Consider the following 72,089-nt stretch of genomic DNA (forward strand, 5'->3'; position numbering starts at 1 on the left):
ACCAGGACAAATTTTTTAAAAATTTACATAATTAGTTGATGAAATTGAAATGTTATATCTATATATATCCATATCACCTGTATCTATATATGTTCATATAATAAATAATTCATAAATATTTATATTTATATATAAATGTTATATATTCATGTATATTATACTCATATGTATAATACATATGCAAAACAAAATACTTTTCTTCCACTTGGAACTATTTTTTCAGCTATTATAGTATTGACAGCAAATATCAAATTGAACTAAACAGACTTTAAAATCACGTATCCCCAATTATTGACAATACTTTTATAAATAATGAAAAATTTAAAAATCACATTAATGATATTATAATCTTAGAAATTGATTATACTAATAAACATTTTCTGAAAACTATGTGGTCTTTAATTTCTCCTTATTATGTTTTATAACATATGCTATGAATGCAGTCATATATGTTAATAAGTCAAAAATATGAGCTGGGCACACAGTGGTGCATGCCTCTAATCCTAGTTACTTGGGAAGCTGAGGCAAGAGGGTTGTAAGTCTGAAATCAGAAACTTAGCAAGACCCTGTCTCAAAATAAAAAATAAAAAGGGCTGGAGATATAGCCTAGTGGTTAAGTATCCCTGGGTTCAATCCTCAGCACGGTCAAACAAAATAAATATTTTTATTTATCACACACACACACACACACACACACACGGTCAAACAAAATAAATATTTTTATTTATAACACACACACACACACACACACGAATCAGGGGACATGCCCCTTTTTTAAAATTGACTTTTAAGTTAGAATGATTAAAAGGACAGATGACTCCTCTGAATGGTAACTATATTGTCTGAAATTAAAATACTTTATTTAAAAGCACTAGGACCATTCGTATTGTGAGAAAAATAGTACACCTGGCTCTTTTCTTTATTAATTTCAGAAAATTTACCTCTGAGATTTGTGAAAGGGTACTTAATGCATTTTTCATTTACAAAAAAAAAAAAAAAAACTTTGTAAGAGATTGCAAAATTCATAAATTAGTAACAAAATTGACTTTTTTCACAAAGTTTATAATCCTTCATTTTGCTTCAGTTTATTAAACTTTTAAAATAATCTAGATTTAGATTAGATATACATGAGTCTACAAGGCAAGTTTCAAAGTAAGGGAGGTGCTAAGATCTTGCACCTGGCTGGCTCAAACTAGTCTTAATAAACTCCCTCAGCATATGGCCCCAGGTTTCTTTGGTCTTCCCCCACAACCAACAGTATCAAGATCATGGATCACCCAGACACAATGGTGCAAACCTGTAATTTCATGAACTCGGGAGGCTGAAGTAGAATTGCCGAGTTGAATGCCAGCCTCTACAACATAGTGGGACCCTCATCAACTTAGCAAGACAGACACTGTCTCGAAATAAAAAAAAAAAAAGATCTGGGGATTATACATTGGTGTAAGTCTAATAAAATGTGTATGGGGGGCTGGGGATGTGGCTCAAGCAGTAGCACGCTCACCTGGCATGGGTGCGGCCCAGGTTCCATCCTCAGCACCACATTAAACAAAGATGTTGTGTCTGCCGAAAACTAAAATGTAAATTAAATATTAAAAAAAATGTGTATAGGACTGACTTACTGAAAAATGATACTGAAAGAAATAAAAGACCTGAATAAGTGACTAGCCAGTACTGTTGTGGTATTTTTTTCATGGATTGGACAATTGTCAACTCTCTCCAAATTGATCATAAATTTATTAACACATTTCTTTCAAAGTGATGGGAAGTTTTGTAGTAACAGAACATAATACTAACCTCAGCAAGGCTTACACAAGTATGGACAGTTCTAGTTGAGCAAAGGCAAAGAAGCAATAAAAACAACTAAGTAGTTTCAAAAAATGGTGCTGGAACAATTGGACATCCATAGGTTAAAAAAAAAATAATGGAAGCACAACCTAAATTTCACTGTTATCTCAGGAATACAAAAGAAAATCTCTAAGACCTAGACTACATAAACAGTTGCTAGCCATGATACCAAAAACGATCCACAAAAGAAAAAAGAATCACTAAATTAGACTTCAATAAAACCAAAAACTTGCTGTGGTCAAAAGGATGGAGACAAGCTTCCAATGTAGAGAAAAATATTTACACATATTTAACAAAGGACTCCCATCCAGATTACATGAAGAACTCTCTAATAATAAAAACAATAAAAAGCTTAACTGAAAAATTGATAAAAGATATGAACAGACATCTCACTAGATGTCAAACAAGTGCATGAAAATATGTTCAACACCACTAGCCATTGGGGAAATGAAAATTAAGTAAGTATCATCACAGAATTGAGTTAAAATGTACAAAATTTAAAGTGACAATGTCAAATGCTAATAGGAATGTGAAGCAACTGTGACTCTCATACATCGCTGTTGTGAATGTAAAAAAAATACACCTGCTATGTTTTCTAGCACTGTCATAACAAAATGCCACATACTGGGTGGCTTAAACAATAGAAATTTATTTCTCAGTTCTAGAGGCTGGAAGTCCAAGATCAAGGATTTGGCAGCTTTGGTTTCTTGAGGCTCCTCCCCCTGGCCTGCCAATGGCTGCCCACTTGCTCTCTATGCAGGATGTTTCTTCTTAAAAGGACACCAATCATATTGGATTAGGCCCTACCCTCATGGCCTAATTTTTACTTGATCACCTCCTAGAAATCCCTATTTCCAAAAGTAGTTATATTCTGAGGTACTGAGGACTGTGGGTCAGGACTCCCAACACATGAATTTTGTGGGGGACACAATTTAGCTCCTAAAAGACACTCTAGAAAATAATTTAGGAACTTCTCAGAGTGATATACATATACATGAATTATTCCTAATGTTTCTGTTGCTCAAGAAATCCTGTTCTTGGAGGGTGGGGAGAAATGCTGAGAGTGACAATGGCCAAAATATATTTTCACATTATGTGCATGTATGAATATATAACAACAAATCCCGTCCTTAGGTACAATTAGAATGCATCAATAAAAAATGTAGAAAGCAGGGGGAAAACATTAAAAATGCTATTCTTAACTGATGAGAAGTGCCTAGTCCAGGAATTCGCACAAAAGTTGCCTAGAACCCTATGTGAGACTTCATGACTTAGATCAATGCATGAAAGGATGACACTAAGGTAATAAAAGTGGTGATTTCTAGACTTTTATATCACATGCTTCCACTCAACATCCTTTTTGATACAATATTGTCCTATGAAGGTACAAGGAGCAATCTGCTAACTAAGCTCCCTGTGTCATGGGACCAGCATGAATCTCAGTCCCATTATAGCATCTATTATTCTGAAAATCTGGGTAGTTCTGGAACTAGCTTATCAGATAAAATAAAATGCTTTCACAAAGCTTTTTGGGGAAATCACAAAGCTGATCACTGTTATTGACAAGATCATCTAATTTTCAGATTTATATAACAGCACATATTTCTAATGAGTTTATTAAACATGTAAGCTATAGTACACACATTTCTCTGAGGGCAAGAGATTTTTATTTTCCCTTTCAAGTGAAAACAACTGCTAGTTCTCAGAAGCTTGAACATGTCAGCTACTTGTTCAAAAATCCCAAGCAAAAATTAACCTTTATTTATCCTAAATACCACTGAGAGCAAAAGAATTTTCAATAATGGTTTCTTTACAATAAACCTAACAACTCCTACATTACCATTACAATTGAGATCCCTGGGGCATGAAAGCACCCAGCAACATTCTTAGCACATGGTTGGTTTTTCAGTTATGTGGTGTTACTAATAGGTATTGTGACACCAAAAATAAGCATAACTTGCTGGCTTTAAAACACCAACCATAGTGAAATATGACAGGTTTCTAGTTGATGTCTGGCTATGCTTCCACACAGGTGGTATTTATTTACTGTAGACCCATGATTACTTACATCACATTCAATTTGTGTTTAAGAATTAGACTGGTATTTACTGTCAAAGCTTAGATTCTTTTGCCCAAACTCATCACATTGTTTCATTTTCTATAGAAACAGAATAGCTCTAACACTGAAATGGATGGAATTGTGAGGGTGTTAGAATAATATAAAGTTTTCAGTTGCAATTTTAAAACCTTCAATATTCAATAATAGATTAGCACAATTATTAAGAGCAGTATAACAGAATATTATATAGCAAGTACAAATGAGAACTATACACATGCTAACAACAGAAAATATGTTTGGTGAGAAAACACACACAGTGTGCCAGGAAGTTGTACAGTACATTTATATTTTAAATACTCTATACTAAAATTGCTTTAAAATGAGCAGAAACAGAAGAGAAATTTAGAAAAATGATTGTATCACACACAACTATTGTATGGACTTTGAAAATAGATATCTAATGATTGTTTTTAAGTCAAGGTAAGCACAATTTAAACTCATCTTTTCCAAAATTTGCAGTAGTTTGCAAACTGACACACATAAAGACTCACATACATGGGGTAGCTAAACTAAGTTTAAGAAACAGATTAACTGGTTGCCTCGAGGGAACTGAACTCAGAGGATATATTTTTCTCACAGAATACATTTCTATACCTTTGTGTTTTTTGCCTCGTGTGTACTACCAGTTTCCTTTTTGGAATATTTCTTTTTAAACTTGGAAGGTAACACATGGTTCTTGAACAATACAATTCACCTGCTGCCATTTCTCAAACTATGCTCACTCTGCCTGGAATGTTCTTTGCTCCAGATAACACAAAAAAGGCAAATTTACCAATTTACTCCTCAGCTCAGAAACCCATTTATATTATAGAGAATACCCCTAACCTAAATAAACAAATCCCAATATTATACCATTCTATCCCCATCACCAGGTTTCATTTTTCTTACTAGTACATACTGGCATCTGACATTAAATTCCGTCTTTCCTTATTTTCTCAAAGCACTGGTCAACTATGGCTCAACATGTGGCTAAGGAGCAAAGAATCTGAAGGTATAGCAAGTCTGAGAAGTAACCACATAGTCTGACACACACTGTAATGATTCTCAACCTGAAGCACTGCCCCCGGGGGTCAGAAATTTGTGCAATTGAAAAGAGCCCCCACTATTCTCTGAAAGATACATACACATTGGCCCTCTATCAACAGGTTCTGGGACCTAAAGATTCAATCAATTGCGGGTCAGAGTAATTTTCTTTTGATCACCTAAACAACAGTGTAACATCTATTTACATATTATCTACAATGTCTTAGTTATTATAAGCAATCTAGTTATGACTTAAAAGTACACTTCCAAGCATATAGCTAGAATTGCCTACATACAGATACAATACAGCAGTTTGGTGCTATAAACCTCAGATTGAAAATTCAAGAAGTTAGATCCAACTATAAACAATTACTAAGTAGGGGCTGGGGATGTGGCTCAAGCGGTAATATGCTCGCCTGGCATGCGCGGGGCGCTGGGTTCGATCCTCAGCACCACATAAAATAATAAAGATGTTGTGTCCGCCGAAAACTGATATTAAAAAATTCTCTTTAAAAAAAATTAAGTGTATCAAAGGCCATCAAACTGCCTCAATGAAGATTACTCATGAGATACAGAGCCAGGTAAGATAGTGCATACCTATAATAACAGGAACTGAGGAGGCTGAGGCAGGAGGCTCAAGTTTGAGGCCAGCTCAGCAACTTATTGAGACCCTGTCTCAAATAAATAATACTAGAGATTGAACCCAGGATGTGCCCCTGGGTTCAATCTCTAGTATCCCCCCCCCCCAAAAAAAAAAAAAAGATTCATGCCTACTACCCAACTTGAACATGAACTTGCCAATTCTCAGCTGTACATTTCAAAAGAAATCTAATTTTTCTATGATCTCAAACTCATAACTAAAATTTATTAAACAGCACTAATTCACCTATAATTGGCTTTGAATTTGCTATTATTAACCAAGTTAGGTGAATGAAGAGGGGGAGAAGGAGAGGAAAACATACTGACATAGGAAAATACACTCCAGTTACACATCTTTTCCTTTGAAGGGTAAAAATTTTATTTTTGAGGAATTCATACTGCACATTTTCAAAGAGAGTCACATAAGAAAGCAAAAATGTTATCCTCCCCTCATCCTAGAAATAAATAAGGGCATAAAATTTCTTTTTAAATCATGACACTTGTAAGTTTAGCACCAGCATCCAAAATGAACAAAAAAGGAAAAAAAAGCATTTACTATATATTTCAGATTTCTTTGGTTGGGGTTCTCCCCATGTGGTATTAATATTTCTTCTTTCAATTCATATTACCAAAACAGTAAAAACCAGGAAAAAAATATAAACCTAGTGGTTGCTGAAACTGGGGAGGTTGCTCTCTTGTACTCTGTGCAGGCATTCCCGGAATGGCAGCTTGCTGGAAAAATATGCTGACATTTTCATTTGCAGTTGTTAGTTTCTCAAAGAATAACAGTAAACATTCTAATGTCCAAATCTTCGTTAGTCTTCCACTTTATTGCTTAGATGTTTCTTTGGTGTTGGTAAGGTCGTGGGTGTGCTTTTTGCTTTACTTTTGAATGGTCATTAATTCTTTAGGTCACCTGGAAAACATTAAAATCAAACTTATAAAAGTGTCAAAAATGATCAAATTAAACAATCAAAAGGCAAAAATGATTTTTCATAATTCTAAAAACATGTCAAAGGTTCCAAACAAGATGTATACATCTTAAACAGATTTGTAAACTGTTACTTGTTAATAAAATACTTTTCTAATAAATCAGGAAAGCAGAATAGCAAAAAATTATAGAATTACCACCATGAGGCCTTAACAAATAGTTTAACATCCATAACTCTTCATATTAGAATATTTTAGTGACTGCAATATACCTCCTAATACATATCTACCATCATTAATTAGCCTTGTCCCCAATGTCAAATTGTACATAGTAGAAAGTTGTTTCCTGCCACATTTTGGATTATTTCTTTAGGAACAATGTCTACAAATAATACTATTTAGTAAAAGGCTAAAGCCATTTCAAAACAGTTAATAAATAAAATAAAGGTCTATCAACAACTAAAAAAGAATTAAAAAAAAAGCAAGAAGGAATTTATAAAAACCCCATAATTTTTTTTTTAAAGAGAGAGTGAGAGAGGAGAGAGAGAGAGAGAGAGAGAGAATTTTTAATATTTATTTATTTTTTTTTTTTTTAGTTCTTGGCGGACACAACATCTTTGTTGGTATGTGGTGCTGAGGATCGAACCTGGGCCGCATGCATGCCAGGCAAGCGCGCTACCGCTTGAGCCACATCCCCAGCCCACCCCATAATTTTATTTATAAAATTTTAACAATGTCTTAATAAATAACTTCAGGTTTCATTATATCCCTTTTAACTAAAAACTAATGAAAAGGGCAACAAGCAAGAAATATATAAAACTGAGGTGACAAACATCACAGACATCAAAAGCACCTAAAGCAGAGGATCCATAAGCCACTCAAAATTCAAGATCTCCTAGCAAACTCGGGCTGCAAAACAGTATGTGCTGGATATGTAAACCCTTTGGATGTTACAAAATACACTGTACTGCCTCAAAATAAATAATGGTTACCAAAGGAAAAAAAAAGAAAAGAAAACCAAGCCCATGTCAGGGGCTTGAAAATTATCAAATTGGCCCCTAAGTGCCACGGAATCAGTTTTCTTAAAGAGGTATTAACAGTAAAAGCTGTCTAGAAAAAAGTTGAATATCAACTGTCTCCAAGTATACACCCCCAAAACTTATCCAAATAAGGTCAATCCCAGAGATAGTGAACCACCAAAACAATTTTCCCCAGAATCCCAATGGAGACAGGGGTTGGCACAGATGAATCACAGAACTAGTTTAAATTTCTGCTACTACTGAGAAATCAGTGCTATTTAAAAGAAAATACCAACTCAAGACTGGGCCGCCCATGCTCTTACCCTGCTGGTGGTGAAGGTGCCTGGGGAGCTGGGTGTCACTCAGCACTGCTCTGCTCGGTGGCTGGAGCAGGGTTCTCAGTTGGTGCTTCACCTGCCTTGGTCTACAACACAAAACAAACTGTAAGCTAAAATGAATCCACCCTGATGCTATGGGAAGTTTAAAGGGTCCTGGCACATTTAAGAAAATAACCATGCAAAATTTAACTATTCATATGTGTATGAGCCAAAAGATTAGTACTAGAGAAGGGTGGCTTTCAACTGGCCATTAAGCACCACTAGTGCTCCATAATATCTACTGTGTACATACAACTGCTTTCAACTCATGCTTAAAGGCAGCTTCCCTTAACATGAGAGCCCCATTCTTATATGCTAAAGTTTGACATAATTAATTAACAATGATGCAGCAATATCCCTGATGGGCTGGCTATTACCTCTTTGCCATCTTGTGAAGGAGCATTTGGAGGACGGGGGCGACGCCGATAGTTATAGGGACGGCGGTATCCACGGCGAGCAGATGGCTGGTTTGGACCATTGGCTGCTTGTTGATTCTCTTTATCTTCAGCCTCTCCAACAGCTGGGGCAGGTCGTGGGCGAGGAGGTCCCCTAGAGCAGGAATACAAAGCAAAAGGAACAAGTGCCACAAGACAGGGATTCTCAAGAACATAGGGCTTATTGTTAAAGGTAGAAAGTGAAGTGATTAGTACTTACTGCTAGAATCATTCACAGGCCAATACAGCAAATGGAACAAAATTGTAGTTAAGAAAAAATAAACAACTTATTTCTCCATTATTTTCCTCTTTCATTTGAATACACGTTTGAGTGAACAAACACACACTGAATTTCTACTATGATTCTATCGGGTACATTTGATAGGCACTAAGGATAGGAAAATGGAAAAAGAAGAGGGATCTGATCAGTCCTTCATGCATAGTCTAGTGGGAACTAAGGAGATTAAACACAGGCAGAAAACATTACTGTCTGCCAAAGCCTGTGCTAGTATATTTTCACATTGAATATTTAATTTCAATGTTAATTATGTGAGCTAAATTTATAGTTAGAAAACCAACAGGTGAAGAGATAAGTATCTGCTTGAACCATTTGGAAGTGCTGCTGCTTTTATTATAAACCAAAAAAGGCCAAACATGACTTTCCCAAGATCAGGCAGTTAGGGATTACTCTAGCTGGGACACTATGAAGAGACTTTTTGAAACTTTTTAGTATTATGATTATGCCTAAAACTGTAATCTTTTGAGGAAGGAGACATAGCCTAGTATAAATTCATTCTTTCCCAATATAATATACTTGCTCTTTTTTTTTTTTTTGGGGGGGGGGTAAGGGGGTGGTGCCAGGGATTGAACCAAAGGGCACTTAACCACTAAGCCACATCCCAGCTCTTGTTGCTTACAGCCTCACTAAATCACTGAGGCTGGCTTTGAACCTGCAATTCTTTTGCCTCAGCCTCCTAAGCCACTGTGATTATAAATATAAACCACCATGTCCGGCACTTTTCTTTCACTAAATAAATCCTTACCAACAAACTTCAAGGTACAAATTGAGTACCCCTAATCCCAAAATCCCAAACTCAAACTTATCGAGTGCTGAAACAACACTCAGACTTTGGAACATTTCAGATTTTCAGATTAGCGATGCTCGAACTTGTAAAGTTTCCAAATAGTCCAAAATCTGAAAAACTATGAAATTGGAAACACTTCTAGTACAAATAACAGTCCTTCACTAATATTAATACTAGTAATAATATCCTTTATTTGTTGAGAGTACCATACTAATTATCATAGATGAAACAGTACATTTAATCTTACTGGTCACTGTACACTTCTTAATATGCAAATTTCAATCTGGTAGCAACAAATTAACAGAGTCCAGGAACTTGCCCAATGACATACAACTACTAAATAAAACAATGCAACTTAAGTTTAGGCAATGATCCACAGCCCAATTTAATCCCACCAGAAATACTCTAACACTCAATTCTTTTTCACTTGTAACACTACCATTGACTTGCTCACCAATTAATTTCTGTTTCTCATTTAACTTAATGAAATTAAGTATTAATTTATATCCCATGAAAGTTGCAGAATACAAATAGTGGTTTGGTACAGGGATAACTAAACATTCTAGGTATTCAGAAGAGGAAAATTTCACATCACCATAGGAAAACACATGACTGAGTCAAACAACTCAGGCATGTGTTCAAAACAGCCACATCTTCCAAATATGTAATTAATCCACAGAACAAACCCATTGTGCCTGCATCCATTCTACTGTCACTCACAAGTCTCTGAACTGGTCATCATTATTGTGGAAAATGTTACGTACCTACGGTACCTTGGGCGATAAGTTGGATTTCTATGAACTGGTCCCGGAAGCTGTGCTCCCTCGGGGACTCCATCCTTCATCTCTCCAATCTCACCAGCCTACAGAGGGCAATGACAGCGGAAAGTAAGTGTCATGCACAGAGAATAAGAATAGAGCCACAGTGTAGTTCATAAACATTTTTTAAAGTAAAAAAGAAAAATGCTTAACTGCAAAACTGGGCAGTTTTACTGAACTTTTTTTTATTATTATTATTAGAGGTTTGTGATAGGAAAGGATTCAGTCCTGAGAGCTTTATTAATCTTTATTAGCTTTATTAATAACTGAATCCTTTCCTATCTCTGGGCAGCTTAATTTACAATATTTACATTTTGAAACCTGATACACTCAAGTCTTTAATAAAATCTTATTTTATAAAGGGAAATGGAATGCCACACTTGAGCAGTGAGACTTTTTTTCAATTGTTTCAAACTCATATCTACAAACTCCACAAGCTGGTTTTCCCAGTACCATTAAAGGTTTCTATAAACGTTCATCCAAATCTTATCCATGGTCTGGAGGTATATTTGAGTGGTAGAGAGGCTACCTAGCATGTGCAAGACCCTCAGTTCCATGCCAGCACTACAAAACCAAACCTTAAAACCATGCTTTCCCCGATGATTTCTTCAGTTTTACCATCAGTGTTAAGTATAACAACTAAAGAGAAAAATACCTTCTTGTAATTTATTTTAATCTGGGGAAATAAAATTAACATTCTGTATACCCCCTAGGAGGAGAAAAGAAAAACAAAACAACAAACAATAACCCACTGATGCTCTGAGTCTTTTTTTTTTTTTTTTTTTTGGTGGGTGAAGAGTCCTGGTGATTGAACCCAGGACTGCTTTACCACTGAGCCACATCCCAAACCCTTTTTATTTTCAGAGGCAGGGTCTTCCTAAATTGCCCATCTAGCCTCAAACTTGTGATCCTCCTGCCACAGTCACCCGAGTTACATGCATGCACCACCATGCCTGGCAGCTCTGAGATTCTTTACAATATAAGCATACAAATCAATCTTATCTGACAAATTACATCCCTTCTACACTTCAAAGGCAAATACCAACCTCCGTATTTCACTAGGAAAAAAGAAACAATTAAGAAGAAAATTTCTACATTGTTCCATGTGTATTTATTTTCTCCTCTCCTATTACATAGGATAAGTGGTTCAGGCTTGTATCTAAACCAAATCCTCTATATTCTCAGCTAGAGTATGCTAATTCCATTCATCCTCTCCTTCTCTCCCTTCACTATGTAAATTTTTTCCTTCTTTACCCTATAAATGTCCCTTTTCAAGGTATACAATGCACTGAAGTACCATCTACCTTTTTTCCACTTTTTAAATTTTGAAATAATCACATACTTACGGAAAAAAGTTGAAGTACAGAATCTAATCCTCGGGACCCATTAAAGTTTTACCCATTTGTCTCAAGTAATATCCTTAATAGGAAACAAAAACCCCTACCTGTTTAGAATCATGTGTTGAATTTGTCTTTTTTTGTCTGGAACATTTTGTCAATCTTTACTTGTTTTTCATGATCTTGACAAGTTTAAATATTTTGTAAAAGATCCCACAATTTGGGTTGTGTGGTGTTTCATAATGACTAGACTTAGTTCATGCATCTGAGACCAGAAAGTCAGAGGTGACACAGCATTCTTCTCATTGTATCCCATTAGGTGGCAGATGGCTTCAATTTGTACCATTACTGACAATGTTCCTTTTGCTAAGGTAGCATCTGCCAGGATCTTCTGCTAAGTTGACCTGTTTTTTTTTTTTTGGTACCAGGGATTGATCCCAAGGTGCTTAACCACTGAGTAACATCCCTAGCCCTTTTCATATTTTATTTTGAAACAGGGTCTTGGTAAGTTGCTTAGGGTCTCACTGAGTTGCTGAGGCTGGCTTTGAACCTATGATCCTTCTGCTTGAGTCTTCCAAGTTGCTGGGATTATAAGTGTGCACCACTGCATGGAGCCTGTTCCCATTATTAATTATTTTAAAAGGATATATTTTCAGTCTATAAAATCTTGGTCTTCAAAATTTTCAACATGTTCATTTATTATTTATATCTGTATGGACTCATAGTTTTCCATTTTATTCAATGAGTTATATTCTGTTACTATCATTACTGGCCAATAGGAATCCCTTCAGGTTGGCTCATGTCCTCTTGACATGCCTCCAACATTCTTTGAAAAACTTCCTTGCTTTCTGGCACAAGATGTTCCAGGCTTGTGTTTTATTTTCTCTCTCCTAGTTCTGAAATCAGTTGTATCACCAAAGAAACTTCTATTTAAGAGTGGTGGTAATTAGGAGGAAAAAATAAATAAATAAAACTTGGGCCCAGGTATGCTCAATGCTGTTAAGAGCATTCCTACTTTCAGAACCTTTTAGTGGAAAGAACTAAAGAAATGTAGTTACCTGTGTACATTCGAATATACGTAATAAGTGCATAGGTGGGTGGGTGTGTAAAATAGGTAATCTCTTTATTAGCCCCACCTAATGGCTTTAGAACCAAGTTGCTGGTGAGGTATATGGGGTAACACACCAGGGGGAACTCACCATTGTAAAATATGAAATTGTGAAACACAAAATTCTTGTCCTGATCTCATCCTCCTGGAGTCACTACCCATTTCTTTGAGCTCCTTTATAGACAAATATATTAAAGACAAAACATCCCCCATTAGCACCACTGCCACCCACAGTAACCACTCCAGAAGCACAAACTTCTTTCCATTTACTATCTCAGTCCAATCAAACTTTGCCCTCCCCATACCATGGACCTCCAAACCTAATAATTCCCTCTACTGATCAACAGCATCTAAAAACATATCCTTCCTAAAATACTTGCTCTGAGGTTCCTTCCCAATGTCCTTTGCCAGATAATATCCCTCATCTTCCTAATCTTTATTACTATGTCCCAGACTCAGTCCCAAGATCATTTTCTCACCTGCACTCATAGTTAATCTCATCTTGCTCTATAGCTTCAAGCATTTTATGACTCCAAATTATACCTGCAGTCCCATGTCTGCCCTTCAGAGGCTACCTCTAGCTTGGAGCATGATCTTTGGTAACTGAAAGACCAAGGTTTCCTTAGGTCTTTTCAAACACCACTCAGAGAGCTCCAGAGACTTTGTCAACCTTAATACTAAAACTACACAGGGTCTGGGTTGCTTAACACCTCGATTTTGCTGAGGCTGGCTTTGAACTTGTGATCCTCCTGCCTCGGCCTCCTGAGCCACTGGGATTATAAGTGTGCACCACCATGCCCAGATTGAATGTAAATTGTAAACACAGGGGAAAGATCTCCAAAATTTTTTCATCTTTCCCCCCAAATCCACTACATTTGTTCAGGTTAAAAAAAAAAAAAAAAAAAAAAAAAAAAAACAAAGGTATTGTTTGTTCCTTATAACACACATTTACGCCATCATTAAATGCTGTCACATTTATTTTTAAAACATGTCCCAATCCTGACCACTCACTCCCACCTTCTACTGCCAGCCTCTAACCCAACCCACTACTATCTGTGCTTTGGGAAATCACAGTGGCTGACTTCTGCTGTAGTCTCCCATAGTCTGGTCTCCATGAAACAGTCCAATAACTACCCAAGCATTTTTCTTTCTTTTCTGATCAGATCCCTCTTCTGGCTTCTCATCATATTTCAAGTAAGACAAAAGTCCTTTACTTTGCTCTATCAAGGTGCCCAATTTCCCCTAAGATCTCATACCTACGACTCACACCAACCACAAGCCTGCCTTTAGTTTCCTGAATAAGACAAACTGATCCTTCTTCAAAAACTTTGACAAAAACATCAATTAATATTTAAAGCATAAGAGTCTAGTGGAATGAGAGAAAAGGAAAGCATGAACAATTTAAATCAATTTCTACCACCTCTTAACAACATCACCTTGGATAAAAATGTCAGTTTTTTCAAAAATATTCAAATCTTTTCATTTGCAAAAAAAAAAAAAAAAAAAAAAAAAATTATATATACTATGTATATATGGAAACCACTGCCAATTTCATAAAGCTAGATGCCAATTTTAATAAGGTAGAGAGGACAGAGTAAGAACTGATTCCACACATCTGCCACTTGGTAGATGCCAAATAATGTCACTCCCTTTCCTTCAAATATTTTCTTAGGTAATAATAGTTGGTATTAGCTCAATGAGTCTACTTAATTTCCAAACATGTAGTTATTGTCTTTAAAAATGAAATCATTTTAGTTACTTATAGATCATGCTATTTTGTGTTCTGAAGACTAACACAATTGTTACTGACCTGGATAGCATCATTTCCCCTCGTTGCACCCAATAAATTTCATAGTATTGTATACAGAAAGGAATGTTGTCTAAACTTTGTATTTATCAATAGCTTTTAACATCCTACATATCAACCTATACTTTTAGCATATTACAGTGACAACCTTGAAATGGCATAATTATAAGGAACTTGGGAATTTTCATTTGTTGCTCTTGATTTGGCTTTAGGAAACTTATTAATGTCACTTAATACCCAAACTTGATTGCAATGTATAGCAAAGAGGTAAAAAAGGAAAATTGTTGAGGACTCTAAGATGGCTTCTACTTCCAAAATGGAATGGGTGAAAAGGTCAGTCTGCATTAAAAACAAGCACATGCAGCTAGATTATTGAGAACAAGCACACATGTTGAACTAGCATCTGCAATGTTCTACAGAGCATTAAGGAGTCACTTTGCTGGAATCTTTAATTCCTAAGGTTAAATATACTTTTTTCTTTTGAGGTGCTGGGGACTGAACCCAGGGCCTTGTGCATGCAAGGCAAGCACTCTACCAACTGAGCTGTATCCCTAGCCCCTCAATATACTTTTTACAATGAATGCAAAATAATACTATACTCTCATAAAATAGGATATGTGTGTGTATATAATGGCAATAATAATAACACACCAAAAATATAGATATTATAATCTCACAATCTCAATTTTTCCTGTCCTAATTTCCTAGAAGCCCAGAGTTGCCCTAAAGAAACCTACTATGTCTCATGTACCCAAGGTCTCCATATATGTAAGTCTGCTTGTTATTTTTAGCACATTTGTCAGGGGCAGCTGTTGAAGAGTAGAAGGGAAAAAAACAAGAAGCAATGTAGAAAGAACATAGTCATGCATGATGGGATAGGAGTTGCAAAGACCAGACAGAACATAATGTTCAGTCAAAACATTTTCGAAAGGCAGGGAGAGGAAAACCGTAGGACACAAAGGAGGAAAAAGTAGCTAGTGATAAAGATATGACACTCTACCCCTGGTTTTCCTACTTCCTGGAAAATGCAAAGTTGGTTTAAGAACAGTGAATTCATAACATTTCTACTAATAATATTGTGTAGTTTTTAAAAAGAGAGAATAAACATCCAACAATTTCTATTTTGTTAGTTTTCTTAAAATCAGCATCACCTCATATAAATTTGGTATTTTATAAGTGTTTTCTATTGCAGGCATAATGTTGACTTGGTCTGTAAAACATAGCTTTCTTGAAACATCACAGATCATAAGCAGCAGTGGTAAGATTCAAATTCAGGTCTTATGCACTTTTGGAGTGCGAGCTTGTAAACATACTACCTGTATCGCTACTTTCTCTTATTTTTCCTATAAACCAGAAATGCTACCCTACCTTTCTATTACAGGCATATCTCATGTGGTTGTGCTTTTAGAGATGTTTCTAGAATCAATGCTCTGAAAAAGCCCAATGAGGGCCTTGCCTCAGCTTTCGTAGCATCAGGAAGCCACAAGCAAGGTTTTATTTCCAGCTCTTGGTGTTGGAGGAGGAGGAGGAGGAGGAAGAGGCAAAGAAGGATGGAAGGGTGAGGACTGCTGAGAAGTTCCAGGTGCAATTTTACCTGCATTCTGTTGGGATGGGGAAAGACCCGTGAGCGACGGTCAAAGGTCTGTCCCACGTGGTAAGGCGGGAACCGCCGCTGCCGGTACTGAGGGCGATACTGGGGGCGGCGCAGCTGACTCCGGGCCCCAGAGAACTGCCCGTCAGTGGCAGGGGGGTCAAATCCTTCACTGCTGCCGCTCCCTTCCTCCTCCTCCTCCCCAGCGTACTAGCGAAGCAAAGAAACAGAGGTTCAGAGGAAGTTTCAGCAAGGGAAGGACCAAAGAACACCACACTTAGGATGATTAACACCAAAAGCAGAAGGAAAAAAAATATATTCCCAAAGCAATACAATAATCCCTTTCAATATACAGACAAAATGCATTTAGCCCAAGTTATCATGGGATTCCCTGGGATAAATTACATTAAGGTTAAAGTAGATCTATGCAGATGAAACACCAAGCAGAAAAGCAAGAGCAATAAATCTGTAACAAATTTCATGGTCAGTCCACTAATTAGAATGGGTGACCAGCTGACCAACCACCGAAAGGACATCTACACAATTTGTAATAATTGGCTCATTTAAATGTGTCTCTTCCAACATTTACCATCCATTGGGACAAAGGGGAACATCAAGAAAATCTACATTTTTATGATATTATGAGAATACTTTCTTTTGCAGTACTGGATATTGAATACAGGGACACTTAGCTATATCCCCAGTGCCCCTGCAACCTTTTAAAGCTTGAGACAGCATCTCCTTAAATTGCCAGGGGTTGCCTTAAATTTGCAATCCTGCCTAAATCTCCCAAGTCACTAGGATTACAGGCATGCGCCACTGCTTCCAGCATGAGCCTGTGTAACCTAAGAGGAATATTTCCTAAGATGCTTCTCAAAATGTGGTGGAGTCTTTAAAACCTTCCAAGTCAGCAAAATCAAAATATCCTCATACTAAGGTGCTATTTTTCTTTTCTCCATTAATCTCTCATAAGTGACTGGGTTTCACAGGTTACAATGACATGCAATCTATAGGCAGACAAATACAGAATAAATGAGAGTTCACCAATCTATTAAACTATACAAAGGATCTGTAAATGTGTAAGGCAAAACCACTCCAATCATAATAAAAAAATGTTAGTTACATTAATGTATAATGAGTTATTTTAAATTTAATTTCTAATATGATTTTGTGTGTGTGTGTGTCAGGGGATACTGGGGAATTGAACCCAAGGGTGCTTTGCTACGGAGCTACATACACCCCAAAACCTTTTTTTTTATTTTGAGAAAGGGTCTCACTGAGTTGCTCAGGGAGGGCCTCACTAAGTTGCTGAGGCTGGTCATGAACTTGTGATCCTCATGCCTCAGCCTCCCAAGTCACTGGAATTACAGGCATGCACCACCACACATGGCTAACAGTATTGATATAAACACACTTTAACTCTAGGATCCTCAAAAAAAAAAAAAAATCTAAGTGCATAAATAGATCCCAAAACCAAAAGTTTAAAAACCAAGGGACTGCTTTATATTTTTAGAAATATTAGTTTTAAAATATTTTAACAAATACTAATGAGTCATTACCATTTCCCTATTAATAAAGGGAACCATTTTACATTTTTGCTTATATTTTAAATTACTATATCACATCACCATTAAAAAATTAAAAAGAACTTTACAATAATAATAAAGCCACCTGTGTTGACCATACTCGACAAACAATGAACAAGTTGCTCCATATTTAGATATCACAACAGAAAACTTCCATTTATAAATACTTGGAAGAATTTCGAAATTTTTATTTCTAAGTATTTTTTCTAGCTTATGGAGGAAAAAGTCTTGAAAAACAATTTTTACTTGACAATTTTTCTGGCACTTTTACTTCTGAATCAACTAGGAGTCAAATTAATCACAGCTAGAGTTCTGTATATTAAATGAACTTGTAAGTTAACATGAGGCAGTAAACTGCTACTATAGCTCATTCCTACCACAACAATCTGGCTAATTCTTAAAAATGAAGTACAAAATAAAAGAAAAATATAGGAACAAGTGAAACATCCTAACAAACATGAGGAAAAAAAAAAATCAATTTAGCCAGGGTGTGAATATGATAGAAAAAGAAACAAAAGCATTTAAGTAGAAGGTATGTCAATTCTCAATCCGCAGGTTTTGTTCTACTGATATTTTTCAGAAGTTTCTTTGCAAGATATAGGTAGCCCATCCTGTGCTCACAAAACATCCTGAGTTTTATTCTATGGTGCTGAACCTTGGTTCTTACTCTAAAAAAAGATAAAAATCTAGATAATTTTATTATCTCACATCATCAATTCATAATGAACTCAAATCTAATAAGATCTTTACATCCTTATAAGGGTTCCTTATGCAAGCCTTGAGAGGACCCCTTTTAATTCAGCCTCCGTAGACAGGGACCAATCTAAAGAACCAAAAACCTCATTGCTTTTTCACTTTAAAATAGTAGCAAAATGTTTCACTAAATAAAAGAGTTTGAGAAAAATCACATTTTGTGGCCAGCACTTTTGACTGCCTATTCTCTAACTATTCATCATTCTTCCTTGCTAACCAAATACTGATTTTCTTTGAGGTCAACAGTGTCAGTTTCAAGTAAGGAACAACAGATTTTAAGATACAGGTGGCAATCCTATCCCCTATGCCAGCAAATGCCACGTGACTAGGTTTGGCCAGAGGAAAGAAACAAATGAAGGCAAAGCCTTTATAATCTTGGCACTGCCTACTTTTTAAGTCTCTTTATTACAAAAATGTCTGTTACTTGCAGCCAAATACATCCTGATAAAACTACTAACTGGCAAGTTTCCAAGCAGGGGAATCACTTGTCTTGCCTCCAGGAGAATATAAGACATTTGTTTCCATTTCATTAAGTGGTTTTGTTTTGTTTTTGTGATACTGGGATTTGAACCCAGGGGAACTCCACTACTGAGCTACATCCCCATCTTTTTAATTCTACTTTTGAGACAGGGTCTCACTAAGTTGCCCAGGCTGGCCTAGAACTTGAAATCCTCCTGCCTTAGCCTTCCAAGTCACTGGGATTATAGGGGTGTGCCACCACAACTGGCTGAAAAAATTTCCAATCACTAATTAGAAACAGACTCAACATACATTACGGGGAGGTCCACGGCGTCTGCCATAGTAGCCACGTCTATAACGGCGCCGATCAGCAGCATATCGACTCCCTTCCACAGGAACTCCATCTGGGCCAGTCACATTGGCTGCTTCAGCACCCTGAGGAAGAAAATGAACAGACAACCTCCAAATAAATATTCCTTAATGGTAGAGAAATGAGATAATATAATCTTCCTAAAATGCTGAAACTTAGGTTACCCCAAGAAGTACCAAGAGAATCCCTACTCATGTAGCTCTGTGTAGTATTTAATTTTATTCCAAGACAGGGTGTCTTACTAAGTTGTCAAGACTGGCCTTGAACTTGATCCTCTGCCTCAGTCTCCCAAGTGGACAGGATTGAAGTGATGTGCCACACCAAGTCAGCACTAAGTTACTGAAAGTAAAACTTCTCCCACCTTGGCACCAACAAGAAGAAAGGGTCTTTGATTAAGTAAAACAGTCTCCACACAAGCAAATCCTCTTTATACCTTCCTATTGTGCTTGAAATAGATGAGCATTCTTATCTCAGGAGCCAAAGTATAAAATAATGCTTCAAAAATATAAAAGTAAAATTGTGACAAAGGACATTAAAAATAGCCTATCAGACTTTATATGCACGTGGAAAGGGCAGGTGCATGGGAGTTAGTCAATCAGTTTATCATTCATTCGGCTGCTATGATTCCCTGCCCAGCAAATTTACAAAAAGACTACTGATTAAAATCAAAACATGAGGAACATTTAGTAGTATTGTAATTAAATAAATAAAGGCATAAAAAAATTCTTCAAGATGACCCATAGGCTTTCTGGATTGACAGCCTCTGAAAAAAACATGGCTATCAAAACACCTCAGTTTTCTGAGACCCAAAGAAAGAAGAGTGATTATATTCAATGTGAGCCTTCTTTTACTGAGAATAAAATATGCTTTACTATATATAGTAGTACCTACAAATCAATCCAAAAACTTTAGTCTTATAAATTTTCTGCCCTAAAGCGTTTTTTCTTTTTTTTTTTTTTAGTACCAGGGATTGAACCCAAGGGTGCTTAACCACTGAGCCACATCTCCAGCCATCCCCAGCCATTTTTATTTTGTCGAGACAGGGTCTCTCTAACTGAGTTGCTAAGATTGGCTTTGAATTTGTGATCCTCCTACCTCATCCTCCCAAGCAGTTCGGATTATAGGCATGCACCACTGTGCCAGGCAATTTCTCTCTATTTTTAATGCCATGCGACAAATCATAAATATTTGGTTCCAAAATCAAATGGGCATTTTACAAATTGGGGGAAATTAGCTTCTTTCACAGTGTTTATCATTTATTAAATACAATTTTAAAAATGTTTTATTTAATGTTCTGAGGAATGTTAGACAGGTGAAGAGAGACACCTGTAATCCCAGTGACCTTGGAGACTGAGGCCTCAACTAAAAGATGCTGCCTCAAAAAAAAAAAAAAAAAAAAAAAAAAGGCTGAGGATAGAGCTCAGAGGTAGAGCACCCCTGGATTAAATCCCTAGAACTACAAAACAATAATAACAAAGAATGTAATGACATTTAATAATGAAAAATATTTCTACTTATGCCAAGCTCAGTAACTCAAGCCTATAATCCCAGGTACACGGGAGCCTGAGTCAGGATAATCGAAAATTTGAGCTCAGCCTGAGCAATTTAGCAAGATTCTGTCTCAAAAAAATAAAAAATAAAAAGAGCTGGAAACACAGATTAATGATAGAGCACTCCTGGGTTTCATCCCCATCATCACCAAAAAAAAATTTTTTTAATTAAAAAATAAGAATGTACTACTATTATTCCTTTCATTCATTTTTATTTTCTTGGTACCAGGGATTGAACCCAGGAGTGCTTAACCACTGTGCCACATCCCCAGGCCTTTTTTTTTCTTTGTTTTGATACAGAGTCTCACTAAGCTGCTTAGAGCCTCCCTAAATTGCTGAGGCTGGCTTTTAACTCATGATCCTCCTGCCTCAGCCTCCCAAGTCGCTGGGATTATAGGCATGCACCACTATGCCCAGCTGCTACTATTATTTCTGCTTAAAAGTCACTTACTTCTCTCATAACAAAAAAATCCAACAAATATTCATAGGAAATCCAAAGACCATTTTTTATGCCACAAAGCTATATGCCAGTATAGTTTGTAATGCAACCACAATTTCTCACCTTTTCTCCTTCAACCACATCAAACTCTACAGTTTCTCCATCTCCTACACTACGCAGATATTTCCGTGGGTTATTCTTCTTGATGGCAGTCTATCAAAAAAATAAACATTGCATTTAAGATGTATTTCAATATTAAAGCAAGTTCATCACAATCAAATTTACAGATTGGACTTGATTGAAGGAACTGTTGTCCTATTATTACTATTATCATTCTTCTACTACTCTGAATCTCCAAAACAACAAAAACCTTACGAAACTACAGTCCATTACTTTCTTGGTTTATTGTTCTTCAAAATTCATCTTGGCAAGTGGATTAAAGAGAAATACATAGTTATTACAAACTTGTTTTGCTCTGATCATCATATTGGATAGATTAGTTACGTCAAACCATTAAGCTTCAAAAGTCGAAGTGCAGCTTCATACACACAAGCACACCTTTTAGGTACAGATGCTCTGTAGACTAGACAAAACTGTAAACGTTAAAAGAATGTATAAAATGTGAACATGTGGTGGGTGATGAAGAACAGAAAAAAACAATAAAAAGAAATGCCAAGGAGATAAATATTCCTTTTTTTGGGAGGCATTGGGGGTACTGGAGTTTGAACTCAGGTGTTCTTTACCATAAAGCTACAACCTCACAAAGTTGCTATGGCTAGCCTTGAACTAGCAATCCTGCTGCCTCAGTCTCCCCACGTTGCTGAGATTACAGGCATGCACCACCTGATAAATACAATTACTTCAGGAATCAAAATATTAGTGATAATCTCGCATCTCCCCTGCCATCCCATTTTGTGGATAAGGAAATGCTGGGCTGACAATTGATTTATCTGAAGCCACAAAGCTAACAGCCCTGATGGGGAGAAGGCAGTAGAGAAAATTCAGATCCCTCTACTGTACCTGTATGAAATTCATTGAATATTTTTCCCATCACTTCATTCACTTGATAATTACTCCCTACAGGTTTTCCAATAACTCATTAAAAGCTTAATGAAGATGATATTCTGCCTAAATATCTGCTTATGAAAAGGCCCCTTTCCCTTTTTCAATCAATGAAAGGGAGAGAATATTTCTCTTGCAACAAATTTCCATTTCTTTGGCTGGTATCCTAAACAGTTAAAGGGGCTCTGGAGTTTGCATGGAACTAGGTCAACCTTATTTTATAAAGCGATTAGGCATGTGTAATCCGGCCCTTCCCCTACTCTGAGTAGGAGGCAGAGGGGGGAAAAAAAGATTGAGCCAATAGGGCAGAGACCTCACCCACAGAGGAAAAAAGGCAGCTCAGGACAGGATATCTGCGCACGCAGCACGAATGTTCAGCCATTCCAAAAACAGCCCCTCCCTACCGGCTTGTTCCCTTTTTCCTGTTAAACTGGGCAGGCCTCAACACAGAGGTGACTCACTACACAACCTCATGGGGCTGGAATCAGGTCATACACTCACAGGCAAATAAGCCGGCCACCAGCACAGAGAAACTCCTTTACTCTAACAGTCACTGAATGACATACCCTGGAATGTCTATGAACCTCCAGATATTACAAGTGACACTTTATTTTCAGTATGCTATTATTTAAAAGTTACCGTATCTCATCCAAAAAAAAAAAATCTACTCAAATTATCTATGTAAAAATGAAAATATATCCAATCAAGCACAAATATAAAGGATGGAAAAACCACAACCAGAGAGCTTTTCAGATACTGCTATCTCCACACGCAAATTCCACCCCAACACACACACAAACCTAAATAGGACACAAAAAATACAGAAAACCAGATGCTTGAGACCTACAGGTAAATGCACTGGCATTTGGCACCTACTGCCATACTACATGAAAAACACTTATTTCAGCCAATTCACTGAAGGCTAAACATACAAAAAGAATAGCCAACATAGGTATAACTTCTCTGTATTTTAAAACAAGTATTCTAGGACACATAATAGGATAAATAATATCCTAGTCTAATAATGTAAAGAAAGAAAGACAGCTATAACAGATGCCCATCTTGTATATACCTTAGCCATTTTCTATATTTCCTTCATAAGAGAAGGTGGATCTTCTGACTTGGACATGTGCTAAGCATGCTTATATTAATAGGAGAACTGCCTTGGGGAATCGGAAGTTCTCACATCTTAGATACACACACTCCAACCATCTGATTCACTGTGCTGTTTACCTTAAGTTATAGGAGCTTTAACCAACACCCATGCAAAAACCAGATGATTGCAGCCAAACACTGAAGAGAACCCGCCCTGTAAGGAGAATAGGATGCTAATACAGAAACAGAACGTTTTTTGCTAAGGGTGCAGGCTTTAAAAAACTGGTTCAACTAAATTACTCCATTCATCTGCAAAATTAAAACTGAAAAATAATTAATGATGGCACAGGAGAGTTTATCTGCACTCTTAAAATGTCTCAAACACAGAGTTTAGAATACAATAAGTTGTAGGACTCGCTTCAGAGAAACAGCAGCAGTTTATAAATACCCTTCCTCATACAACAAACAATATTTACAATTCCTCTTACCTGATGTACAAATACATCTTCTTTGGTGTCATTTCTGTTGGGAGACAAAAACTCACCATTAGAGGTACTAAATATGTGGATAAACCTAAAGAACAATGTATCATGACTTCAGATCTCAAGACCTTTACAACATAAATTTTTGTGTATCCTCTAAATTTTGACACCTAGAACCTATCCTCATTAAAAACTAACTCTGCCAAAATACCCATCCTACCCTTCCACATTACCACAGTGCTAGAGCCAAACACAGGACTCACATACAGAAACATCCCTTTCCTCTCATCTCTTCCTAAATCACATGGTATGTAACCAGAGCCCCAGATTTTCCTCCCAGCAAAAGCAAAGCAAGACAGTCAAAAGGACAGGGCACAGCTGTGAACTAGGCTCTCCTTACACTGAAACTTAAAACAACCTTCCCACCACTCCACCCCACCCTACCTCACCAAAACAGACAAGGAAGAAACTAGAAGAATTTGTTTAAAGAGGGAGGGAAGTAGAGAAAACTACAATGTTCTATTAAAACATCTTAATTCAAGAGCTTGGTGTATCCTCATTCCTGTACGGTTATGAGTTACCATACTTTAAAGAAAACTAGTTTCCTCTGAGGACCTGGACCAGACCCGGGTACAGATCCAGCTCAAATACTGACTAGTGTGTGACCTAAGGAAAGTTGCTTGACCAGTCTCAGACTCCATTTCTCCATCTGTGAAATTATGGATACTCATTTATTCTTCCAATTTCTGATGTTTTTCTACTAATGATTAGACACTTTGAAATCATTTGTTAGTGTTCTAGACATATTTTAATTAAAATTCAATGACCAGTTGCTTAAAAATGAGAATATAGTGCTTATAAACCTTAAAAATGTATACAACCCATTAAAAGTATGGTAAAGGATTTATAACTGCAGGTGCTACAACATAAGTGTAAATTTAAAACACAGATGTACACATACGTACCGATTTATAAATCCATATCCATTTCTGACGTTGAACCATTTGACAGTGCCAAGGACTTTGGTGGCTAAAATGGAATTAAGCAGATAAATTATATCTGACCTACAAAGAGATAAAGCTTATATCACTAAGATCTTGATAACATTATACAAACCTAAACATACCTGAGTAAACCGTTAACAGCTTAATTCCAAAATAAATTAGGAAAAGAAAATGGAGCAAGATATCATAAGGAGTTACTTTTCAGAAAACTAAACCTTTCTTCTTGGTTCAACTTTTCATTAAAGTTGTAAGCCAGAGTGGTCACAATTCTACACAGTAATTAAATTCTGCAATAATTAAAAATTAAGAAAATGTTGGGAGAAAAAAGTGCTGTTTAAGATTCAAATTCCAAGTATTAATGCAGAAAAATTAAGTGTGAAAGAAGGGGAGTGTAGATAAATGAATGACCTTACCACACCATTTTCAGACTTGAAACACTAAATAAACCTGAATAAGAAACCCCCTAGCTTATTGTTAATAGGCAGTCTATAAAACAGTCATCTTCTAGTCAAATGGGGGCCTACCAGGAGTCAAGAGTATTAATAGAACTGATGCTGTCTCAATCCAGTTCTGTACTTACCACCCTGAGACATGATGTAACAGGCTTTTCAAACCACAGTGAAGAATTCTGGCTGTTTCATTGTTTACCCTACTCTCTTCAGTAGGTGGGAACTTGACATTTTCTATAAAATCCCCCTTTAACGTGATTATTGACTCTACATTCTGTCATGAGCAAGACCATTTCTATAGAATGACAAATTTTAGATTTAAGAGAAAAAGATCTAAACAAATTATTAACTTCATGTAACTGTATTTTGTAGATATTTACTTTAACTATTTTAATTATTGTTCTTGGAATCAGTTGTGAATGTCAAATTTAATGCCTCTAAGGAAATACCTATGTGTAAATTCAGGAAATGCATAAAGAATTATCTAGATTCAATGAAACAGAACCTGACAGAAGATTACAACTTAAAATAAAAGTAGAGAATGGAAGTAACAATTAACATTAATCCAAGCTGCTATACTATAAAATAAATAATAAGGCTTCAGTTTTTAAAATTCAAAACTAAAATAGTAATTAGAACTTGCTATGTTATGTTGTGCGCAAGGTTAGTTCTGAGTTGTTAGATGCTAATCTTGATATTTTAGCTTTTTTTTGGGGGGGGGGGGGCAGAAGTCATTCAGTCCACATTGACTAAGCATTCTCTAGTACAAATTCAAATCTTTAGTTTGAGGCCATTCTAATTAGAGCAGCCAGGAAGAAAAAACATTTGATTTTTCAGATGCAAATGTACAAATAGGCCAGTTTGATAATTTTTTTGTGCTTCTTTTCATTTGCTCAAAAATTAACAACCTAGAAAAATAAATATAAGGATTCTTAATTCAGCCAGGAGTGATGGCACATGCCTGCAACCTCAGCAACCTGGGAGGCTGAGGCAGGAGGATCACAAGTTCTATGCAAGCCTCAGCAACTTAGCAAATCCTATCTCAAAAATGGCTGGGGATGTAGCTCATTTGCAAAGTCAATCCCAAGCACCCCCACCTACAAAAATCCAAATTCTATCACTATTTCTAAGGACTTTAATCAAACAAAATCGTTCACTCTTTCTTAAAACCATAATTATAAACATACTTCATATATGCAAGGGGAAGAGTGTTACAAAGCGGGGCAACCTTGAGGGGGAATGTAAATGAAGTTACTATAAGGCTTCCATAATGTTCACTAGGAAGCTTTATTTCAGCCTCGCATAGTGGCCCAACCCTATAATCCCAGGCACTAGGAGGCTGAGGCAGGAGGACTGCAAGTTTGAGGACAGACAGCCCCAGCTATCAGAAAGGCCCTTGTTAGATGCAGTGGCATACCTGTAATACCAGCAGATCAGGAGGCTGAGGCAGGAAGATCAGAAAGCTCAAAGCCAGCCTCAGCAATTTAGTGAGACCCCGTCTCTAAATTTAAAAAAGGGAAGGAGGGGAGGAGTAGGGAGGGGGAGCATGGGAGGAATAGATGAATTCTAGATAGGGCAGAAGGGTGGGAGGGAAAAGGAGGGTGCAGGGTAAGATTAGCAAGGATGGTGGAATGTGATAGACATCATTATCCAAAGTACATGTATGAAAACATGAACTGGTATCAACATACTTTATACACAGCCAGAGATATGAAAAACTGTGCTGTATAAGTGTAATAAGAATTGTAATGCATTCTGCTATCATTTATTTTAAAAAAATCAATTAAAAAAAGGGAAGGAGATGTGGTTAAATGCCTGGAAAAAAAGAGAAAGAGGCCCTAAGCAATTTAATGAGACCCTAAATCAAAAAATAAAAAGGGGTGGGAATAAGTACCTGTAGTTTTTAAATCCCAAGTACCAAAAAAAAAAAAAAAAGTTTTATTCTATCCATGTAAATATTTTCCCAGGACTATGTGCTCTACAAACTGAAGTTAAGGCCAGTGAAAAACTAGAATTAGAGAATCCAAGAACAGATATCCATTTCAGTCAGCACTGTGTCTAGCACATTTTGGGCATCCATGTGTTTGCTTGGCAAAGGACAGAAGATGGCAGAACACACTGGACAGAGACAAACAGTGTTGAAGTGTCATGTGGAAGGCTGTCCTTCATTTTGAGACAGTTTTGATCTAGCTGGGGGAAGATAAAAGACTTCAGAGTCCTCACCAGGGGATCTGGTAGGAACAGAACAGTAGTTGGAAATTGATATCTGCTTTCCTTATTTAAGAAAGGTACAGGATTAAATGAAAAAAATGCAAAAGCTTCTGTTGAAAATAGCATATTATTAAGAACATAACAATGCTCTGGATGACATGAGTGTCTCTCCCACAAATTTTGCATTGGAGGTGTTTCAAAAAATACTCAGTGGAAACAATATCATAATTATAATATTAATAGATTTAAGGTTTTTTTTAAGTCCAGCATAAAAAGAGGGTTATTTAATTTCTTAACCCACACAGGTTATACTTTGCATGCTGTTTGGCAGAAACTGACCAAAAATTCTTGGAAAAAGAAAAGTGGTCCCCAAGGTGGAGAACACTAAATCCTGTTATCTTTCTTTGCATTACTGCCTCTACTCTCTAATTGGGAGGCAAGGCTCAGAGAAATCACACAAACATGCCCCACCCAAAACAAGGAAAAACTTTTCTGAAGCATCCTACACCATCTGTTAACTTTCCGGTTTCAAAGGGTGAATGCTATGCCCACACGCCCTTCAAGTGAGCTTATTCACCACCCACCTGCTTTGCAAGCCTGTTTAAAGCCTCACTCAGGGCGTTTCTCAAAAGATGAGAACACTGAAATATATGACAAAACCAATAACCACCACAAAAACTCAGATTCTAAGTCTCTGCCCCCCCAGATCTGAACTTCTCATCTTCCTGTTTCCCTTCCTAAGTCACAAGTCCCAAGGTAACCGTGTTTTGAACAGACGTCATACCCCACTTCCGACGAAGTTTTTTCAGCTGCTACACCACGTGCGTTCCCACAGTCCAGGAAGCGGGAAGCGTGTAGCGATTGGTGAACACTGAAAGGCTCTTTGCATCAGTGGGCACACAAGAGGGAGGAGGACTCGAGACCAAGACCCAAGTTTCCCAGAGAGGATTGCAACATCACTTTGCCGGCATGTGGCCGACTGAAGCATGGCGTCTTTCCCAAGCCCATGTGGGAAGGACGTCGGGGACAGACACCTGAGCCTCCCCGGCAGTCTTTCCACTTTCCTCTCCGCGTCTCTTTCTGCGCCTTCTGCGTCCCCAAAGGAAATGCTGTCCTTTCCCATATACTAAGCAAGAACTGTCCAGGGCCCACGTGTCTGTCGCATCACTACATCCACAAGGATCCCTACCCCGGGTCTCTTTCCCCACATGGACTCTCCTTTTCTTTTTGGATAAAGGCACTCTCCACTACAAGAATGAGTGGCAGTGCCCGCTTGTGTGACAGAAGTTACGACCCCAACTTGGCCGTTCGGAATCAGGAGGAAGGTGCAAAAGGGTCGCGTGGAGCGCAGGGCGCGGCGCGCTCACCTGGCAGCGCCTGCAGGGAGGGGAGCCAGCGGCAACCTGCACCGGGGCGAGGGGACCCGGTGTTGTCAGCCTCTCCTGACTGGGTGGGAACTCAGCGGGAGCTGCCCACTCGTGCTCGGGGGCCAGCCGCCGGCCTCCCCACTTGGAGCAGCACCGACCATCCCACGCTGACTCACCGAGAACTTTTTTCTCCGCGTCTTCGCTGCCGGCGGTGGCTGAAGAGGCGGGGGCCGCGGTGCCCGTGGCTGCCGGGGCCGCGTCCCCACCGGGGTTTCCTGCGACGAGGGCGGCGGGCGCGGGAGCCACGGCCTGGGGCGCGCCGCTGCCCACAGGGCTCTTGGGCGCGGGGTCCTGGGGCGCCGCGGCGGCCGCCTCCGCCGGAGCCTGCGGGAGGGTGGTGGTGGTGGTGCTGGTGGCCTCGCCCGCCTCGCTCATGCCGCCTCCTCTGCTCTCACTCGGGCACCTCGGTGGCGGTTGGTCGGCGGTTGGCGCGGCTGGTGGTCGCGACGGCCGGGCTCGCTCTCAGGGAGGCCGGTGCGGATCTCGCGGCGCAGGCGGCGCAGGCGGCGGCGGCCGAGGGGGCGTCTCGCGGCGGAGGCGGCTCGAGCTCTCGGACTGCGCGCTCGCGCTTGGGCTCCTCGCTGGATCTTACTGCCCCAAAAATGGCCCCGCACAAGTTTTTCTAGGCGGCGCACCGGCCAGCGAGGGAAGGGCGGGGAGGGAAGAGGGTGGGGAAACTTGGCTCCAGATTTGGGCATCTCTTCTCATTAGCATTTAAAGGCGCCTGGTGCACTTTCCAACTCACCAATCCGCCTGGAGCTGGAGCGCGGCGGCGGGGTTGCAGAGTAAAGAAAAGCAAGGGTGAATGTGAAGTTTGAATTGTAATTTGGGGTTTCCAGCGGAACCCGCGCTGCTGTCCCTTTGTGGGAGCAGGGCAAACAGTCTATCCTCCCCCAGGACATTTTACACCTGAAATTGACCTTTAAGAGAGATAAAATAGGGCATCCAAATTATGCTGCGCTTCACTCAACCCACACGTTTTTTAAACCCTTTACATGTACTCATCCAATATTTATCAAACACTAGAAATTATTCTTGCTACAGCAGTTAAGAACTGGAACAATAAAATCTTAAAACTGTTTGGCACTTAGATGTTGAAAGGTAATTTGCATATAATTTAATCCATAGCCCACAGGTGGTAAAATTGAGGTCCAGACCTCAGAGAATTAATGCAAATTCTTCGGTTTTTATACTAATTCAAAGGCCACAGGTATAGGGTTGTTAATATGTACTTATTAACGTACTTGAAAAAAGTTTAATAGATTCACATCCTGCTTTCTGCTCTGATTGCTTCAGCGAGCTGGTGAAAGCTTAAGTAACTGAGGTTTCTTAGCCTGTAGGATGAGAGGTACAAAGAAACAGATCACCCAATAAACATTATTCCCAGTTTGAAGAGCCCACGTGGCCTCTAAAGAATGAGCTGAATGATGCTAAACACATGGCCAGAAGAGACTGTGACCTGGAATACGAGACTATTTGGCTTCTAGGGTTCAGGCAGAGCCCCCATTAGTTCTGGCTCAGCTCTTTTTTTTTTTTTTTTTAGAAAGAGTGAGAGGAGAGAGAGAGAGAGAGAGAGAGAGAGAGAGAGAGAGAGAGAGAGAGAGATGGCTCAGCTCTTTATTAAGGAAATTATATAAGGTATTCAAGGTCTCATGGTCAGCTTCCTTCTTTATGAGAGGTTCTTAAAGGGTTATGGCAAGTAGATGAGATTATCATATGTTACTCCGGAGTCTGGTCCAACAAACTCTCTTCTAAACTCTCAGTTCCCTCGAACCCCCCCCCCTTTTTTTCCCTGGAATTCATCAGTTATATGTCTGTCTGCCCCACATCAGGAGGGTAGGTATAGTTCATATTTGTGTCTCCACTAGTTAGCACAGTACTTAGAATGTAGCTTAAATATAGTTTAATGTTTGCGAAATGAAAACTAACAATGAACTGGAGATGTAGGTCAATGGTAGAGAACTCCTCTAGCATTTGCAAGATCCTGGGTTTATCCCCATGTTGTGGGGGAGAGTAACCAATTCTCCTAAACTTATTTACTTATCTTCATATTCATTATCAATATGAAAGTGTCCTGCATTCTTACTTTGTTATTCCAGCCATGACAAATACATATTAAAATAAATTCTTAGAAAAAAATAGCAAAATATAGAACTTTGGGGTTTTATTTATTTATTTATTTATTTATTTTTGGCAGTGCTGTAGATTGAACCTAGGACCTTGTACATGAGAGACAAGCTACCAACTGAACTATATCCATATCCCCAGCCCTCAGGTCATTGACATTTTTTATTAAAAAAAAAAAAGCTTTTCCTTCTGTATGTCATTCAGAATTGAATTACAAGAGGAAAAGAAAATGAGAGCCAAATTCAGTGGTGCCCTCCTGTAATCCCAGCAACTGAGGATACTGAGTCAGGAGGATAGCAAATTCGAGGCCAGCTTCAGCAACTTAGCAAGACTCTGTATAAATAAATAAATAAATAAATAAAAGGACTAGGGATGTAGTTCAATGGTAAAGCACCCCAGGTTCAATTCCTCTTACAAAACTAAAGGTAAGAAGTGAACTCTTCAAACTGACCAAATCATCAAATTTATTTTTTTTAATGTATTCACTCTTGGAAAATAATTCATAATTAACAGGTGTGGTCTCCAACCTCTGGAAGACCCTAAAGTAATTACAGTTGCACTGTGAGATTTCCTAGAATTTGTGCTGGAATGGCTCCCGAAACTAGTCATCATTTTCATCCAAAAAAAGCAGCTGGGAGTTCTTGGTACCGTGCTAAATAAATCTAGAGAGAATTAATGAGAACAAACAAGATCTATGTTGTTTTAATAATCATAACTAGGAAGCAACTTGGGTACAGATGGACATAATTACATCTATTCCTTCCCTCACTTATTAACTCATGCGCTCACTCCCATATTTACTAAGCACACACAGGGTGCCCAAGTACTGTTATGAGAATCCAACTTTGAATAAAATGGAGCATACTCTAAGATTGTTTTTGTTTGTTTGTTTTCATATGATGTTAAAATTTTCTCACTATCCTTTGTATTATAAGAAAATATAATTATTTCTTAAATTTGAGATTAACTGAACTGAAAAAGAAGAAGAAGAAGAAGAAGAAGAAGAAGAAGAAGAAGACGACGAAGAATCATCTAATTGATGACAGCAATCATTTTTAAGCAATGACTAATTTGGTCATGAAACAAAAGCCACTCTATTCCTAGTATGAAGGAGGTAAAAGCTTGTACAACTGTTGGAAGAGCAGAAGGAGGGAAAACCAGAGACACTTCACTGAAGATCTCAAACTGTAGTCCCAGTGGTTCTCATAATTTCTCCTGCAGCCACTGGAATCATAAGCTCTCAAGCACTAAGGGTTAGATCCAGGTTTAATGTCACTTAAAGTAAATGCAATTTGGAGAGACTTCTTTAGAGAGCCCTCCTAAAATATAATAATAATAAAGTAAATTATAAGAACAAAATTGCTAGGGTTACTCTCAGAGTCTCAGATAGGGTTCATGCAAGACAGACGTCCTGAAGTTCATTGCCTTTATGGTCCACACCTTCACCGTCTCAGTTGGCAACACAGTTGTAGGAGCTTCTCAAGAAATTCATTGAGAAGCAGATTTTAACCTCCATCTGCCCATGTATCCTCCTGAAACTCAATCTGGAAAAGAATGATGTCCTCCTCTTCTGTCTTCTAAATCTTTTTTTTTTTTGGTACCAGGATTGAACCCAGGGTGCTTAACCACAGAGCCACATTCCCGGCCCTCCTTATTTATTTATTTATTTTTTTAATAATTTTATTTTGAAACAGGGTCTCTCTCTGTTGCTTAGGGCCTTGCTAAATTGATGAGGCTGACCTCAAACTTGCAATCCTCCTGCCTCAGCCATCCCAGATGCTAGAATTACAGGTTTACATTACCATGCCCAGCTCTGCTTTCTAAATTTTGAACCAGTACATCTTATCAATATATTCCAACCTGAAATTTTACAAAAAAGAAGATTCTTGGAAATGTAGTTTCTGCCTCTGAAGAGGCTAAGTCTGATGCTGAATTCACAAGAGACTGTCCTACATATTGCCCTAGGGAAGAAAATGTGGGTTTTTTTTATTTCTTATTTTTATTATTTATTTATTTTAGTGGGTACTAGGGATTGAACCCAAGGGGCACTTTGTCATTGAGCTATATCCCCAGACCTTTTTATTTTTTGAGATGTTTTGCTAAGTTCTCAGGACCTTGCTGCATTGCTGAGGCTGGCTTCAAACTTGCAATCCTCCTGCATCAGCCTCCCAAGTGCCTGGGATTATAGGTATGTATCTCTACCACACCTGGCAAGAAAATGCTATTAATTGACTAAAGAGATTAAGGAGACTTTAAACCGTTCAAGGGTCTAGAGATTGAAGTGAGGACTCATTGATATATCATCATATATGAAACTTAAAAACAGTGCCGTATTCATCTAAACCAAATTGATGCAAAAACAAAGCAGAATGGAACTCACTTGGAAGAAAAAAAAAAAAAAAACACAAGTACAAGAAACCAGTCGTGATGGCAATCCCGGGGACTCAGGCTGAGTCAGAAGGAGAGAGTTTCAGCAATATTCAAGGAAAAGGGCACCTTGATTATTTTGCTCTGTTTGACATTCACTAATAATTGCATTTAGTACAATTAGATCATTCTCATTAGGTATTAGGACTTTATGTAGAACAAAATAGGAATGCCAGGCTTGGTAGCCCATATCTATAATCCCAGCCACTCTGGAGGCTGTGGCAGGAAGATGGAAAGTTCAAAGGCAGTGTCAGCAATTTAGCAAAACCCTAAGCAATTTAAAGAGACCATGTGTCAAAATAAAAAGCACTGGGATGTAGCTCAGAGTTAAAGTGCCCGAGGGTTAAATCCTGAGCAACAAAAAAAAAAAAAAAAAAAAAAAAAAGAAAGAAAAAGAAAAAGGCAGGAATGGAATGAGCTTATGATCTGGACCACCACTGTCCTAACTGAAATATAATACAAGTCCCAAAAATTAAACATAGTGGGGCATGGCAACACATGTCCGTAACCCTAGGGTCTGGGAGGTTGGAGCAGCAGGACTGCAAGTTTGAGGCCAGACTCAGCAATTTAGCAAGGCCCCAAGCAACTTAGTGAGACAGTCTCAATATAAAATGGGCTGGGAATGTAGCTTTGTCATACCCCTGGGTTCAATCCCCACTGGGGGAGAGGGATCCAAATTTAACTACATATGTAATTTTAAAATTTCTAGCAGTCATAATAAGAAGTAAAAAGAACCAGGCTCAGTGGTGCACACCTGAAATCCCAGTGGCTCCGGAAGCTGAGGCAGGTAGATCACAAATTCAAGGCCAGATAGAAAATTTGCAAGATTAGCAAGACCCTGTCTCAAAATTAAAAATAAATAAATAAATAAAAAAGACAGGAGATGTATCTCAGTGGTAAAGCTCCCAGGACTGAGGAAGTGGCTCAGTGGTCAAGTACACGTACCCGTGAGTTTAATCTCCAGGGAAGGAAGGAAGGAAGGAAGGAAGGAAGGAAGGAAGGAGGGAAGGAGGGAAGGAGGGAGAGAGAGAGAAAGAGTTCAGCATAGACAGTGTCTACCACGTTGAGTAGCACAAGTCTTCAAGACAACTAGAAGTTTAACCTGACCAATTCTCTAAGTGCTCACTGTGATAAGGCCTAGAATAACACTTTTTTTAAATTTTTTTTTTTTTGGGGGGGTACTAGGGACTTGAGGTTGAACCCAGAGGCACTTTACCACCAAGCCACATTCCCATCCCTTTTTATTTTTTACTTTGTGACAGGATCTCAGGAAATTGCTTAGGGCCTCACTGAGGTGTTGAGGCTGGCCTTGAATTTCTATCTTCCTGCCTCAGCCCTCTTGAGCCCCTGGGATTATAGACATGCCCCACAGCACCTAGCTAGACAAGTTTTTACTAGCATATTAGTACAATTTTGGTGGAACTTGTATCTGATAAATAAGAATTGAAAAGAAACCTTATAAATTATCCATTTCAATCCCATGAATTTGGAGAAGAAGGAATCAAGGTCACTTCCTAGTTGCTGTGTGTACTAACAAAGCTAGAGTCAAAATCTGAGCCTACTTAAACTCAGTCTGGTGTATGTTCCACAAGATTCTGACAAGAAACTTCTCATGCTGTTACATTGAGTATAATGCTGTTTTAACTCTCCTCTTTGACCAAGTACATAGGAATTGGAATCTGGCAAAATGTTAAAACCATACAGAGAATCTATAAACACTCTGAACTCATTTTAGAAGTAGAGCAAGGCTCTCTGGCCACTAAAGATGTTCAGATCTTTCCAATTAGGACCTCTGGAGAGGAAACAAAACAGCTGTATGCAATTTTCTTTCAGAGAATTTTGGAACTTTCTGAAACAATGAATAAAATATATCTTCTTCCTGAAAAAGCTTTCTTCTGCCTCTCTCTGTCCATATTATTTCCCCCCACCCTTTTAGTCTGTTTTCTTTGTTTAATCTTCTTCATTACTTCCCTATGGCCTAACTTGTTTATGAATTATACCTTATATAATATATCTAATATAGATTCTTGTCTAGACAATATAATGTCTTTTTTTTTGGCAAATAGGATAATTCTTGGAAATGCACTCTTACCCGCCTTCCCTCCCTCCAAAAAAAGGGGAAAAATACAATGTATTTCTTCGTCAGTTTTTGCTTCTTAACTACTTCCTTTTTCTTCTCTTTAAATTGAACTCTTCCTCTTAATCAGACTTCCTTTGGATCCCATTAGCGTAACTGTTCACACAGTTATCTTTTTAGTACTCATATTTGGAAACCTCTGTTTAATTGGATTTTTGTGTGTATGTCTGTGTGGCCGGGGGAATTGAGCCCATGGGTGCTCTACCCTAAGTTACCTCCCCAGCCCCAGTCCTATTTAATTTTTATTTTGAGACTAGATCTGGCTAATATCCCCAGGTTGACCTTGAATTTGTAATCCTCCTGCCTCAGTTTCCTGAGTAGCTGGTATTACAGATGCACATCATTACACCCAACCTGTTTAATTGGATTCTGATGCTCCCACAACGTGGAAACTTTGGAATTGAAATTGAGAAAATTTGTGAAGGCAACTGGCTTCTCATAAATTTGTAAGAGAGAAAGATTACTCAAAACACCATCAGAGTTTTGATTTCCATAAGGTCATGATGTAGAAGGAAAAAAAGACTATATAAATGCACACAACAGAAAATTACCACAAAATAGCCTGGCATGGTGGTGCACACCTGTAATCCCAGTGATTCAAGAGGCTGATGCAGGAAGATCACAAGTTTCAGGCTAGCCTCAGCAATTTAGGGAGATCCTAAGTAACTTAGTGAGACCCTGTTTCAAAAGAAAGGTCAGGGGCTGGGTATATGGCTTTGGGTTCAATTTTTTTAAATTCACAAAATAGCAGTATTTGCTAATATAGATCTAAACATATATTTATTTTTATATTATGCACCAAACATGAATGAGGAGAGTAATTTTCACTTCTTCCAAGTGTTTAAAACTCCAGAAATCTTATTGTAGGCAAACTCTAGTTTTTCCCTTTTATTCTACCTTTGCCTAAACCCCTTGCACACATTACTGTTGGTCTTTTAATCAGGGAAGGGTGGTAGAGAGCAGAGTCTGAGCAAAAATGAGCAGCCTGGTATCTTTATATTATTGTCTTACTTTGTTTGGGCTGCTATAATAAATTATTCTAGACTAGGCCATGCATAAGCATGAGAAATGTATTTCTCATAGGTCTGGAGGCTGGGGAGACAGCAGATGTGAGTTATATGAGGGCCATTTTCTCATAGCTTGTGCCTTTTGTCTGTCCTCCCAAGGTAGAAGGGCAAAAGGCTCACAACGTCCCTCAAGCCTCTTTTATAAAGATAGTAATCCTATTCACCCTGATGATTAGGTGTCAAACGTAAATTCTGCGGTACACATTCAAACCTTAACACCTATGTCCTTATTAAATTATATTCTACAATTTATAGTTTGAGATGAGCTTCTTGCAAATTTCCAGAAACACATTGACCTAATGCTGTTTTACTTTGAGACATGAAATATATTTTCAAAAATAATTTTAGTAGCATAATTTTTTACTTTATTTGTATTTTTGTTTGGACAAGTTATAGAGATTGGCAATGCCTTGACTCTCAAAGGAGTTTTTCCTTATCTTTGACTGTCTGTGGCATTTAAAATGAAAAGTAGTAGTCAATAAAAGAGTAATTTCAGCCTGGTATAGTGACTCTTGTCTGTAATTCCAGCAGCTCAAGAGGCTGAGGCAGGAACATCACAAGTTCAAAGGCAGCTTCAGCAATTTAGCAAGGACCTAATCAATTTAGCAAGACCCTATTTCAAAATAAAAAAAGGGCTGGAAATGTGGCTCAGTGATTAAGTACTCTTGGGTTCAATCCTCAGCACCACACACACACACATACACACACACACACACACACACACACACAGATTCATATTCTAAACTTGACACAGTGGTGCCTAACTATAATCCCAGCTCCTCGGGATGCTGAGGCAGGAGGATCACAAATTTAAGGCCAGCTCAAACAATTTAATGATGCCCTACCACAAAATTAAAACTAAAACAAAAGGGGATGTAGTTCAGTGGTAGAATGCCCTGGGTTCAATTTCCAGTACTGAATAAAGAAATGATATTCTATAACTACTGTGAAATGAAATACTTCCTTAATGCAAAAATTTGGAACCTTGAATTTAGCAGGAGTCATTAGGCTTATGGGGGGGGGTGCAGACCTAAGAACATAAAAATATAAAAGAATGTCATCTTATTTGAATTGCAAAATATATACCAGTGCTCAGGAGCTATTTCATTATAACTAATAAGAGTAAAAGAGAAGAACACAAGTTAAATTGGACAAGACTATTCTCATTTTAGTAGCATTCACATGTGGGAGGGTGAGAAACTCAACCATGAGACAAAATGATTTTGAGGTGTCTCTTTGAGGTAGCCACAGTCTTTGTGGGCAGGGAATTGGTTGATGATTGGATATAGACTTGACTCCCTGTGAAATGCCCATAGGATGTGCTTCATTGCTATTTTGTTATCCAAATTTAACAGAAAGAGTCTTCAGCCTCCACCACTCAACTTTGCTTTATAGCTTAGTAAATAAGATTCACTATGACTGCTCAATAGGATAAGATTCACTATGACTGCTCGACAGGTATAACTGGACACACCTTTGTCTCAGTTTCTACTCTCAGTGTATTCTGGTGCCATGAGATTACTTAGCACTTGCCTGACCTCTATTATGGCTGAAACTCTTAAGCAAGCTGTACCTACCTACAGAAATAGGCCACTGTGCTGAGTGTGATAGACATCTGTCAAGAAAAGACTTGAGTTGGAATTCTTGAAGCCTCTAGGTCCAGGTAGGACCACACTTACACTGACAGTAGGTACTGAAATCAGAGGATCCTCCCACCCTCCCTGAAAAGCTGAAAAGGACAGATATATCTCCTGGGAGACACTTACTCTTCAGTTGGTCCTGTCATTTCATTGTTGTTAATTTTTAGTCCAAATCAGTTTTTTTTTTAAATATTTTTCCTTTATTTGAATCTCAATAATATTGATATCAAGACTGTACATAAGTATATATTGGTTCACATGATATTGGGTAAATCAGGGCCAAATCAGTTTTTAATCCATCATATTATCAGGCCCTTTTCTCATGTGCTGCTTTTGGTGGTAGTGAAGACAGACCAATTCCTTGATTATTAGTGGAAGCATCATTTATCTGATATCTACTGTGGTCTAGATACTAAAGATGGGGCTTAAGTTTATCATTTCCAATCCTGATACTATCTCTGCAAGATTAGTATCATTGTACTAAGTTTACAATGAGACAATCCAAACTCAGAAGAGTCATGTGACTTGCCTAATGTCATAAAACTAGTATATCATAGAATAGGAATTCAAACTCTGCTCTGTCAAGGCTCAGAGCCAGGACCATCTCTTCAACTCTGTACTGTCACTTTCTCAGGATGTTAGTATCTATGTACAGATGATTCGAACCTCCTAACTCCAGAAAGTACAGTAATCAAGCACTCATTTGGAGGCCAATTTGTTTGAAAATTACAGAAGAAGCTATATCATTATGTGGTACCTTCATCTTCCCACCTCCCATTTCTGTCAACCTCTTAGGCTCAGACACATGGAAGCAAAAAGGAGGGCAAAGGACATATGTGAAGTGAGATAAATGGCAAAACGGTAGCTGTTTTACTATCTTTTTATACACTGATTTTTTTTCATATATTTTTTTTCTTGTTTCTATCTTACATGGCAGAATCAACCTCAATTTCTGCTTTTGCTATGCTATTCCAGTTCCATTTAAATTTCCAATTTGATTTATGTAAATTAAATTGCATGTTATTTATGCTGCAATAGAAGAACAGGAGAAAATTCTGACTGAGTTTGTTTCTGTGGTTTTTCTTTTTTTTCCTTTCTTCCAAAAAGGAAGCCAAGATTTTGACAGTAGTTTGCAGGGCTGAAAGCAGAAGCTGTTTTAAGAAGACTTCTCTTTATGTTGTGAAAATCCAAAGCCACTAAACTATGTTAGGGTGTTTAGAATGAAGAAGCAGCAGCATTAGTATCTTTTGAGATGTGTAATAGCAAAATCCAAGGCAAGGAGGTTCTGAGGCCTGGGAAAGGGACAACAGGTTACTAAGGATAAGTGGGTCTGTGACCTGCTTGTTCTGTGCCCCTAGAAGGACTTTAAAATGTGGTTGATATCTTTATGGTGGACACATTTGAGTAGCACCCTGGCCCTTGTAAAGATTCCTATGAATATTATGTAAAGACATGGAACCAATGGACATGGGCACAGCTACAAGCTGGACACTGCCCATCTCTGCAGTACATGTGACTTCAGTTAGACTAAACCATTTGTTCTTACTAGTCTTAGATACGATCGACATGGATGGAGAGATAGAGTGGCATTAATGACAGCTTGAATATCTTACCACCTTGGTGGGATGAATTCCAAAAGAAGATTAACGTAAAGAAAATAAAGCAGGCAGATTGTGTGTGTGTGTGTGTGTGTGTGTGTGTGTGTGTGTGTGTGTATGATTTAGATCCATTCTCCCCCTTTCTCCTGGGCCTCAGGGGTCTAACATTGGGACTGTTTTTATAGACTTCTTTGCCTTCTAGTTTCTAGTTGGGTCCAGCCATTGGGAGGCACTGGCAGGAAATCAGAGAAGGAAAGCAGAGTGAATTGGGATCCCTCCCTAGGAATTAACTGGGTCACTTTACTGAAGGCAGCAGATCCTGTCTAGTGGCCTTCCCTTGTAGTTTCTGTCTTTGGGCTGGGTTCTGGTAACCATTCTTTCTCCTTGCCTTTCCAAGCATATGGTCTTTAGAAGCTTCCCTGTTCTTGTTAGCCCTGGGAGAGCTGCACTGTTCCTGGTTGATTTCTCTTCACCCCTACCTACAACTTTGAAATAATTTCAAAGTTAAATTCTTCTTAATTAATTGCCTTTAATCATACCATTTAAAAATTTTTTTTCTTCTTTTATTTTTTGGTCAGGGCCTTCACTGATACATTCATTATATGACTCTTTTTTACTCCTGAATACATGGGCTATGATTGATATCCTTTAAATGTGCCATTTTTCCCCCTGGAATTACCAAAAACACTTGTGCAATCTATATAAGAGGCCTGTATAGATTTTAACTCCTACCACTGAAGCAAAATCAATTTGTGAGCCAGCCATGCATACCTTTAATTCCAGCAACCTACAAGGCTGAGTCTGGAGAATCACAAGTTTCAGGCCAGTTTTGGCAACTCAATGAAGCCCTAAGCAACTCAGTGAGACCCTATCTCTAAATAAAATAAAATCTAAAAAAGGGTTGAGGATGTGGTTTAGTGGCCAAGTGCTCCTGGGTTCAATCCCTAGTACCAAAAAAAAAAAAAAAAAAAAAAAAAAAAAAAAAATTAAACTTCTGGCAGGGGTTAGTGGTAGAGTGCCTGCCTAGCATGCAGTCTAGCATGCATTGATCCCAAGCACCACAAACAGACAAAAAAATTAAACCTCTGTTTCAATATGGAGGAGCACACTGGTGGCAGGTTAACACAGACCAAATGTGTTTGTGTCTCCCCCCCATGTCCGAATTTATTAAAAAGCAATAAATTCACGACTATACCAACTATACCCGTTTTATCCGTGACCATTCTCCAAATACTTGTGCGTGACCTTTAGTTATAAGCTAGGAAAACACAAATTCTTTTGCTTAATTCCTAATATCTACAACACTCATAGGTTACAGAAAGATTAAGAAAGGGTTAAGGAAGCCACAGTGTGAATTGAAAGCAGAGTCAGAGAGCAGATGTGAATGAAAAGTCACTGTAGGTGATCAGACAAGATTAGGAAACAGTGAAGAATTCCTTCAGGGTGCAGAGCTGTTGAAGCTCAGGAATTTATTCTAGGCCAAGATCCAGATGGATGGCAGTTTCAGAGTGTCAGCTTGAAATGTCAGCTTGGAGTGGACTGTGTGTGGTCATCATGGTCAGGAAAAACCATGCTCTGCTGAAGCCTGATGGCAGAGATTCCGAGGTTGTCCGCTGTGGCGCTTTTTCTGGGTCAGGCTTGTGACAAGAACCAGGTGACAGCCAGGGTGCTACTGCTTCCAGGCTGAGGGTGCTCCCCATTTTCATGGGCTTTATTAGGTAGTACGGTGTGTGGAATCAATTCATGGACCTGTTTTTTCCAGTATGAGTTTGATATACACCCATGAATCCATGTGCTTCTGATTAATTCAGTAAGTTCACAGCTGGTTATTTTTATTAGCATGATTAATTTGTCAGTTTGTGCTTTATTGTGCTAGGCACAATACAATTAAGGTGTAGAGTCATTACACCTTGGCACTTAGAGTGGAGTAGCTTTTGGCAAACTACTGCTTTACAAAGTGGAGGTTTAGGCAAAGCTTGAAAACTGTTGTTCCATACATTGTATAGTAACTGAGTAGGGCACAGCCTGCTTTCCACACTGGGCAACCAAGAGAGACCCTGTTTCAAAAAGAAAAATAAACTAGCCATCATGGCCCTCTTCTGTGATCCCAGAGACTCAGGAGGCTGAGGCAGGAGGATTGCAAATTCGAGGCCAGCTTCATCAACTTAATGAAACACTATCTTAGAATAAATAGTAAAACAAAACAAACAAACAAAAAACCTGAGGATGTAGCTCAGTGATAGAATGCCCTTAGGTTTGGTACTCTGTACCTAAAGAAAAAAATCCTTTGAGCTCAGTTTATATATGCAGCTCTTGAGGAACTCAGGGAAAATATCACCTCTATGTCCAGGCACTAATTCTTCTCAGATAATTCCTATCTTAAAAACATCTCTGGGGCTGGGGGTGTGGCTCAAGCGGTAGCGCAGTCGCCTGGCATGCGTGCAGCCCGGGTTCGATTCTCAGCATTACATACAAGCAAAGATGTTGTGTCCCCTGAAAACTAAAAAAATATATATTAAAAAAAATTAAAAAAAAAAAATCTCTGGCTAAACAGTTTTTTTTTCCCCATGAACCCTGAGAAGAGGCCAACAGAATAGGAGCATATTTATAGAGATGTAACAATTAATAGTGAGAATGAGGTAAAACAGTGTTGAATTATAATATAAAATTATTAATCTTTTTGCTAGTCTAGTAGGATGACATATTGAGTTTGATGTCTCCTAACAGTTAGTTTAGTTTCTCCTAGGTTTTAAGCCCTACACTGTAGATCTAACTCGCACTCATTGATTTGAATACTTGACAGTTGATCACAAGATTAGTTTCAAGACTTTGAGTCATCAGAGTAACTCCCCAAACATTTTTTAGGTTAACACTTTTAAAAGAGACACAGAGCTTTAGGAAGGCCCTTTGCCTCCAGACCATGTTATTATTACTTCCTGCTGATTCTTGAGTGCCCCAGGGAACTTTACTTTCTCAACTTCTTTATTTTCTTTTTCCTTTGGTTAGGGGGGGAAAAAAAGGTGGATCAGGTGACACATGCCTTAATCCCAGTTAGCTTTTGGAGGGTGATGCAGAGGGATTGCTAGTTTGAAGCCAGCCTGGGCCACTTAGTGAAACCTGTCTCAAGATAAAAAAAATAAAAAGTTCTGGGGGCTGGCATACACCTGTAATCCCAGCAGCTCAGGAACTGAGACAGGAGGATGGTGAGTTCAAAGCCAGCCTCAGCAATTTATCCAGGTCCTAAAGCAACTCAGTGAGACATGTCTCTAAATTAAAATGTATATATATGAGAGAGATATGTATCTGGGGATGTGGCTCACTATTTAAGCATGACTGGGTTTAATCCCTGGTCTGGGGATATAACACAGCAATGGAGCATCCTCATGTTCAATCCCCAGTACCAAAAATAAGGGGCTGGGGTTGTGGCTCAGTGGCAGAGCACTTGCATGTGTGAGGCACTGGGTTTGAGTCTCAGCACTGCATATAAATACATAAAAACTAAAGGTACATCAACTATAAAAAAAAGTAAAAATAAAAAAATAAAAAGGGTCCGGGATGTAGCTCAGTGGTTAAGCACCCCTGGATTTAATCCCCAGTACCAAAAAATCAAAAATAAAAGAAGCCAATATATGTATAACAACCTGTAATTGGGATTCACTTGATGCTTTAACTATACCCCTTGTGGCTTTGAAACTTACATGCTTTTTTTTCCCCCCCAATCGTCTTTTCCTTAAACTTCTCTTCCCTGATCTTCTTCTTTATGATCTCTCCTCCCTAATCTCATTTTCTCTGAATCACTTCTAAAACCACCCCAACCCCCACCGCCTGTTCCTGCAGATGGACAGAATCACAGCCTTTGGACCAGGAATCTCTGTTTCTCCTTTGCTAGCAAAGCAATAAACCCTCTTTTTCCTTTTTATCAAAATTGTGTCTTTGTTATTGGATTGGCATTGGGGACAAGGACCTATCTTTTGACAACAAATTGAAAAAAACTGGAATTCAGATGGCAGATCAGATAAAAGCATTGTATCTAAAACTGATATAATGAGAAATTTGTAGAAATTTATATATTATTTTTTTGGTACTGGAGATTGAACCCAGGGGCACATCACCATTAGGCTGCACCCAAAGGCCATTTTTTTTTTTTTTTTTATGGTAACAAGTATTGAACCTGTAACAGTGGTCTACTTATGCTTTGATTATAGCCCTTGTTGCTCTGTCACTGCAACTTATTAAAAAAAAAAAAAAGGACTTTTTTTTTTTTTTTTATCTTCACTGCTACTCCCTAATCTCTCCCCCTCTCTAATCTCAGGGGAAACAGGATTATCTTTCTTTCCCATCTTTGGCAGATTTGCCTGTCCTTGTACACACCTACCATAGGAACCAAGTAATCCAGACTTTGGGGATTCATTAATCTGTCATATTTGGGGATTAATTAATTTCTGTTATATTCTGGATTAATTAATTAATTAATCCAGAATATAACAGAAATGACTATCTCCCAAATTAACAAATGAATTACATCTCCAACTGAATGGAATGTACCATTTGAATTACCTCTTTAAAAGCTCCTTGTTCTGTATATGGACAGAATCACAGCCTTTGGGACAGGAGTCCCTGTGTTTCTCCTTTGCTAGCAAAGCAATAAAACCTTTTTTCCTTTTTTTCAAGACCTTGTCCTCTTTGGATTGTCATGGGGACAAGGACTGAGCTTTCCGGCAACAAACCCTCAAGTACTCTGCCGATGAGCCACATCCCCAGCCCTTTTTTATTTTTTATTTTGAGACAGGATCTTACTAAGTTGTGAGGGTCTCACTAAATTGCTGAGGCTGGCTTCTAACTTGTGATCCTCATGCCTCAGCCTCCTGAGTCACTAGGATTTACAATAAAAAAAAAAAAAAAATCACACAGCAAGGCACAGAACAAAGAGTTGGAGTGGCTCCTAGTGAACCAAGAAGCATAAGGCCTAGAAGCAGAAAGTAGGCCAACTGGTGCTCTATATGTGTAATATGAAATGAATTGTATTCTGCCATCATATATAACAAATTAGAATAAATAAATAATAAAAATAATGATATAAACCTAGGTTTGTAAAAAATAATAATAATAAAAGAAAAATAAAATGGGTACAGAGATGCCTAAGCTTGGTGGACAGAACTAATAAGAATGGGATTTAAAATATCTTCATATGAAAGACTAATTAAACCATTGTAACCATTGTTAAAAATATTCATAATAGCAAGAAATGACCCTGTTACTATGCTAAGAGAAATAGCTATGAAAAATTCAAGCATCTTGATTTTAAATATATAAACATATAAAATGATGATGTTTGATTTCTGTCTTATATAGTTTATTTTATGGTCTGAAATTTTTCTGTTATTATACCTTGTATATTGAATATTGCTTTTAAAGAATCTTGATCAATATAGTAGACAAAAACCTTATGTAATCAATATTCTCATCTGAATATCTGGGCTTATATTTTTTCTTGTGGTTAACATTTTTTTAATTTAAAAAATAAAAATAATAATTTTTATATGTCAAAAAAAAAAAAAAGAATGGGATTGAAGGACATGGTTATTCTGAGAAATTGGTGTGACTTCATTTTTGGGAAACCAGCCTCTACCTCAGAGTAAAGCCTGACCAAGGAAGGGGGCGTGACCCTTGTCTTTGGAAAAACCCACAGAGCACTTCTAAGCAGATAGCTACCCTGCTGAGTTGTTTGTAAATAACAGGAGAGATCTGCCATGCCAGGTGTCCCTGACTCAGTTAGGTTAGGTGAGGACCCATAGCAACTCCCTAGCAACCAACAATCAGCATGAGACAGGGAAAATACCTGGGATGCCAGATGACCCCCCCCCCCCTAGTTTATGGTGGTTGATAACATGTTGGGAAACCATGAAGTTTACCAGGTACACCCCTCATGGCTTAAACCAATTAGTTCAAACAAATCTCCCTCTTGTACTAACCAATCACCCCTACCCAACTTGTTCCCTCCAGTGAATGTGCTAACCATGTTTTAGAGTTGTTTTATGATTTTCCCACAGTGTGTGATGATTTGCTAAGAGATGCTATGATGTATGTGAATTCCCTGCCTTCCCCAAAGAGTGTATAAAACTGCTGCAAATCCTGGGCTCGGGGCCTCTCAGCGTCACCAGTTGCTTTGTGTGTGCACAGAGGACTGAGCTAGCTCGCAATAAACACCTCTTTGCTGCTTATATCGATCTTGGTCTCTGGTGGTCTTTTGGGGGTCCCGAACTGGAGCATATCAGTTCATAGACTTATTTCTATCAGTTTCATAATTCTAGGACTATTGTTTCAAATTCTGTATATGTACAAGTATGTGTAGCCTACCCAAAGTTCTCAACTAGGGCTACCACTTTGCATTATCTAAGGACCATCTCTACCCTTAGAAATTCTGACTTAAATGGTCTGAGGTGGGGTCTAGGCATAAGCACTGTGTAAGAACACCCCAGGTGATCAGTGGGCTGGGAACAACACTCTAATTCTCTACTAGGATTCAGGAACTCTCCTGTCTCTGTCACATAGTTCTTTCTCAAGTTGAATAAAACTTTGGATGAAAAAAAAAAAAAAAGTAGGCCAACTGAAGCTTGTGATCACCTGGCAGGATAGGAAACAAAGCAACATAAGGGAGAAAAGCATAGTGCAAATATCTTTCCATGTCTAAACATGAATTAAAATATAAAACATATTAAATATATCGAAGAAATATGGGCCACTATATATTTGTTATATTTTCTCAGTCATCTTAATGTATTTCTATCTGTTCAGAGTCTAAAATACTGTAGATGCTTAATAAACTTTCAAGATAACTAAGAAAATAATATCATTTTATTAAATTCCCTTGGTCAATACAATGCATTTGATCAAAAGACAAAATAGACCTTGGTTGTAAGTGCTATTTATTGTCAGCCCTACAAAAAATAACATGCTAAACTGAAACTTCTTTTTTACTATTTTTAAAAGACCATGCTGATTAGTCTCTCAGCAAGCTCCAAGGAGTAGCCTATAAAAAATGGTTAATGACTTTAATAACCTTGAAGTGCCTATCAAAAATTAACAATGGCAGGCCTTTAGACTGAATGTCTGTGACCCCACCATTCATAAGTCCTAAGTGCCAATGTGGTGGTATTTGGAACTGAGGCCTTTGAAAATTAGTTTGCTTTCACAGATCTGCAGGGTGGGGACCTCATAGGATTAAGGTCTTTATAAAAAAGAATTCTCTGAAACCTTGACCTTGAGTTTCCCAGACTTCAAATAAATTCCTGTTATTTAAGGAATTTAAAGGTATTGGGTTTACAGAATTTTGTTATGACTGCATAAACTAACTAATACAATATGGTATCATATAAATCTGTAGTTTCAGATTGTAAAGGGTGGAGCATGAGGGAAATGCTTAAGACTGGCTGGAGACAATAAAGAACTTCATGCTCCTGGCTCATTTTTACTATTTCATTTATCTGAATCCCCTTCACCTTTACCCTCTGCAAATCTGAGAGCTTTCAACATCCCTTCAAGACTCTGTGTCAGGCTGGGCAATGGAGGCTGAGACTGGAGAATCACAAATTCAAAGCCAGCCTCAGCAAAGGCCAGGCGAGGCACTAAGCAACTCAGTGAGACCCTGTCTTAAAATAAAATACAAAATAGGGCTGGAGATGTGGGTCAGTGGTCCAGTGCCCCTGAGTTCAATCCCTGGTTACCCCCCCCCCCCACACACACACACACACAAAGACTCTCTGCCAGGGCTGGGGAAATAGCTCAGCAGCAGAATGCTTACCTGGTGACATAAAAGCAAAACCCAAAAACTGTGCACCAACTTTCCCTTCTCTGTGGAACGTTACCTACTACCTTGCACTTCAGTGCTTCCTCCGACATCACTAGACCTTCCTCAATACAGTCTCTGAAGCACCAGCAGTGTGCCTGATGCAAAGAAGACACCAAAAGAATGATGAGCAACTGTTCACTCAAGAAAAAAATGACAGTCTGGTGAAAGAAAGGAAAATAAGTAACACACACTATGCAAGGTTAAGCATGGAAAGAACCAATTGTTGATTGGAGAGTAAGAAGAATCCAAAGAGGAATGAGTGCTGAAAAAAAAAAAAAGGGGGGGGGAGGGGGAATAAGATACTGGAAGGACAAAGGAAAAGAAAGATGAAAGGGATAATTTCACTCAAAATATAGTATTTTTCAAAGAAGGCTATCGTGGTAAAAAAGGCAGAGAAAAATTAGATTAAGACTTTGTGAAATTAATGGCAGAAAAAAATTACAACTGGTAAAGTGATCAGGTTTATTATGTATTTGATGCATTCTATCCAATGCTAGATCTAAAAAGAATTTGTGATCACACATTTGTATTAGTTGATAGATCCATCATAGCATTAAATCAATGCCTCAAATCTCCTGTAAGAATAACCTAAATGTAGTTCTTGTTGATAAATAGCTCCTGTTTTTAGGAAAGAAACTGTTAGAATATAAACCCAAAATTTCATTGCATGCTTTTTATATGTAAAAAAAAATAAAAATAAAAATACTTGTTTCCACTGCATTTGCTGGGGGGGGGGTTGCAGAGGGACTGGAGTTTGAGCCCAAGGGTGCTTTACTATGTCCTCCGTCCTTTTTTTTTTTTTTTAATCTTGAGACAGGGTCTCACTAAGTTGTTGAGGGTCTCCCTAAGTTGCCTAGGCTGGCCTGGAATTTGCAATGCTCCTGCCTCAGCCTTCCAAGTCACTGGGAATACAGGCATGAATCCCCATGCCCAACTCTTAGTGCATACATTTTTAAAAATTCAATCTATTTCATACAAAATAGATTAAACTGCTAGGAGGATAGGGTCCATCTGTAACATCAATGATGCAGATGGCTGACACAAGAGGATGGCAAGTTTGAGGCTGCCTTGGTGGCTTAGTGAGAACCTTCTCAAAGAATTTTTTAAAAAGCTGGGAATGACCATGCATGGTGGTGCATGTCTATAATTCAACTGGCTCAGGAGGCTAAGGAAGGAGGATTGCAAGTTCAAAGCCAGCTTCAGCAACTTAGTGAGACTCTGTTTCAAAATGAAAAAGAGAGCTGGAGATGAGTTCAGGGGTTAAGCACCCCTGGGTTCAATCATTCCTGATACCAAAACAATAACAAAACAAAGAAAATGGGGCAGGTGCTCTTGTTTTTATTTACCATGGTAAAAAAAAAAAATAAGTAAAGGCAAGAAAGGCAAGTGAAGTGTAGGTATACGTACAAATCTGAAATTTTCTAATTTTGGACTAACAACAAAATCATCATCCCACATTATGGTGTTGTGTTATCATGAATATAAGGGGGATGTGGACATGCAAAATGATTTAGAATTTCATACTGATTTTCCAGGAAACAAATCTTTTATTTTTTACTTTTTTTTTTTTTTTAGACTGATTCTTACTAAGTTATTTAGGGCCTAAGTTACAAAGGCTGGTCTTGAACTTGCAATCCTCCTGTTTCAGCATCCAGAGTTGCTGGGATTACAGGTGTGTGCCACAGCACCAGGAACTTTTTAATTTTTGAGAAAAATATTTGTCCAATCATTTCTTGGGTATCTATGTACTTTGTTTGATACCATCACTCTTGTTTACACTTAGTTATTCTAGAATTTAGCCAGGCTAGATGAAATCTCACAGATTAGTAAAAAGGAATTAAAGATGTGGGTCAGTCTTTTAGTTACTAGAGCTGGCAAGATGCCAATTTAGAAGCTGTGAGATCTAAAGAGGAAGGGAAAGTGGCTTGTTAGAAAGTCCCAGGTCATTAGAAGTGTCATTAAAAAGTCCAGACCGGAAAAGTCTTGAGAAAAGTCCAGAGAACACAGAAGTACAGGTTGGGTTACCCCCCCCTTTTTTTTTAAGAAAGAGGTGGGAGAGAGAGAGAATTTTTAATATTTATTTTTTAGTTTTTGGCGGACACAACATCTTTGTTTGTATGTGGTGCTGAGGATCGAACCCGGGCCGCACGCATGCCAGGCGAGCACGCTACCACTTGAGCCACATCCCCAGCCCCTGAATTACCCTTATCAAAAATGCTTGGGTGGGGTAAAGTGGGGCATGCCTGTAATCCTAGCTGTTTGGGAGGCTGAGGAAGGAGGATTACAAATTCAAGGTCTACCTCATCAACTAAATGAAGCCCTAAGCAACTCTGTCTCAAAAAATAAAAAGGGCTGGGGATCTAGCTCAGTGGTTAAGTCCCCCTGGTTCAATCCCTGGTAAAAAAAAAAAAAAAAAAAAGAAATGCTTGGGCCAGAAATATAATGGATTTTGGATTTTTAAAAATTTTGAAATATGTGTACATATGATCACAGAATCAATGGGGAAGAGAGCCAAGTCAAACATGAAACTTATTTCTGTTTCATATATACCTTATTCATACAGCCTGAAGGTAATTTTATATAATATTTGAATTGTACCTGTGTTTTGACTGTGACTCATCATATGAAATCAGGTATGGAATTTTCCACTTGTGTTGACACTCAAAAACTTTTGAATTTTGGATCATTTCTAATTTCAGATTTGGGGATTAAGGATGCTCAACTTGCATGAATTGTAATTCTTGATGGTTTTCTGGTTCTTGATTTTAATCTTCTGCATCACTTAAAAAAGATTCTTGTCTTTAGAGTCTTTGAAATGTCTCATAATTACATTGAAAAGCCATCTTCTTTTCCCCCTTTAACTCAATTTGATTGAAATTCTATTATTTCTAACTCAAAGTGCCTTAATTAAAATTGCAGCTGATGAAAAAAAAGTTTCTTTCTTTCTTTATTTCCTTATTGATTTATTTATTATGATGTGGATTGATTCCAGGCTTCATATCTAGTAGGCAAATGCTCTACCACTGAGTTCCATCCCCAGCTCCTTGTTGCTATTTAAGTACCAGGAAAGAAATGGGAACAACCCTGATATATACCTGAAAAAGTAAACTTACTGCAGCTATCAAATTATTATTTATTATTGACAGGTTAACAAGGAAAGTTATCCACATTATCCTGTGCTAAAATTTAATCAAATCTTTTTTTTTTTTTTTTTTGTACTAGGAATTGAAACTAGAGTCCCTTTATCAGGAGCTACATTCCCAATCATCTTCTTCTTCTTTTAATTTTGTGATCTTCCTGCTTCAGTATTCTGAGTCACTGGAATTACAGGTGTGTACCAGCACACTTGGCTGAATCAAAAATTTTATGCTTCCTCTCAGGTATAAAGAAAATAGTAAAATAGTAAAAATAGTAAAATAGTCTTATTCCTGCATCCAGGAGGAGGGTGATGTGAAGAAGACCATCTGTGGAAGGCCAAATGGGTCTTTTTCAGATCTCTCAGCTTGATGTGGGGAAAGAACATTGGACACTGATCCAAGACTGAAGCTTGAATTCTGGCTAGATCACTTATTACCTCTGCACCTTAGATTACTTACTTGATCCCCCCCCCCGTAAATGTTGCATGAGAATGGTGAAGACTTCTTTGTATTTCAGTAAGAACTACTTGGTTCTTCTGGAGCTCATCATCTTCAGGATCATGCTTTGTGTGTGGCCTTTGTTCCACCAGCTTCCGTGGCCTTGATGACTTCATAAAAACAGGGAAAGGAAAATTTATAAACAGTGGCCATGGAGAATAATGTTTCCTAGAATTTCAACTCTGAACTTGCTTTTAGTTCAGTGTTATTGCCATCCTGTGGATTTCTTGGGAAATGAAACTCAGGACGAAAAGAGGAGAATTGAATTAACGGCTACTGAAGGGAATGCCGACTGTCACCGTGAGCGCCCTCTTCTGACAGCTTGAGGAACGAACAGTCTGTCGTTGCCTTCCGGTTTAAAGATGAATGTGGAATCCACTAATTCTCCCTTTTCCCCAATTAAAAAAAATAAAAACGGATGCACAAATAACTTGAATTTCAAGGATGACAAGTATTAAATCTAGGAAGATAATTTAAGGTCTCCTGACTCCCAATCTAACGTATTTCCTATTTACATGATTGAATGATTAGCTGATGGTTATTTTTTCCACTATTTATTTATTTTTTATTTTATTTTTTTTTAAAGTTTAATTTTATTTTTTTTAAGAGAGAGTGAGAGAGGGAGAGAGAGAGAGAGAGAATTTTTAATATTTATTTTTTAGTTCTCAGGGGACACAACATCTTTGTTGGTATGTGGTGCTGAGGATCGAACCCGGGCCGCACGCATGCCAGGCGAGTGCGCTACCGCTTGAGCCACATCTCCAGCCCTCCACTATTTATTTTTATAAGTAACAGTTAATCGAGGAGCTAACTAACTGGCCTCAGCACTACATTTACTTGTGATCCTGCCACTTTCTAGTCTATTTCCTGGGTGTTGTCAATTTTTTTCCTTTCCATTTTCTGTCATTCTTTTTTTTTTTTTTTTGTGACAGTATTGTACTAGGTGATAGTAAAAGGGGCTGTCCCTATTTGCTGAAGACTCCATGAGAATTTCCACCTTTGTGTATTTCTCTTATTTCCTGAAACATCTGTCTACTTTGAAGAAATTGTACAACCTCTTTCTTCTGGGTTCAATTTAAGTCCCACTGGCTTCTGAGCCTTTTAGGCCAAAGTGGCTCTTGATCCTCTTTGGGGGTCTCATATCATCAGTTTATGTAAATTATTTAAGCCCGTTTACTGTTATTTCTTTAGTTAGACTATGATCTCTTTGAAATAGAACTATGTCTTAATTACATTACTAAGCACTTGAATTCTCAAAGTATACAAGATTAATCCCCATTTATTGATGCATTGCAGGCATCTCTGCTTTCTTTTCCCCTTTTGTCATGTTTCCATGTCTCCAGGTAAGCACAAGCAACATCAACAGCAGCAATGGCTATGATCTATTTTATGTGGTATCAGATCTTTGCGTTTTGGTTCTGATTTTCACTTGTGGCAACCTGCTTTATCATTCTGGGCAAGCATGTGTGTGTTGAGTGTCTGTCTTGTGTTTGATTCCCCCATCACTTTCTTTTGTGGAGAATTTATGTGTATTCATTGGGATCTGTGTTGAAGTTGTTTTTCTCTACAGAAGATTTTCTTTTTGCTTCTTACACACAAATGAAAGCGTCCCTTTATTTATTTATTTTTAATGTTAAATGCTTCATGAATTTGCATGTCATTCTTGCACAGGGGCCATGCTAATCTCTGTATAATTTCAATTTTAGTATAGGTGCTGCCCATGTGAGCACCAAAGGCTTAACTTTGGGTTTTTTATTTTTTAATTTTGGACCAGGTATTGAACCCAGGGTGCTTTTAAACACTGAGTCAAATCCCCAGCCCTTTTTAATTTTAAATTTTGAGATGGGGTCTTCCTAAATTGTTTAGGGTTTCACTAACTTGATGAGGCTGATTTTGAATGAGCAATCCTCCTGCAAAAGCCTTTTAAACTCTCTGAGCATTCATCAGTTGTCTGGCTGAAGGCATCACTTTAAAACAAATTTCTGGGTTGAGGTTTTGGGGACTAAATCTTGCAAACATATTTAAAGTTTGGTTTGTGGTTATAAATTTTTAGTGGAGATGATTTTTCTTCTTTTTCCTCATTTGCAATGTCGAAAGCTATAGTAAATTTGTGGTCCCCCAATCCGAAAAGGAGTATGTTTAGTTAGGTTGTAGTTCACCCTTATAGTGAGGGTGTAGCTTTTATGTATTCTGGGTTTATTCGTACTGAAGCAGTTTCCATTAATTAGTTTCCAGCTTGACTCAAACTTTTATATGAGTCCAACTTGAGTGGCTACTCGGCTTCTGTCTGTCCTTTGTCCTAAGGCTATACAAAAGGATGCTCAAGATTATCCTGGATTGGCAGAAACCCTTAGGGCAGAGACCAATACCAGGATTTACTTTCTCCTTGGGTTTAGTTTTACTTTATTTTGTTAAATCTCTGAGCATTTCCTTTTATTTTTACTAATGCAGCCATGCACTTAACACTATTTTTTTTTAAACTTGTTTTATCTAGAATCCTCAGTTCTTTAAATTGGGATGGTGGTCTTAATGGATACAATGATCACCCATTTAAACTTTTCAGATTAATTTTAGAATTTGTAAATTTTATGGAAAAAAAATTTGTATGAGGATAATTTTGAATTAGAATTTCACTGAATTTATAGAAGAATTCAAGGAGAATTAAAATCTTTGCAATATTCATTTTCTCAGTTTTAAACCTGACTTATAATTCTACTTGTTTTTCATCGTCATTAAGTCCTTCAGTGATATTTATGACATTTTCTTTTAAAGTTCTTACACTTAGATTTTGTGAAAAGGGTTTTATTTATTTATTTATTTTATTTATTTATTTTAAAGAGAGAGTGAAAGAGGAGAGAGAGGAGAGAGAGAGAGAGAATTTTTTTTTAATATTTATTTTTTAGTTCTCGGGGGACACAACATCTTTGTTGGTATGTGGTGCTGAGGATCGAACCTGGCCGAACATATGCCAGGCGAGCGCGCTACCTCTTGAGCCACATCCCCAGCCCTTGAAAAGGGTTTTAATATCCATTTTCTATTAATTACTGCTGCTTAAATAAGTAACACTTACATAGTATTTACTATGCACCAAGAATTATTTTAAATCCTTCAGTAATCTTTTTCCTGGTGAACTTGTTTCTTAATTTACTATCACCTATAATTATTGACTCTTTTCTTTCTAGTTTCGGTGCTTTTTGTATATTCAGGGTTTTTTTTTTTTTTTTCATCACTCATCTATTTGGATCTGCTCTTTAGTGAAATCATTATTTCTCTGTGTAGTTTGTGAATTTTTTTTTTCCCAAGGATTGAACCCAGGGGTGCTTAATCACTGAGCCCCATCCTCAGCCCTTTTTGTATTTTATTTAGAAACAGGGTCTCCCTGAGTTGCTCAGGGCCTCGCTTAAATTGCTGAGCCTGGTTTTAAACTCCCGATCCTTGCCGGCAGTCTCCCAGCCGCTGGGAGCCTGGGATTACAGGCTCGCCCCACCGCAGCAGGCTGGACCTTTTATTGTATTTGAGATTCCTCTTTCCCTGCCTCCAGTGTTGGAGAGGAGATCTACTCCAGAAGAAACTACAGAAACTTTCTACAGAAACTTCTGGAGCCGGAGGGAAGGCTGGCCACCTGGAACACCGCCTTCATTGCTTCTTTGAACCAGTTATTTATACTAACTTCTCTGAACGGAAGCAGGTGCAGCGCTGCTGTTTACTAGGGTGCATGTTTCTGTTTGCGTGGGGGGGTGTGGAACAGGGCCGGCCTGCCTGACTGCTCGCATTCCGCCTGTCAGCAGTCACCTCAAGGTTGTGCTTGGCTCCCTACTCCTCTTTATTTCCCTTAATTATGAGTTAGAAGAGTCTTAAGAACCACTCTCACCCACATGCGTCATCTTATCTGTGTTTGTTCTTAGATGTCTTTCCACAGTTGAATCCTGCCAGATTTTTATTGTTTGGACGTATAGAAACATTTTTTTTTTTTTGGCATTCTAATAACATTCCCAATTTTTTTTCCATATGGTTGATGATTTAGACTCTTTTTTTTTTTTTTTTTTCAGTACTGGGGATAGAACCGGGATCCTAACACATGCTCTACCACTTAGCTATACCCCCACCCAGATAATTAATTTTTTATTTTAAATTCATCCTCAAAAAATCCGTGTGAGATTTCTAATCATTACCATTAGATACAATTTTCAAATACATAGTGATTGTCTACCATGTCCTAAGCACTCTTCTAGGCATTTGGGGTATTTTAGTGAGCAAAATAGATAAAGATATCTGATAAAGAAGCAGTCTAGCTGCTTCTCTCCAGCTGATCAAACTGCATGAAGTTCATTTGTCTTTTTTCCCATCTTGCCCCTATTTCTTATGTAGGCAGACAGCCAAATCTAGCCAGCTGGAATCCAGGCAGAGTCTCTGGTAACATGACCTTAAGTTACCTTCAAATAAGTCAGTAGAAAATACCCACTGTTCTTTGCTCACTCTGTTTTTCTAGAGAGAGACCAGGAACAGGTCCCTGCTTCTGATGATTGAGCTGAGACAACTAAAGATAACTGAGCTTCAGTCAAGGAAATGAAGAGCTGAGATACTCCTCTTGGTGGTCTCAAGGATATGTGCGGAGGTACTTCACAGCCTACCCCTCAACAAGCAGCTACACTTGTAGGCTCATTTGAAGTCAGGTCTATTGTTCCAGCAGAGTCACCAGGGATCCCATGCACCCAGGTCATCTGTTTCCTGGCAAGACTGTTCAGGGCATGAGACAGGATGGGGAACCTTTCCAGAGTATCCTTAATGGTGCAAAATGTAGTTGAAGCTAGGTTACAATGGAAGGGGAGCAAAAGACTTTTAAGGAAGTATTCTTAGAAAACAGAGTGAGATTTGGTGGCTTTAGATGTCATTAAAATAGTCATTCAGGTATGTCTATAATCCCAGTGATTTGGGAGTTTGAGGCAGGAAGATCACAAGTTCAAAGCCAGCCTTAGTAATTTAGAAAGGCCCCAAACAACTTACTGAGACCCTGTCTCAAATTCAAAACAAACTGGCTGGGGATATGATTCAGTGGCTAAGCACCACTGGGTTCAATCCCTGGTACCAAAAAAAAAAAAAAAAAAGTTATCCAAGATCCTGCCACTCCGACTGTTGCCTCATGGTTCCTGTTTGAAGAGATTATGAAAAGAACAGTACACAAAAGAAAAGCACACTTCAGAGCCTGGTGCAGGCATATGCCTTTTTCCCAGCTACTCGAGAGGCTAAGGCAGGAAGGCCGAAGGATCACTTGTTTGCTGGAGTCTGAAGCCAGGTTGGGTAACACAGTGAAACTCTGTCTCAGAGAAGGGGGAAAGAAAGTAAACTTCAATGGAATTGCGTTTGAACTTAAAAATCAAAGTCAGGATGGGAAAAAAGTTTCCTGTTTCCTGGCAAGACTGTTCAGGGCATGAGACAGGATGGGGAACCTTTTCAGAGTATCCTTAATGGAGCAAAATGTAGTTGAAGCTAGGTTACGATGGAAGAGGAGCAAAAGTCTTTTAAGGGAGTATTCTTAGAAAATAGAGTAAGATTTGGTGGCTTTGGCCAAAAGCTTTCCTAGCATATGTAAGCCCTGAGTTCAATTCCCAGTATTTAAACAAACAAAACAGAAAATATTAGAACCAAACTTTGAACATGAGGTGAAAACCACGTTGACATAATTACCTGTGATAATTAATTGCCCCATGTACTTGGCACCTGTTTCTGATTTTACTTTTTTCTTTATTCTTTTTTTTTAAAAACACGAATATTTATTGTGTAGATTATACATACACATTCACTGAAAAGGAGGGTGGGCAACTTTTTAATTTATTTTTTAGCTGTAGTTGGACACAATATCTTTGTTTTTTCATTTTTATGTGGTGCTGAGGATCGAACTCAGGGCCTCACACATGCTAGGCGAGTGCTCTACCACTAAGCCACAATCGCAGCCCCTGATTTTATTTCTTTCATCATCATTATTATTATTGGTACTGGGGATTGAACCAATCCCCCAAGGGCACTTTACCACTGAATTACATTGCCAAACTTTTTTAATTTTTTATTTTTAGACAGAGTCTCACTAAATTGCTGAAGCTATCCTTGAATTTGTGATCCACCTGTCTCAGCCTCCTGAATTGCTGGGATTACAGGCATGTTCCACCATGCCTTGCTATTTATTTATTTATTTATTTATTTATGGTACTGGGGATTGAACCCAGGGGTTCTTAACTACTGAATTATATCCTTAGCTTTTTAAAATTTTATTTTGAGACAGGGATCAATGAGTTGTTTAGGGACTCACTAAATTGCTGAGGCTAGCCTTGAACTTTCAATCTTCCTTCCTCAGCCTCTGGAGTTGCTGGAATTATACGCCTCAACCATCTGGTCCAGCTAGTCACTTTTTTTGTGTGACATTACTTAATTATTCTGTTTCTCTTTCAAGAATATTGATAAATCCATCATTGTTCACATGTATGGTTCACATAAACCGTACACTTTTTTCTCTCCTCAACTTTCCTCTTATTTTCTGTCTCTTTTCTACTTCTTTTTGGACTCTATGTCAAAAAAATCATTCAATCAGTTGTGCATTATTTCCTTAGGTTTTCCGATATTTATTAACTCTTTTCCAACTTGTATTTAGTGCAAGTGACAATCAATATATATGCAACATTTCAATAAGTTAAATGTGTTTATGGAAAATTTCCATTGTAATGGAAATTATCTGGGTAAGTACTGGGTATTGCAGTACTATATGAACAGGATTGCAATACCAAGGCCTAAGTGAACACTCTATGTCTATTTCTGTCTTGAGAAGGCTGAACACAAGGAGATACTTGAGTGTGTGTGTGTGTGTGTGTGTGTGTGTTATGTGTGTGTATTTTGTGGTACTGGAGGTTGAACCTAGGAGTGCTCTACCACTGAGTTATATCCCCAACCCTTTTTATTTATTTCTTTTTTATTTTGAGACAGTGTCTTGCTAAATTGCCCAAGGTGGCCTCAAGTTTGTGATACTCTTGATTCAGCATCCTTAGTTGCTGCTATTACAGGTGTGTGCCACTGTGTCTGGCCTTGCCTATTTCTTGGTCTAGTAGAATGATGGAGAGAAGAGATAATCAGTCTGACAGATGTGGTGGTACATGCCTCTAATCCCAGTGACTCAGGATTACAGTGACTTCTATCCTGAGGCAGGATAGAAGGGTTGCAATGTCAAGGCCAGTCTCAGCAATTCAGTGAGACCCTGTTTCATAATATATAAAGGACTGGGGATGTAGCTCAGGGATAGAGCTCCCCTGGATTCAGTCTTCAGTACCACACAGCCCCTTTCCCCTTACACCCCCCCCCCCCCCGACAAAAAAAAAGAGAATAAGAGAATAGTCAGTCTGCCTCAAGGAAGTAAACCCAGCTGGATTTTTTTTTTTTTTTTTTTTTTTTTTAGGAAATAGATAACAAGAGAGTGTATTGTGCATGGATTCTGAAAGAGCAAATATACAACTTACATATGTTGTAGTTAATATTCTAAGACCCTTGGTTCTGAGCAGGCAGATTAGTGAATACTCCTTTCCTGAGAGAGAGCAGAAGAGGAGATAGAGGACTGGAAACATGGAATAAAGGACAAAATTTGGGGCTAGGGTTGTGGCTCAGTGGTAGAGCGCTCGCCTAGCACATGCAAGGCCCTGCGTTCAATCCTCAGCACCATATAAAAATAAATAAAAGTATTGTGTCCAACTACAACTGAAAAATAAATAAAGGACAAAATTATATGAAGGATATACACGCCTCTCTCTTTATTAATTATCCATTGCAAAGCCTTTGTTCTTTAGTTAACACAACAAACCTAAAATTTACAATTAAAAACACCACCAAAGGAAAAATTCCTTCTATAAATTGTTTTAAAGAAAAAATCTTGTACTTAAAAATTAAAATTCTGAAGCAATAAATTTCAAGATCCTCTGCACTCTAGTGTCATCTTCTGCTCATCTTATTTAGGCCCAGTTTGATTCAATTTTCCTTTTTTTGCGACTAAGTTTGAGCCATCTTTTACTTGAGTATTATAGGTCCTTGAATCTACAAAGTTGAAAAATATTCTCCTGCTTTCCACCCATAGCTTCTTACATTTACCATTTTCTGAAGAATAAAAAGGATAATTGCCATAAAAATATTATTTTAAAGATACCTCTGTACTTAAGTTTAGAAAACTTGCCTGGAGCAATAACACTCAATGAAAAAAAGAAATAGGCCTTCATTATTATTGCCAATCAGGGATGTAGAAAAATGGAAAAAGAAAAACAAACAAAAGAAAAAATTAAAAGGAAAAAAATACTGTTTCCATCTTAGACTGTCAGTTAATTTCTACCAGATTGTCCATAGTCTGTAAATTATAAACTTAATATACTCTATATACTCTTTCAGAGAGTATAATGCAACAGTATCTTTAAAATTTTATAAACACTGTATATGGTTTAATTAAGGATTTTTCTTGCCATATGAGAGACTTCAGAATTTCCGTTTTCTTTTTGAACCTTATTTTCCTAGCATCATCCTAGGAAGTGGAGTATGAGTTCTCAACAGTATTTTTTTTATGCAAGATAGGGCTAAACAAACTTAGCTTTCTTTCAAAGTATCATGCTCCTCTTTCTATATAACTTTAACCCCAGCAGAAGGCCCCAAAACGTTTAGTGAAATATTTCAGTGTTTATCACTGGTATCTCCTATAGGGTTTTTTCCCCACCCAAGTTTTATTGACGTATAATTGACAAATAAAAATTGTGTATTTTACTATACACAATGTGACTTGATTTGTATATACATTGTGAAATGATTACCATAATCAAGCTAATCAACATATCCATCACTTCACATAATCATCTCTTGGTGTGTGTGTGAGGGTTGTGTATGGGTGGTGATAACATTTAAGATCTACTAGCAATTTTCAATTATACAATATGTTTTATTGTATAAGATATAACTAAGCATAGTTGCCATATTATACAATAGAGCTATAAAACTTATTCCTCTAACTGAAATATTTACTCTTTGATCAACATCTGTCTTGCAACTCTCCAGTCCCAACTCTAGCCCCAGGCAAATGCCATTCTACCCTCTTTCTCAGGTCAACATTTTTAGATTCTACACATAAGTGAGTTAGTGTAGTATTTATCTGTCTTTGTCTTAGTTATTTTGCCTCCTATAATATCCCAGATTCATCCATGCAGTCACAAATGACAGGATTCCTTTTTCTTTTTAATTAAAATTTTATTTTATTTTCATTTTGAGATAGGGCTTCACTAAGTCTCGGAGGTTGCCTTGAACTTGTATTCTTTTTTCCTCAGCCTCCTGAGTTGCTGGGATTCCAGGAGTGTGCCACCATGCCCAGCTTGCGCTTTTATTTATTTTTTTTTAAAGACTGAATAATATTTCATTCCTACACGTGTGCACGCTCTCACACACACAGTTTTCTTTATCCATCCATCCATCCATTTTTCACACTTTGCTTAATTCCTTCAATGGCTATTGTGAATAAAGCTGGGATGAACATGCAAGTGCAGATGTCTCTTTAAGATACCGATTTCATTTCTTTTTATATATACCTACAAGAGGGGATTACTGGATCATATGGTAGTTCTGTTTTTAATTTTTTGAGGAATTTCTATACTGTTTTGTATAATGTCTGTACTAATTTTCATTTTCATTAATTGTGTACAAAGTTTCCCTTTTCTTCACATCCTAGTAAAAATTTATCTCTCACCTTTTTAATAAAATCTACCCTAACAAGTGAGTGATATCTAATTGTGATGTTAATTTTCATTTTTCTGTTTAGTGAAGCTTAGGTCTTTTGTGCATGTGTGTGTGAGCTTGCACGTGTCTTGTTCATTTGTACTTTTTTTGAGAAATGCCTTTTTCATCCTTGGACATTTTAAATTTAGATTATTGGAACAGTTTCACTATTGAATTGAGTTACTTGTCAATTTTTTTTAATATTTATTTTTAGTTTTCGGCGGACACATCGTTGTTTGTATGTGGTGCTGAGAATCGAACCCCGGCCGCATGCATGCCAGGGGAGCGTGCTACCGCTTGAGCCACATCCCCAGCCCTCCCATTGCTTCTTTTGCTATAAAAGTGTCTTCATTTTGATGCAAATCTATTATTTATTTATTTTATTTTGTGTTGGGATTGAACCCTGAACTCTCTACCACTGAACTTCATCCACAGCATGCCTCTCGCTTTTATTTATTTATTTATTTATTTTTGAGTACCAGGGATTGAACTCAGGAGCACTCTATCTCTGTGCCATATCCCCAGACTAGCCCTTTTAATTTTTTTTTTTTAAACTTAAGAAGTTACTGAGGGGGTTGCTAAATTGCAGAGGCTGGCTTTCCATCTTGTGATCCTCCTGCCTTAGCCTCCTGAGCTGCTGAGATTATAGGCATGTGCCACTGTGCCTGAGGGATACAAATCTATTTTTGCTTTTGTTGCCTGTGATTTTGGGATTATATCCCCAAAATAGCCAGATCAATGTCAAAAAACATTTTTTTTTTTTTAATACTGGGGTGATTTACCACTGAGCCATATCCCCAGTCCTTTTTATTTTTTATTTTGAGCTAATCTTACTAAATTGCTGAGGCTGCCCTCAAATTTGTGATCCTCCCCCTCAGTCTCCACAGGTATGTATCACTATACCCAGGTATCCCATGTTTTCATGTAGTAGTTTTACAATTTTGGGTCATCTTTTGAAGACTTAAACCTATCTGAATTTGTTTTTATACATGGTATGAGATGAGGATATTCAGTTTTCCCAGTGTTTTTATTGAAGAGACTCTTTTTTCCCCTATTGTGCGTTCTTGGCACCTTTGTTAAAAATCAAGTGATTTTTTTTTTTAAAGTTTCAAGTGTCTAGGTTTTATTTATTTATTTATTTATTTATTTATTTATTTATTTATTTTTATTGGTTGCTCAAAACATTACAATGCTCTTGACATATCATATTTCATACATTTGATTCAAGTGGGGTATAAACTCCCATGATTTTAAATGCATGGATTTGCTTCTTTATTCTGTTCTGTTGGTTTATGTGTATGTTTTAATGCCAGTACCATGCTGTTTTGATCACTATAGCCTTATACTACATTTTGAAATTTGGTAGTGTGATTCATTCAGTTTTGTTCTTTTTACTCAGGGGTTCTTTGGGGATTCTATTGTAATATTTTGTGGTTCTATAGTAATTTCAGGATTGATTTTCAACTTCAGTGAAAAATGTCATTTCAGGGGCTGGGGATGTGGCTCAAGCGGTAGCGCGCTCGCCTGGCATGCGTGCGGCCCGGGTTCGATCCTCAGCACCACATACAAACAAAGATGTTGTGTCTGCCGAAAACTAAAAAATAAATATTAAAAATTCATTCTCTCTCTCTCTCTCTTTTAAAAAAATGTCATTTAATTGAATCTGTAGATTGCTCCAGATATAGTGGACATTTTAACAATATTAATTCTTCTAAAGGAAGTTTTCTCATGGTTTTTCTCTGCAGCAAGTTCAAAATCTTAAAATCTAAGGAGACCGAGTTGCTTGTTCTGTCTTCTTCCCAGTTAGAAAGTTCTTTGTGGGTCTGAATGACTCTAACTTCAATGCAGCTTCTCAGTGAAACTCACTGCTTTGTCTCATGGCTCCAGCAATAGAACACAAGGTCTGAAGAATCAAGACCTTGATTTACTCATGGTCTGAAAAATCTGGAAGCTAAAAAACATGAACACAGACCTATTTACTTGGAGAATCACCTGGGACTTCTTGCTGCCTCAAATCAGAAGTGACACGTGCCATTTCTGTTCATGGTCACGGCCTAGAACTAGTCACAAGGCTAGAGGCAACTACAGAGGTTGCTGGAAGTAGTTTTCCTTATCCCAGGAGGGAAGAACACAGAAAATGACTTAGTGAACTTGGAGCATCATCTCTGCCATTACAGGTATGTCTCTGCAATTTCATTTCTTATTTAATATAAGAGGAAATGTTTAAAAAAATTCTTTGAGTAAACCTGACTCTTAGAGCCAAGTGTTCCAGATAAAAACCTTATTATATTTTCTTGTTGCCCTTAGTTTTTCATTATTCTATCGAGTGCTCAGTTCTTCAGTCAATACCATTTCCTACTTCTCCCTGAACATGTGTAGAGGCTCATTGTTAATAGGTCAGACAAGCTAATGCAGCTCTCACAGTAAAGAAAGAAATAAGAAAAGGTGAAACAAAAATTTCTGTGTCATAAAAATAAGTAGAAGCCATTAAACATATCATGCTCTATCTAATATATAACAGGTGGACATTGCGTGTAATTTTTGAAATTAAACCTTATCATGGCATTATAAAAAATAATGATAGGTAAAAGAAAGAATCTGAGCAGTATGACCTAATGAAAGTTGTACTTTCTAGAACAGATAATAGTGAAGAATATATGCACTCAGATGTTGTAAAGAAGCAATAAACATATCTGAGTTAACATGTAGAAGTATAACCATTTTAAGCCAGGAAAACAGACTGCAAAATAGATGTTATTCCATAATTCCCTCATGCCTTTGAGCCTAAATGTCTTCATTCAGAGACACAATGTAATTTCCTGGGAGTAAGGTGAGGATTTTAGATCAAATGTTTGTTTTTAAAAAGGGAAGATATACCCGGAAGCTCAATATACCTGATTTAAACAAGTATTGGCCTCAATGAAGACACTCTATTTTTTCTCAAAATTCTAATTCTTTTAAACAATAATTTTTGTTAATCAGCAAAAATAATCATATCCCTTTAGTTTCTATCTTCTTGTTGGAGGAATATGGCAGTTGGTTCTGGGGAAATTCTCAGAAGCTCTATGTGGCATAAGTACAAAGAGAAGAAAATTCAAGATGAACTTGAATATATGACCCTTTTCTGTCAGGACAGAGCATAACACAGGTCAACAACAGCATCAATAAGGTTTAAATGATATGCCCTTTTGGAAAAGTTCTCTCCTAATTAGGAATATCAGGCAGGTTTTAGTTGTTATCAATGTTTCATTTGCTGTTCCACCTAGTGTTATAGGCTTTTGTACTTTAATCTTTTCTTACATATCTAGTTCTCCTGCAATCTCAATAACCTGGAAATCTGAATGAAGAGTTTTTTTTCTAAATCATGTGATAGAAAGCTTTCACAATGAGGAGACATTATAAGTCATTGAGAATGAGGCTACCAATCATGAGTAATCCATGAGAGAAAAATAATAAGAATGACAATGTTATGTCTTTATCTTCTCGTTCTTCTGTTTTGAAATCCTCATGGGGCTCAATTTATTGTTGAGGGATAGGTAACATTTCACTGATTTTTCCTGTATATCCATTAATTTCCAAAGGACTTTAATGGAGACATCACTTTTAAATGGAAGACATGGAGAAAAGTTAACAAGCCTTTGTATTCAAGAAAAGCACTAAGGTAAGGTCAGCCTTTCATTGCTGTGACAAAAAACCTGAGAAAAACAGTTTAGAGGAAAGATTTATTTTTGGCTCATGGTTTCTGTCCATGTCCACTTGATTCTGTTGTTTCTGGGTCTGTGGTGAGGCAGAACATCATCTCACGGAGGATGTGTCAGAGCAACGCTGTTCACTTAATGATGACCAGGAAGGAGGGAGAAAAGGAGTATGCGCACAAGGGGCCAAGGACAAAATATACCTTCAGAGGCATGTCTTTAGTGACTACTTCCTTTAACTAGGCCCCTCCTAAGTTTCTACCACTTCCCAAAAGCTCTACCAAATGGGGACCAAGGCTTTGGGGGGACATTTCAGGTCAAAATTGTAACAGAAATCAAGTCCTCCAGAATCATCTAAAGTGACATCTATTTCAAATTGTAAATATATCTGTATAACATAGAAAGAAAGCAAACTTCAGAGTTGAAACAAATCTTACTTCTCATTCTTCTCCCATAAATAATATAAACTTGAGGAATTTGCTAAAACGTGCTGGGCTTCAATTCATTTTCTTTCTTTTCAAATTAAAGATTTTTTGCTCATTTTTTTTTGGTACCAGGGTTTGAACTCAGGGACACTCAATCAACCACTGAGCTACACCCCCAGCCCTATTTTGTACTTTATTTAGAGACAGGGTCTAAGTTTCTGAGCACCTTGCTGTTGCTGAGGCTAGCTTTGAACTCGTGGATCCTCCCACCTCAGCCTCCAGAGCTCCTGAGATTACAGGTGTGTGCCACCAGGCTCAGCCTGTTTCATTCTTTTAAGATAAGGTTTACATTCATAAAGTTAGATTTTTGTAAAAGTTTAGATTTTTTTTAAAGGATAAAATTAAAGAGTTGTGACTATTGGGAGATAACTGGTTCTAATTATACATTGATACTTTTTTCATGTCTATTAGAAACAATATCGTTTTATAAAAACCACACACAAATGGTAGATGTCAGTTTAGAAGACAGTATGTAATGACCCATGAATAGAGCAAGCTGCTTGTTTTCAAACTTTTACCACTAGATGGAGGCCTTGTAAAAGGAAACCTTTCAGAAAATGGAACTTAGAGGATTCAGATTTAAAATGGAAAATTCCAATCCCCACAAGAGTCCGTATGGAATTGAACTGTTCTCTTATAGTGAAAGGCATTTAAAATTGATTTTGAATAAATAGAATACCAAACAGAGGAACTAATTCTTGCCTACTTCAATTCCTGCTTTCCTCATTCCTTTATAGTGGCTTTGATTCAAATAGCCTTTTTTAAAAATATATTTTTTAGTTATAGTTGGGCACAATACCTTTATTTTTTTATTTGTTTATTTTTATGTGGTGCTAAAGATCGAACCCAGCACCTTGCATGTGCTAGGTGAGCTATAACCCCATCCCTCAAGCAGCTTTTTAAATTCTCTAAACTGATCCAGACACGATGGCACATACCTGTAAGCCCAGCGGCTCAGGAGGCTAAGGCCGAAGGATTGCAAGTTCAAAGACATCCTCAGCAACTTAGTGAGACCCTCTCTCAAAATAAAATATTAAAAAGGCTGGGAATGTTACTCAGTGATTAAGCATCCTTAGGTTCTTCTTATCCAAATTGTGTGATTCAGGACAAAGACCTAGTCCATTTACTTTGTATTATTTTTGTTCAGAAAACTGAGTAATCCAAATAATCCATCAGGAAACTATAGGGACTTAAACAGAAAGAGAACATTACATAAGCCAAAGGTATTTAGGATGGTTTTCTTTTCCTGTGGTTGATTAACATATAATTTTAGACAGTTAACCCAACATGGCTTTGGCAGTCTCATCTGTCTAAAGAGGGGAAGTTTCATCCAGTTTACATGGTTTTAAAAACATAAAATGAGGCAGCAGTGCCTTGCTGTCTCATACAAACAGTTGCTTAGTAAATACCATTCTCCTACCACTGCCTTTTTTTCCTCTTGCATCTTGTTTTATATCCTTTTTGGGGGGCTGGTACTGGGACTGAACCCAGGGGCACTTTACCAGTGAGCTGTATCCCCAACACTTTTATTTTTCATTTTGAGACAGGGTCTTTCTAAGTTGCTGAGCCTGGCCTAGAACTTTCAGTCCTCCAACTTTAGCCCCTCCAGTTGTTAGGATTATAGGTCACCACGTCTGGTTTGTGACACCATGTCCGGGCTTTCGTCCATTTGCTAATCTAGTCAAACACGCATCAGAACCAAAATCAGAACTAAGATGTAGGGGGCATTGAAGTCAGACTGCCTGAGTGTGAATTCAACTGATCATTAACTGTGTGATCCTGAAGGGGTCTTAGTGTTCTTACTTGCAAAATGGGAATAATACTACTACATGGTTGTGAGATTTTGGACAGAGTTGAATGAAGTAAGCTTACTCAGTGCTTAGCACAATGCATACCACATGTGAATGATCAGAAAACATTATTATTTCGAATAGTAAAAAAAAAAAAATTGAAAGAATGAGGTAGATATTTAGATGACTGTAAGACACCAGTGGAAATTCACCAAAGGACACCTCAATGTAAGAAGGCAGGACTCAAAGGAAGTTAGTAGTAGTACTACCATGGGAAATTATCCCATCTTTATAGTAACTGCTGCTCTGTTTCTTGATAAGAATATTTTTGTTACTTCTTAAACTACCACAATGGTCATGTGGTCACTGTTCCATAAGCTGCCCCATCATCCCTGATATGCTGCTGTGCTCTATCACAATCTGTTTCATTTCTGATGTTACATTCTTCCATCTCTCTCCTTGACACTGCCTATCCCATGTGTTTTCTAATTTCTGCCCTAACCTTGTATGGAAGATAGGAAAAAAGAGACAGTTCACTGCGATGTGGCCTCCTCTCTGCAACACCTCTATTCTTCTCCTTCTATGTCTTCCTTTTCTACCCCAAACACATGCCTTCTACTATCTTGGATTTTGTGTCTGATTTTAACCTTCTTCTTCACTCTCTTGCTCTCGCTTCCCCTTATATAGTGTGACTTGCTCTCAGGGGATGTGAGGAGCTTCTTTTTAATTCAGTGGTAAATACTCCAAAGAAGAAATACATGCACTCTAAGAAATGCCCTTGTCAATCCTGATCTTCACCATCACTAGGACTAACTGAACATTTACCTGTGCCATAATAAACACATATACATGTAATGTATTTAATTCTCACAAAAATGCTATGAGTTAACCACTACTATATAATTCTTTTATAGATGAGAGAAATATAGCTTAGAGAAGTTAGCTCATCCAAATTATAGTTAATAAGGGATAAAGACAGATTTTGAAGCTATATTTAACTTCACAATATAAACAGTTATCATATATATGATATATTTATATTTATATTCTATATTTTTATTTCTTAGAACCAAAGGAAAATTTTCTTTCTGGGGGTATATTCTCTCAATCAAGCTATTAAAAATAGTCCCCTCTTTTTTTTATTTTGGCAATTTTTCATGAGAACTGATAAAATAGAAGCTTCTACCTTTAGAAACTCTATTCAGACAAGTAGCATGTGAGATAAGCCAGAGTCTTCAGAGATCATTTGATTTCATTTCTTAGTTTATTTTTTTCTCTTTCCACATTTTAATTGGTGCACCATATTTGTACATAATGATGGATTTGTTCTTACATATTTGTAAAGGAGTACAATATAACAATGTAATATGGCCAATATCACTCCCCAGCACTTCCCCCCTCCCTCCCCAACTCCCATCCCTTGATCCCTTTCCTCTACCCATCTCCCTTTGATTTTCATGAGATCCTACTCCCTCTCCTTTTTCTTCTATAGCTTCCCCATATGGGTTATCTTAGTTTTAATGCTAAAGGTCAAAGAAATAATAAAGGAAGAGCCACATCCTGAGCTTAGGATAATCACTGGATTTGGTTTTCGTGTTCATGCAAGAAAGCCATTTTTTAAAACTCCCCATCTTCTACTGAGGCCAATTTATCTTAATTTTCTCTTCCAGCTTGCTGTGAAAATGCCATCTCCCTTTATATGACTCTTAGGATCCTTTCCACAATTTCTACCTCCTCACTTCTAAGACTTTTGCTAAGAGAATGCACGTGGTGTTTTAAATCTTCACTTTAAATCATTTTTTTTAATGAATTACATTAAATCTTGAATTAGATATTAAATATTAATGCGGGTTGCTTCATTATGGTTCTTTTGCTGGTATTTCTCAGTGACTCCTTTGCCTCTACTGACAAACAGATGTTCTTCTTAGATCCTTTCTCAAGATAGCCTGTGTCATCAAGCAATTAAATTGTCTCATCTGAATTTTTGTTTAACCAGCTATTAAACACAGGAGCACTTAACCACTGAGCCACATCCTCAGTCTTTTTTTTTTTTTGATATGGAGAAAAGTTCTAAGTTACTGAGGCTGGCCTCAAACTTGTGATCCTCCTGCCTCAGCCTCCTGAGTCACTGGGATTGTAGGCCACTGCATTCAGCTCAGCTGAATCTTTGATTGTGTCATTGTCATCACAACTAAGGAAGACAGCAGAATCCATATTATCATTTGATGACATCATATCATTTGATGATAACATAATACACAGTGAAATTGGTGATAAATCATATTGATGAAACGTCTTAGTTGAAACCACCTCATCAGATAAAAGGCTCCAAAGCCCATTCCTGGGTAGTAGCAATGTTACTGTTCTCTATGAAGTATGTAGGGGAGCATTCCCAAGTTTCTCCATAAGAGAAGGGAGTAGAATTTTAACATACAGATGCTTTCCTTCTTTCTTTTGGCTGCTCTGTTATCTTTGAGCACATTCCTTAAAACATTTTTGCCCAAGGGAGTGAAGAGTCTTATATATAGGAGAACAGGATGGTAAGGTTGTGTATGTTAGCAATCAGGCTGTCTTTCCTCAGTCTTGTTTCCGTTTCCTCTCTCCTGAAGCACAGAGAAAAAAGAAGTGACAGCTTTAGATTAATGTACCCAACCCAATTTCAAAACAGTAACTTGCCAGATAATATCTACTCAGTAGATATTGTTAAACCAGGATTTCATTTCATGTTACTCTACTAATTTCTCTGTCAATTGTATAAACTGTTGATTATTCTAATCAGTGTTACAGATTAGAAACCAATATACAATAACATCCCTCAAATTTCTCTTATGCCCTCCCAAGAATCTTGCTTTATTATTTTGATCATGCAGAATAGAAATTTGGGGGAGACATTAGATTTATTTTGAATAGCATTTCTCATAGTCAAGTGAATTAATAAATTAATGGACAATCAGTTTCTTACTGATACACTCATCACATTGGACAGTCAATTTTTTACAATCTTATTAATTTGATCAAATTGGAATATTTTTCTATAAAATTATAGAGCTAAGCTTTCTTCAGTTTATTAATTTCAGGACTGGGGTATAACCTCAGTGGTAGGGCTCTTGTCTATCATGGGTTTCATCCCTAGTATGGCAAAAAAAATCTATAATTTCAAGTTAAGTATGTATTTATTCAATATACATTATATAAAGGATACAAAACAAATGTGTGATGTATTTTATTGCCTTATGTAACAGGCAATCTTCATGGGACAAGAAAGCTCAAATAGATCTATTAAGGTATTATATAAAAGAAGAACTGAACTTAACATTTTACTGCAGCTATGTGATATGCACAAATGATTTACATCCTATTGACTGGCAGGATTAAGATAATAAGTTATTAGAATCAAATATAAAAAGGTTAAATAGGGCCAGGTGAAGTGCACAAGAGTACAGTCTACTTGATTTATAAGTATTACAATGTGCATTTGAACATTCATCTGTCTTTATGAATTTTATTATTTTAAAATTTTCACCATTTTTATGTAGAACTATGTAAACATAATATAAAAGTCGACATACTTTAGAAGTTAACTTCAGTTTGCCGCAGTCCAGCTGGGCACAAATAACCGGGAGGTGACAAGTGACTTGAAGGTTGAAGCGGGAATTGCTTTATTGCGGGAAAACTGAGCGGGAACTCAAGGTAGCGGGCACCCAAGGTAGCAGGAGCCACTTTATTGCGGGACAGCAGAGGTATATATACCTAACGGATTACACACAGCTTGACTCAATTAGCATCATCTAGATACAGCAGTCAGCCAATAAGGGATCCTTCCATCTTAATAGCTCAGTGATGTTGCCTCACAAACCACTCCTCCTGGCAAACTGCCAGGCGCCATCTTGACTTGGTTGCAGCCCTCAACATCAGTTGTCATCCCAAAAATTGTCAGCTAATTGTAAGTTTATGTATTTAGGACAGTAACCCATTTTTTGATTCTCATTCCTGTATCCACTATTTCTTTCTGTAATTTGTATTATATAATTGGTCTTATATTTTCTTTTAATGTTTAATATTACTCAAGAAGACTCAAAACATGAAGCTGCATTGAGAACTAATAAAAAGTCTATGAAAATGTTGTTACTGATGTCTAGAAATGCAAAGCTGTACTCAGCGAGCAATATAGAAGCTATACTTACACTCACCATAGGGTGGCATCTGAGCATTATGAATAACAGTAAAACTATATGTGTATGCAAACTCAGGAAATGACTGGAGGGTTTATCAGTTGAAAATTATGTAATAGTATTTTTTTTAATTAAAAAAATTTTTTTTTGTATCAGGAATGAACCCAATGGCGCTTAACCACTGAGCTACATCCCCAGCCCTTTTTATTTCTTATTTTGAGAGAGTGTTTTACTAAGTTGCGTAGGGCCTTCCTACGTGGCTGGGGTTAGCATAAAATTTGCAATCCTCATGCCTCAGCTTACCAAGCAGCTGGGATCACAGGGATGCACTACTGTACCCAGCTTTGTAATAAAACTTTTTGATTAAATGCAGCTTAATCAAATAGTAGTTTCAATTTTTTCATGTCACAGGAAGTCTGGAAATAGGCAGGTTCCTATATTCCTACTCTTCCACCTTCATATGGGGGGCCTGTTCCATGCATCAAGTTAAGTATGTATTTATTCAATATATATTGTATAAAGGATACAAAACAAATGCGTGATGTGTTTTATTGCCTCATGTAACAGCAGCTCTGACACTCACTCTCTGAATACCAGCAATGTGCTTCAATGCTGGGACACCTAAATCAGCGAGTGAGCAAAGATTTCCAAAATACTCCTGGTTGAGA

At 37.7% G+C, this 72,089-nt stretch overlaps 1 protein-coding gene and 1 long non-coding RNA gene across 3 annotated transcripts; one reads left to right on the forward strand and one right to left on the reverse strand.

The window, feature by feature from the left end:
* Window positions 1-2,158: 2,158 nt before the first annotated feature.
* LOC308658011 lies at window positions 2,159-5,875 on the forward strand. Its single transcript, XR_014024123.1, has 2 exons — window positions 2,159-3,039; window positions 3,074-5,875. It is a non-coding gene; the product is annotated as an uncharacterized lncRNA (long non-coding RNA).
* Window positions 5,876-5,984: 109 nt separating this feature from the next.
* On the reverse strand, window positions 5,985-29,609 carry YBX3 (Y-box binding protein 3). 2 transcript variants are annotated; one of them, XM_081310389.1, is made up of 10 exons: window positions 29,139-29,609; window positions 24,897-24,960; window positions 23,938-23,971; window positions 21,416-21,505; window positions 19,246-19,368; window positions 16,139-16,345; window positions 10,239-10,336; window positions 8,333-8,504; window positions 7,902-8,002; window positions 5,985-6,545 (listed from the first exon to the last, which is right to left on the reverse strand). In XM_081310389.1, exons 1-9 carry the CDS (start codon window positions 29,395-29,397, stop codon window positions 7,937-7,939), a joined length of 1,113 nt encoding a protein of 370 aa, XP_081166515.1. In that variant the 5' UTR covers window positions 29,398-29,609; the 3' UTR covers window positions 5,985-6,545; window positions 7,902-7,936. The 2 variants fall into 2 exon arrangements, with proteins under 2 accessions (XP_081166515.1, XP_081166516.1); XM_081310390.1 differs by lacking the exon at window positions 16,139-16,345.
* Window positions 29,610-72,089: the final 42,480 nt, after the last annotated feature.

The sequence above is a fragment of the Spermophilus citellus genome, assembly GCF_964194105.1.
Source record: "Spermophilus citellus genome assembly, chromosome: 10".
NCBI classification, from domain to species: Eukaryota; Metazoa; Chordata; class Mammalia; order Rodentia; family Sciuridae; genus Spermophilus; species Spermophilus citellus.

Coding starts and splice junctions, on each gene's coding strand:
- YBX3 (XM_081310389.1), bottom strand. CDS start 29,397: ATGAGCGAGGCGGGCGAGGCCACCAGCACCACCACCACCACCCTCCCG. Junction 19,369..21,415: donor ATGTGGTTGAAGGAGAAAAG/GTGAGAAATTGT, acceptor TTTCTTCCTCAG/GGTGCTGAAGCAGCCAATGT. Junction 16,346..19,245: donor GCCGTGGACCTCCCCGTAAT/GTATGTTGAGTC, acceptor TTGCTTCGCTAG/TACGCTGGGGAGGAGGAGGA.